This window comes from Brassica napus, chromosome C1 (assembly GCF_020379485.1).
Source record: "Brassica napus cultivar Da-Ae chromosome C1, Da-Ae, whole genome shotgun sequence".
NCBI lineage: Eukaryota > Viridiplantae > Streptophyta > Magnoliopsida > Brassicales > Brassicaceae > Brassica > Brassica napus.
In genome coordinates this window covers 454784-522093 of record NC_063444.1, presented here as the reverse complement: position 1 = coordinate 522093, position 67310 = coordinate 454784, and the positions used below count along the sequence as shown (strand labels likewise).

The 67310-nt window shown below is 38.0% G+C and overlaps 13 protein-coding genes and 1 pseudogene across 18 annotated transcripts; 6 read left to right on the top strand and 8 right to left on the bottom strand.

The window, feature by feature from the left end:
* Positions 1-11684: 11684 nt before the first annotated feature.
* Positions 11685-15726, top strand: LOC106439499 (protein SCAI). 3 transcript variants are annotated; one of them, XM_013880956.3, is made up of 10 exons: positions 11685-12323; positions 12396-12602; positions 12690-12932; positions 13021-13087; positions 13154-13348; positions 13453-13544; positions 13643-13834; positions 13918-14054; positions 14136-14872; positions 15119-15726. In XM_013880956.3, exons 1-9 carry the CDS (start codon positions 11841-11843, stop codon positions 14320-14322), a joined length of 1803 nt encoding a protein of 600 aa, XP_013736410.2. In that variant the 5' UTR covers positions 11685-11840; the 3' UTR covers positions 14323-14872; positions 15119-15726. The 3 variants fall into 3 exon arrangements, with proteins under 3 accessions (XP_013736410.2, XP_048600958.1, XP_048600959.1); XM_048745001.1 differs by having other exon boundaries at positions 14136-14954; XM_048745002.1 differs by lacking the exons at positions 14136-14872; positions 15119-15726 and having other exon boundaries at positions 11701-12323; positions 13453-13548; positions 13918-13981.
* Positions 15181-15726, top strand: LOC106439464. The gene has a single exon (XM_048745003.1). It carries the CDS (start codon positions 15181-15183, stop codon positions 15577-15579), a length of 399 nt encoding a protein of 132 aa, XP_048600960.1. The 3' UTR covers positions 15580-15726.
* A 40-nt stretch (positions 15727-15766) lies between these two features.
* LOC106439484 (signal peptidase complex subunit 1) lies at positions 15767-16427 on the bottom strand. 2 transcript variants are annotated; one of them, XM_013880944.3, is made up of 2 exons: positions 16325-16427; positions 15767-16256 (listed from the first exon to the last, which is right to left on the bottom strand). In XM_013880944.3, the coding sequence occupies exon 2, from the start codon at positions 16155-16157 to the stop codon at positions 15882-15884; it is 276 nt and encodes a 91-aa protein (XP_013736398.2). In that variant the 5' UTR covers positions 16158-16256; positions 16325-16427; the 3' UTR covers positions 15767-15881. The 2 variants fall into 2 exon arrangements, with proteins under 2 accessions (XP_013736398.2, XP_013736390.2); XM_013880936.3 differs by having other exon boundaries at positions 15767-16159; positions 16325-16395.
* Positions 16428-16666: 239 nt separating this feature from the next.
* On the top strand, positions 16667-17969 carry LOC106439456 (histone H3.3). Its single transcript, XM_013880906.3, has 5 exons — positions 16667-16841; positions 17050-17121; positions 17227-17303; positions 17379-17469; positions 17546-17969. The coding sequence occupies exons 2-5, from the start codon at positions 17050-17052 to the stop codon at positions 17714-17716; spliced, it is 411 nt and encodes a 136-aa protein (XP_013736360.1). The 5' UTR covers positions 16667-16841; the 3' UTR covers positions 17717-17969.
* A 295-nt stretch (positions 17970-18264) lies between these two features.
* Positions 18265-20626, top strand: LOC106439446 (WEB family protein At5g16730, chloroplastic). The gene has a single exon (XM_013880894.3). It carries the CDS (start codon positions 18612-18614, stop codon positions 20373-20375), a length of 1764 nt encoding a protein of 587 aa, XP_013736348.2. The 5' UTR covers positions 18265-18611; the 3' UTR covers positions 20376-20626.
* A 1514-nt stretch (positions 20627-22140) lies between these two features.
* On the top strand, positions 22141-24936 carry LOC106439417 (serine/threonine-protein kinase SRK2F). Its single transcript, XM_048745000.1, has 9 exons — positions 22141-22413; positions 22569-22643; positions 23174-23275; positions 23361-23414; positions 23510-23602; positions 23706-23798; positions 23904-24008; positions 24122-24220; positions 24446-24936. Exons 1-9 carry the CDS (start codon positions 22294-22296, stop codon positions 24746-24748), a joined length of 1044 nt encoding a protein of 347 aa, XP_048600957.1. The 5' UTR covers positions 22141-22293; the 3' UTR covers positions 24749-24936.
* A 593-nt stretch (positions 24937-25529) lies between these two features.
* LOC106439372 (RNA cytosine C(5)-methyltransferase NSUN2) lies at positions 25530-29088 on the top strand. 2 transcript variants are annotated; one of them, XM_048744999.1, is made up of 16 exons: positions 25530-25791; positions 25855-25943; positions 26032-26098; positions 26168-26283; positions 26355-26421; positions 26485-26533; positions 26607-26692; positions 26774-27015; positions 27090-27145; positions 27220-27305; positions 27373-27465; positions 27561-27810; positions 27880-27928; positions 27983-28358; positions 28440-28674; positions 28756-29088. In XM_048744999.1, exons 1-16 carry the CDS (start codon positions 25636-25638, stop codon positions 28893-28895), a joined length of 2157 nt encoding a protein of 718 aa, XP_048600956.1. In that variant the 5' UTR covers positions 25530-25635; the 3' UTR covers positions 28896-29088. The 2 variants fall into 2 exon arrangements, with proteins under 2 accessions (XP_048600956.1, XP_013736260.2); XM_013880806.3 differs by having other exon boundaries at positions 25531-25791; positions 27880-28358.
* A 5398-nt stretch (positions 29089-34486) lies between these two features.
* On the bottom strand, positions 34487-36162 carry LOC125580498 (annotated as a pseudogene).
* A 4591-nt stretch (positions 36163-40753) lies between these two features.
* LOC106358352 (ras-related protein RABA4b-like) lies at positions 40754-41656 on the bottom strand. Its single transcript, XM_013798120.2, has 3 exons — positions 41643-41656; positions 41142-41340; positions 40754-41045 (listed from the first exon to the last, which is right to left on the bottom strand). Exons 1-3 carry the CDS (start codon positions 41654-41656, stop codon positions 40800-40802), a joined length of 459 nt encoding a protein of 152 aa, XP_013653574.2. The 3' UTR covers positions 40754-40799.
* Positions 41657-46140: 4484 nt separating this feature from the next.
* LOC106439392 (ras-related protein RABA4b) lies at positions 46141-47352 on the bottom strand. The gene is made up of 2 exons (XM_048744998.1): positions 47015-47352; positions 46141-46811 (listed from the first exon to the last, which is right to left on the bottom strand). Exons 1-2 carry the CDS (start codon positions 47245-47247, stop codon positions 46370-46372), a joined length of 675 nt encoding a protein of 224 aa, XP_048600955.1. The 5' UTR covers positions 47248-47352; the 3' UTR covers positions 46141-46369.
* A 1445-nt stretch (positions 47353-48797) lies between these two features.
* On the bottom strand, positions 48798-50937 carry LOC106437203 (phospho-2-dehydro-3-deoxyheptonate aldolase 1, chloroplastic). Its single transcript, XM_013878119.3, has 5 exons — positions 50359-50937; positions 50000-50277; positions 49644-49920; positions 49294-49539; positions 48798-49218 (listed from the first exon to the last, which is right to left on the bottom strand). Exons 1-5 carry the CDS (start codon positions 50857-50859, stop codon positions 48967-48969), a joined length of 1554 nt encoding a protein of 517 aa, XP_013733573.2. The 5' UTR covers positions 50860-50937; the 3' UTR covers positions 48798-48966.
* A 4447-nt stretch (positions 50938-55384) lies between these two features.
* LOC106439357 (chaperone protein dnaJ A6, chloroplastic) lies at positions 55385-58251 on the bottom strand. 2 transcript variants are annotated; one of them, XM_013880786.3, is made up of 8 exons: positions 58106-58251; positions 57631-57757; positions 57377-57527; positions 57191-57248; positions 57020-57062; positions 56748-56796; positions 56586-56669; positions 55385-56494 (listed from the first exon to the last, which is right to left on the bottom strand). In XM_013880786.3, exons 2-8 carry the CDS (start codon positions 57744-57746, stop codon positions 55643-55645), a joined length of 1353 nt encoding a protein of 450 aa, XP_013736240.2. In that variant the 5' UTR covers positions 57747-57757; positions 58106-58251; the 3' UTR covers positions 55385-55642. The 2 variants fall into 2 exon arrangements, with proteins under 2 accessions (XP_013736240.2, XP_013736247.2); XM_013880793.3 differs by having other exon boundaries at positions 57377-57524.
* A 605-nt stretch (positions 58252-58856) lies between these two features.
* Positions 58857-61310, bottom strand: LOC106439349 (pentatricopeptide repeat-containing protein At4g39952, mitochondrial). Its single transcript, XM_013880776.3, has one exon. The coding sequence runs from the start codon at positions 61300-61302 to the stop codon at positions 58957-58959; it is 2346 nt and encodes a 781-aa protein (XP_013736230.2). The 5' UTR covers positions 61303-61310; the 3' UTR covers positions 58857-58956.
* A 1573-nt stretch (positions 61311-62883) lies between these two features.
* Positions 62884-65131, bottom strand: LOC125580497 (cytochrome P450 79B1). The gene is made up of 2 exons (XM_048744996.1): positions 63946-65131; positions 62884-63729 (listed from the first exon to the last, which is right to left on the bottom strand). Exons 1-2 carry the CDS (start codon positions 64933-64935, stop codon positions 63097-63099), a joined length of 1623 nt encoding a protein of 540 aa, XP_048600953.1. The 5' UTR covers positions 64936-65131; the 3' UTR covers positions 62884-63096.
* Positions 65132-67310: the final 2179 nt, after the last annotated feature.

Here is a 67310-nt window from a genome sequence, read left to right as displayed (position 1 = left end):
AAAGTCTGCGTTGATGGAGCAAAAGGGACGAGCCACCACAAGGCAAGCACGAACTGCCTCAGAAAGTACCGGAGACGCACGCGCCGGACGGAGGAAGATACCCTCACCCAACTCAATAGAAACCAAGTAAAAAGTAGACTAAAATGAAGAGGAGAAGAAGAGCCTCCCTCACGTAGCGGCGGTGAGGAGCACGGCCAACCACGGAGGGAGATCGCCGGCAAACAGAGAAGGACCGCTCTGTTTCTTCTTTTTTCTCGAGGACGGCCTCTGGCTCGCTTTTTTATATAAATGCTTTTATTTGCCAAAAAAAAAAAGAGAAACGGGTAAACTGCCTAAGTTTTTGTTTGAAGAATTAAGCTCTGAGATAGGAAGAAACTTAACTGGCAATTTCAGTGTGAATCATGAAAAAAAGATATCAAGTTGAGAAGAACAGAACATCAGAACATGTATCGACTTTTATTGCTATACTCAAAACCAAAAAAGTTGACGAAGAAGACAAACCATGAGAGAAAGAGAGAGACAGAGGGAGAGCAAATAAAAGAAGCAAAGTAATGAAAGATGACTTGAGAAATTATAGGGATTTAAGTTTTGGCAGTTTAAGATTTCGTTAGATTTTTTCTTGCGATAGTTTTAATTTTACTTTTTTGTTTTCAAACTTTTCTAATTGCACGATTTTATTTTAATTGCTTAAAAAAGGAAAATAGGTCACATGGCATAATAGGATTCGTCGAGTGACTTGTGCTTTGTATATAAGGGATTCCATAGTTCGACATGAATATCACTCGATCCTAGTAAATTGAACTCCCCTACTTGTCAAACGCAATACCATCTAAACAATATAAACTGCACTAGGAATAATCTTATGCGTAGATTAAGATAAATTAAAATTATATATTATGATATATATATATAACACAATGAAACTCTGGAGATAGGTCGTTTGATACATCATCATTGATTTCCTTAATTTTCTAATGTTTTCGAAAAAGAAAAATAGATTTACGATTAATAAATTGTAAACAATCAGCACTAGTGCGATAAAGAAATGAAACAAAAGTGATAAATTACAAACTAACTGTATTGTAATTTGAAAGAAGAAAAAAAGATTCGAATACGATTACAAATACCTGTGGTAGGAGACAGCTTAAATACGGCTCGCGTCGGCTTAAGAGTGGGAGAATGAGCAAATGGCTTTTATCAAAACGACGACAACTTACCTCGTCTAAAGACGAAATGACACGCGTTTATTAGCCTGTGGGTCTTAACTCCTATAAACTAGTTCGAGTCAGCACAGATGGAACATACCTTTTATGTTCTGCAGATGCTTAAAGTCAAGAGTCATATGTATTTGTTTTTGTTTTGATATTAAATTTTTTTTTTTTTAAAACTCTGATAACAAAAGACCTTCCTGTGACAGAAATTTTGCTTGTCAAAGGGTTTTCATAAGTTAATCGAATAAGATGATACAAAGTTATGAAAGAGACAAGAAAGACTGGTTAAATGTTTTCTTCTGAAGTAGATACTATCACCAACTCACCATAGATTCAGAAGAGATAATTTGTTAAACATAGAGTTCTTTCTCCTTTTAGCAACAACAACCACTTCTTTGTCCTTAGTTTTCAGTGTTTCCGAAAAGAACCAATATAGTTGTAATTAAGTTCACTAAGCAAACATGATAGTATGTTCGCAAACGCTTCTAACAAGCTCATAGTCGAGTCAATGTATATACCCACACAAAAATGATAAGTAAAGAAACCAATACACAGGCTATAAATTAAAGTATTTTATAGTTACATGAAATCATCACATAACTAGAATTATGCAACCATAGAATGGGATGATGAAGTTGCCCCAAAGAAAAGTTTTTGTTTTAAAACACATAGAAGCACAATGAAACACCTTGTGATGAACAGATGTATATAGAGTCTAAACATTGACATAAGCAGAATGTAAAACCTCAAGGTGACTCGAGGGATGGCCTTTAACTCCAGCAACAGATTGCAACCACTCAATCTTACCGACAATCTTACCTCTGTCATGGAGTCTTTCAAAGGAAATCTCGGCACACCAGATATCCACTTTCGTATTCTTAGGGTTATACTTGAACCAAAAGATCAAAATGTTATATAGTACCGAAAGTTCTCAGCAACTCATCACACGGTGACGTATCCCAAATAAAGCTAGCCATCGGTTTGTAAAAATAATTATGAAGAGCCCCTAAACCCTCGACTTTCTTCCACTCCGAATCCTCTGGCTCACTCCAAAACATATTCCCGTAGTCATCACAACTGTATAATACATTATCCGCCATACTAAAACAATAACTTTTGGTTCCTATCTTCGAAAAATCAACATCCTTCATCCTTCTTACCCATATACCTTCGTTGGGAGAGTAGTATAATAGGTTTGGTGAATTCCAGAAAGGCACTGCGTAAACCTTCTCACCCATTACCATGGTCTTTCTGATTGGCATATCGGCTCTTACACTATCCGGTACTGGCGGCAAAGGAGTCCAAGTTTGAGTCTTTGAGTCAAATACCTCTCCATAGGTCTCATTATACTTGCAGCCTCCTAACACGTATATCTTCCCATCAACGACTCCAGCAGCCGCGCCACATCGAGCCACTTTCATGGAAGGGACTTGACGCCACGTGTGAGTCCGACAATCCAGGAGCAACACACTAGAAGAAAGGGGGTCCGAAGAACGGAAGTACTCTCTCTTTCTCTTTATGGACCCACCGATTACATATATGCCACACTCAAGCGACCCCACGGAGAATCCTTTCAAAGGGTGAGAAGAAGGGCAAGGAGGGATAGGGGTCATGAGCTTGTTCACGGTCTTTTCACGGCTGATGATGAACCAACGTGAGGTTGAGTAAGGACCACAGATGCTCAAGCATACGTAGAAGCAGCTGTAACCTAGCTGCGATCGAACCTCGTAGAGCTCAGGGGAAGCCACGAGAGAGCGGTATCTCTTGGAGACGCGAGATAATGTTGCATGGTCCGATCTCGCGGGAGTTGAGCCATGCAGCTCAAAGCTACCTCATCTGGTAACGACGATAAGGAAAACGAACGAGACATGGACGTCTTCTCCTTCTTGTTTCCCTGTGGTTCTTCAGACAATGATTCGGACATTGTCGCAACTTTCTTGTTATTGTTTTGATAGAGAATCAACGTTTTACATATTAGGGTTTATTGCTTCTCTTCTTTTATATGTAAACCCTAATTACTATGTAGCAACTCTACAATTGCCTCTTTCGTATACCAAATTTAAGTTTCTGCTAAATATTTGATTAGAAACCCAATAATCATAGACCAGAGTACTTATTGGGCTGCTTAGCCCAAATTATATCCATAGAAGCAAAAAGATGTGAGAAGTAACAAGCACCGTTGTTTTTCATATAGTATAGTTTTAATACAATCTGTAATCTATTATTATACAAAAGCCTAGTAGGTATCCAAAGTTTACTTTAGTGCTAGCTGAACTTTCACTCTTTTTTTTTCTTTCTTTCGTCGTTATCACTACGCACCTTCGTTTGATCTGGTGGTGCAAAAGCTTTTAAAATCCACTTTGTGCCAACTAACAATATGTTGACATAATTATTCTAACAATCTTTACTTCTTTCTTCTGCCTTCTTTTTACTTTGACACTAGTATGTTCTTGGTATTGACTTGGACTCACATTTTTCTTTTGTTCTTTGTGTTATTTTTTCTTCTCTATCTTTACTTTCTTTATAAACACTTTATCACGGCTGTCGAATAACTTGGTATATAGCCACCTACGACCAGTCCATCAAGCTAAACAACAAAATATTTAAATATATACATGAACCTCGATAACATATCTTCTCACTGTTATATTATATATATATGATGTGGAATGTGGAGTGTTATATATAAGACAAATAATTTTATTGCGTTGAGTGAGGATTTTAAAATGATTGCTAATTTTTTATGATTTATTAGCTTGGAGTTTTTGTTTGTTTTCTAGTCCAATGGAATGTATTCATGTGTATATAAGATGTACATAACAAACAATTAACTAAAACTTGTCCAATATAGAGGTACATTTTATAATTAGCAAATAAAGTTTCCCACCTAATAAAGATTTTAACAAAGGCGACGTACCATTTGGTCCGCCAAGCAAATAAAATTAGTTTAGATTTCCTAATTTATGTCAAACAAAGTAGGACCAAATTGAAATATGAATATTCAGAATTTAAAAATAAATAAATAGAGTTCAGACAACTAACATCTAACCACTACTACAAAAAGTTAATGGAAACATGCCCCACTGATATTGTAAGTTGCAGATGTAGAGACAAAATGTTTATATGACATCTTTCGTGTATACTCGTTTTAGTATAAAATATACTTACTTTACTCTCATTTTCTACGAACTCTCTTTTTTTGGTCAACCATCTAGAGATTCTCTTTATATCAGATAACCACATAATTAGAACCCAAAGATGAATCTTAAGCAGGCTTTATTCATTTATGCAATGGTATTAAATCAAACTCGACCATTGAAAAAATCGATTTCTCATCTTTCTTAAATTTATAATGTTCTCAACAATACCCAAAAATGTTGGGGGAAAGTCACACGGCGCAGCGGAAATACTAATGGTCGTGTTCCTCTGACCTTGTGCGAACCTGTGAGGAAAATACTTCGACGATGGCAAGATATCAAAGTTGCGATAACTAAATGAGACACACAATTTTTACGTGGAAAACCTCCTCGATGTGAGAAGGAAAAACCACGGGACCGTAGTCCACTCAAAAATCCACTATATAAATGGTATGAGTACAACCACGTCCTCCCTGTTCAACAGCCTGAACAGAACAGAAAATCTAGCTACAAAGAGCTATCTCCAACACAAACAACAACAACAAGAGAGCAACACAAAGCTTCAAAACCGGCAGCAACCAAACGACCTCAGCTCACAAAGATTCCGGCTTCCAGAAACTAATCCAACCGTACAAATCCAAGATAAACAAGTCGACAATACCTCTGCCAAATTTCAGCTCAATAAGAGAAGATCTCACCGTTAGATTTACCAAACACCCAAGACTGCTCTGCTGAAGAACTATGGCGACCAGCTTCAAGAAAACCCAGACAACAGAAGATCCAACCGTTGAAATCCAAATCCCTTCGGTGAACCTCTAACCCACTGACTGAAGAAGCTTCCCACAAAATATCAGCCCGATCAGAATCCGTTTGACCCTCCAAATCCAGTCTTGAAATCACCTTACGAGTTTTCTCCTTCTCTCTCTTTTTCTCCTTTCTCTCTTTTGTCTCTCTCTCTAAACTCTATTATTGTGAGTCTACAGTGCAAAGGGTCATGAGAATTATTATTATGTCTCATGCCCACTTGGTTCTCTCCATCTAGGAGGGACCCAACAAACTCCCCCTCCGACTAGATGGAAGAAACAGCCATTCCGACTATCTCTCGACATACCTCAAGCTTCCCCCTCGGTAATGACTTCGTCATCATATCAGCTCCATTATCATCCGTATGAACTTTCTCAAGTTCCACTTCCTTAGAAGCAACCACATCACGTATCCAATGATACCTCCTCTGAATGTGTTTTGACTTCGAATGAAATGTAGAATTCTTTCCGAGACAAATAGCGCTTTGACTATCACAAAGCAACACATACTTTTCTTGCTTGAAACCGATCTCTTCACAGAAGTTCTTCATCCACAACAGCTCTTTACAAGCTTCAACTGCAGCAATGAACTCTGCCTCAGTGGTAGATAGTGCAACACACTTTTGCAACCTTGACTGCCATGCCACAGCTCCACCCGCAAATGTTACCAAGTAACCCGAAGTAGATTTGCTAGAATCAGCATCTCCCGACATGTCAGAATCAGTGTAACTGACAAGCAATGACTTCTTACCTCCAAATGTAATCTTCAAATTAGAAGTCCCTCTGAGATATCTCAAAATCCACTTCACAGCATTCCAATGTTCTCTTCCCGGATTGGAGAGAAACCTGCTGACAACTCCAACGGCGTAGGCTAAATCCGGTCTTGTACAGACCATGGCATACATCAAACTACCCACTGCAGAAGCATACGGAACCTTCGCCATATCTTCCTTCTCCGCATATGTCTTCGGACTTTGTTGACTGCTCAGTCTTAAGTGTGGAGCAAGAGGAGTACTCAACACTTTAGACTTGTCCATGTGAAACCGCTTAAGTACTTTTTCAATGTACTTCTCCTGAGATAAGTGAATCAGCTTCTCACCTCTATCCCGAACAATTCTCATACCAAGAATCTGTTTCGCTGGACCCATATCTTTCATGGCAAAGGACTCACTGAGCTGCTCTTTCAACTCCTTAATTTTGTCCATGTTCCTGCCCACAATCAACATATCATCGACATACAGCAACAAGATGATAAAATCATCCTCACCGAACACCTTCACAAATACACAATGGTCTGAATCAGTCTCTGCATAACCATGCTCCCCCATAACAGACTTGAACTTCATGTACCACTGCCTTGGTGCTTGCTTCAATCCATAAAGGCTTTTCTTCAAGCGGCAAACCAAATTTTCTTTGCCCTTTTGCACATAGCCTTTCGGTTGTTCCATGTAGATCTCTTCCTCCAAATTACCATGAAGGAAAGCAGTCTTCACGTCCATTTGCTCAACCTCTAGATCAAGGCTCGCTGCCAATCCAAGTACAACCCGAATGGATGACATCTTCACAACAGGAGAAAAGATTTCATCATAATCAATTCCCTTCTTTTGGCTGTAGCCTTTCACAACCAATCTAGCCTTGTGTCGAGGTGGCAAATTGTCATCCTCATGCTTAATTCTGTACACCCACTTATTAAGCAGAGTCTTCTTTCCCTCAGGCAATTCCACCAACTCAAAAGTATGGTTCTCCTCAAAAGAATCCATCTCCTCATCCATGGCTCCAAACCACTTATCCTTGTGTTCATCCTCCAAAGCTTCATCATAGCTTTCAGGCTCTCCCCCATCAGTAAGTAATACATACTCACTAGGATCATACCTTGTCGACGGTTTAAGACCTCTCTCGGATCTTCTAACAATAGTAGGTTGGTTCTCAGCAGCTGGTGTCTCACCATGATCGTCACCATGATCACCACTACCATCTTCATGTGCGGGAGCATCTGCACTGGGTGTATTATCCTGAACCTCAACCTCAACCTCACCGTGAACCGATGTAGAAGGAGTAGCCTCTGTATCGATCAAACCCTCAAAAATCTGAGTTGGGTTTTTGGACTTGTCAATGTCCTTAATCGTTTGATCTTCCATAAACACAACATCTCTGCTCCTTACGAGCTTCCTCTCAACGGGATCATAAAATCTGTACCCGAACTCATCATGACCATAACCGATGAACACACACTGCCGCGACTTCATCTCAAGCTTCGATCTATCAACCTTGGGAATATGAACAAATGCCTTACACCCAAAGACCCTCAAGTGACTGTAAGAAACATCCTTACCAGTCCAAACCCTCTCTGGAACATCACCATCCAATGGAGCACTTGGTGACAAATTCAGCACATGAACCACCGTGTTCAAAGCTTCTGCCCAGAAAGTCATCGATAAGCCTGACTGTGAGATCAAACATCTCATCCTCTCGACAATCGTCCGATTCATCCTTTCAGCCAACCCATTTAACTGTGGAGTATGAGGTGGCGTGAATTGATGCCTTATTCCATGCTCTTTGCAATAAGCATCAAATGGTCCAAGATACTCTCCACCATTATCACTGCGGATACACTTCAGCTTCTTCCCCGTTTGTCTCTCAACCAATGCCACAAAGTGCTTGAAATATCCCAGCACCTGATCCTTCGTCCTCATAGGAAATACCCACGACTTCCTTGAATGATCATCAATAAAAGTCACATAATATGATGCGCCACCAAGAGATCTTGTCTTCATTGGACCACACACATCTGAGTGTACCAAATCCAGTACCTCGGGTTTCCTAGAAGGTGCGGAAGACTTGAAAGATACCCTGTGTTGTTTTCCCGCAAAGCAATGCGAACACTTCTGTAGGTGCAAACCAGAGATTCCTGGAATCACCTCATTCTTAGACAACACAGCCATTCCCTTCTCACTCATGTGACCGAGTCTCTTATGCCATAACTCCATGGCATTATCATTCTCCACCGCATTAACAATATCTTTGGAGACCTTAGCCTGCATCCAATAGAAAGATGAAGACTTCTCACCTCGAGCCACAATCAAAGAACCGCGAGAGAGCTTCCATTTACCACCACCGTGCAAACTGAAATAACCCTCATCATCAAGTCTTCCCGTCGATATCAGATTCATCCTAATATCAGGAACATGCTTAACATCCTTAAGCACCAGCCTAGTACCAAGACTAGTCTCCAAGCAAACATCACCAATGCCAGCAACCTGAGCCATCGCATCATTCCCCATCTTCACAGAACCATAATTACCCGTAGTATAGGTAGAAAACAAATCCCGCTGTGATGTAGCATGAGTAGTAGCTCCACTGTCAATCACCCAACTGGTGTCCTGGCATGCGACATTAATGGCATCACCCTCAAGAAGAATGAGAAACTGATCTTCGGTGAGAGTCACCCGATCCACCTTTTCTTCTTGATTTCCTTGCTGCTTGTTTTTCAACTTCCAGCAATCCTTCTTCATGTGCCCTTTCTTATGACAGAAGTAGCACTCCATATTAGCAAATCTATTAGACTTGCTCCTGCTCCTGTTCTTGTCTCTCTTGGGATCTCTACTTGTACTTCTCCCCCTTGACTCAGTAACAAAGACATCTGAACGCGAACTGCTAGCATTCGACTGCCTTCTTGCTTCCTCATTAAGAACACTGTTCTTCACTGAATCCATCGAAATAACACCTTCCGACGCGGAGTTACAAAGAGACATCCTGAAAACCTCCCAAGAGTCCGGTAAAGTACCGAGAAGCCACAGACCGTGAATCTCATCATCAAACTTGATGCCCATATCAGACAACTTGTTGAGCAATCCCTGAAACGCATTCAAGTGATCTGTCATCGGAGTCCCCTCCTGATACCTCAGCTCAATCAACTTCTTGATCATGTACATCTTGTTGTTTCCGGTCTTCCTAGCATATAACTGCTCCAGCTTCTTCCACAAAGAACGAGCATCCGTCTCAGTCTCAATATGATGCAACACATTATCATCTACCCACTGCCTTATCAACCCACACACTTGGCGATGCTGCAGCTTCCACTCTTCATCCGTCTTCTTCTCAGGTTTCTGCTCCTCGAAGACTGGAACATGGAATTCTTTAACAAAGAGCAAATCCTCCATCTTGCCCTTCCATAGATGATAGTTAGCACCATTCAAGCTTATCATCCTGCTCATATTTTCCATCTTTCACACAAGCAAATAACAACCCAAAGTTATCAAAACCAAAGCTCTAAAACCAGAAGCTCTGATACCACTCTGTTGGGGAAAGTCACACGGCGCAGCGGAAATACTAATGGTCGTGTTCCCCTGACCTTGTGCGAACCTGTGAGGAAAATACTTCGACGATGGCAAGATATCAAAGTTGCGATAACTAAATGAGACACACAATTTTTACGTGGAAAACCTCCTCGATGTGAGAAGGAAAAACCACGGGACCGTAGTCCACTCAAAAATCCACTATATAAATGGTATGAGTACAACCACGTCCTCCCTGTTCAACAGCCTGAACAGAACAGAGAATCTAGCTACAAAGAGCTATCTCCAACACAAACAACAACAACAAGAGAGCAACACAAAGCTTCAAAACCGGCAGCAACCAAACGACCTCAGCTCACAAAGATTCCGGCTTCCAGAAACTAATCCAACCGTACAAATCCAAGATAAACAAGTCGACAATACCTCTGCCAAATTTTAGCTCAATAAGAGAAGATCTCACCGTTAGATTTACCAAACACCCAAGACTGCTCTGCTGAAGAACTATGGCGACCAGCTTCAAGAAAACCCAGACAACAGAAGATCCAACCGTTGAAATCCAAATCCCTTCGGTGAACCTCTAACCCACTGACTGAAGAACTTCCCACAAAATATCAGCCCGATCAGGATCCGTTTGACCCTCCAAATCCAGTCTTGAAATCACCTTTCGAGTTTTCTCCTTCTCTCTCTTTTTCTCTTTTCTCTCTTTTGTCTCTCTCTCTAAACTCTATTATTATGAGTCTACAGTGCAAAGGGTCATAAGAATTATTATTATGTCTCATGCCCACTTGGTTCTCTCCATCTAAGAGGGACCCAAAAAAAAAATGAGAATCACCATCACGACAGGTCACGTCGGTCCACCTTTATAAATAAATTTCAGTATATGTGATGATTACACCATTAGCTGAATTTGGAACAACACCCGGAAAGTTAAAAAACTAGTGATCAGTATTAAAAAGTCAACGCCTTTGTTATGCATATTCTTTTTTGTCACGAAATGCATATTCTAACTAGTAACACTTTCCCCTAGGGTTCCTCTAAATAATCGAGTTGGTATTGTTATAGATGTTTGCCACTGATTCACCGAGTCATCTTTAATGAGTTCGAGAAATACATCCGTATATAACTCGTTGTTAGGAGAAATATAAAAAAAGGCTTCTAGCCATGCCGTGCGTCGGCATATGATAAAATGATGTATATAGGCATATCATGTGCAAGTTGCTTGTTGCTACCATCATGTAATTTAAGACGTATTACTGAAGAAAACTAACTAAAAAAGATCATATAATTTGCCTTGTTGCCACGATTAGTATATGGGTCAGTTAGTTAATTGTGGAGATTGAATAATAAAACATTATCATCGCTAACCAAGTAGGTACGTTAGTTAAGAACATGTGCTTAAACTATACAATGACGCTATATATATGTACTGCGTGTATCATCATCGTGTACATATTTTGCGTTGATGCCAGCTCGTCTTACCATGATTACACAACACACGGGATTTTATGATTCTGCAAATTCTTCTGTGGGTTCGTGCGCACATGCGTTCTCGCTCATTGCGATGCATACTCCTATCTGCAACAATCCAGCTAATAACTTTATTAAATGTTCTGGTGCTGAAATGAAAATGATGAATAATGCTAGTTTTTAAATTTCAATGTCACGCATTTGCAAAACTAAAGCTTGATGTAATAAGATTCAGAATGCAAGTAGTATCGTGATAGCTAATCACCCTAATATATACCCCATCTATGTATAAATATTGATGTTTTTTATCCACAAATACTAAAAAAATCAATACATTTTTTTTTTGTCTTTTTACATTTTGATTTTACTAATAAAGTTTTACCACTCATATATTACATTTTAACTTATGTTTTAGTTTCTTAAGCAAATACATTGATTATACGCTAAAGCATCAATTTTCAAATACAAAATTAAAACCCAAAAATCAATCATTCAAATATGATTTTACATATAATTTATTTAAAACTACACATTCTTTGCTTAGAGCTTCTTTCTATTTTGCTCTCAAATTTCATAGGTTATTATGACTTATGAGTAACAATAACTATTAAATGAAAGATTATTATTAATCCCAAGGATTCTATTATTTTTCTACTGCTTTTGTAAAGGTGAATAACTAAAAAGGGGAAGTAAAATAAAAATTGGAAAAAAATAAGGAAGGATAAATCGGGGAAATATATTAAATAAAGCGAAATTAAAAAAAAAAGGAAAAAGAAAACCATATTTACTCTTTCTCATCTGTTCTCTCTCTCTCCACCGCCAATCTCATTAAAGTATTTCCCTTTCTCTCTCTCTCTTTCTCTCCGCCGATGATAAACGACGGCGACTCTCACCGCAACTAAAAGGGGCCACAAAACAGTTCCAAAAATGGCGGAGGAAGACGTCTCTCGCAATTTCCGAGCCCTGGTGGAGAACGCCGACCGCAAGTTCGCGAGAGTCCGCGATCTCCCTGCCTTGGGGCGAGCGCAGAGCCACTACTTCCACAAGGTCTTCAAGGCCTACATGAAGCTCTGGAATTACCAGCAGTCCCACCGCCCCAAGCTCGTCGCTTCCGGCCTGAACCGGTGGGAGATCGGCGAGATCGCGAGCCGGATTGGGCAGCTCTACTTCAGCCAGTACATGAGGACCAGCGAGGCTCGCTTCCTCCTCGAGTCCTACGTCTTCTACGAGGCGATTCTCAAGCGGAGGTACTTCGAGGAGGAGAGGAAGGATCTCAGCGCGAGGTCCAAGGAGCTGAGGTTCTACGCGAGGTTCTTGCTCGTGGCGTTGATTGTTGATCGGAGGGAGATGGTTTTGCACTTGGCTGAGAAGCTTAGGGCTTTGGTTGACGACAGCAAGTCTAATTTTAGGGTAAAAAGATTCAATCTTTTTTGATCTGAGGGCTTTTGATTCTGTTTTAAAAGTTTTGATCTTTTGCTGCAGGAGACCAACTTCAAGGAGTGGAGGATAGTTGTTCAAGAGATCACTCGGTTTACGAAAGCTGACGTGGACTTAACTTACGTCAGGCCGCTTCGTTACTGCGCTATGCTTGATTCGTATCCAGCTTCTCAGACGTACCTTGCGAGGTTCCACGCTACGAAGCTCTTCAAGTTTCGTGATGCTCTACTAGCTAGCTACCACCGTAACGAGGTAAGCATTACACAAGCAGTGTTTTGTTTTTATTGAACCTAAGATTCATATCTCATTTAAACCCTGTGGCCTTTTGTAATCATTTAGGTGAAATACGCTGAAGTGACGTTGGATACGTATAGAATGATGCAGTGTTTAGAGTGGGAGCCTAGTGGTTCTTTTTACAAGAAGCGGCCTGTTGAGACGAAAGAGAATGGTTTTGTGGTTGATCATACGTTAACTTCTGGGATTATAGATATGAAATTGGCTGCTGATATGGCTGATCCGTCGTTACCTCCTAATCCTAGGAAAGCTGTTCTTTATCGTCCCACAGTATCCCACTTACTTGCGGTGAGTTTTTTATTATCTGTTTCATATTAGGAAAAAAAATCTTTAGGAGTTTCTGATTTTTTTTTTTCCCTTTATTATGTATGTTCAGGTCTTGGCGATGATTTGTGATGAGCTCTCTCCAGAGTGTGTGATGCTGATATATCTATCTGCTTCTGGTTAGTTTTCTTTTTGTTGTCACTTTGGAACTTCTTGATGTTAACATGTTGGTGACGGTTATCCAGGTGGTCCTGCTGCTCGTGAGAATGTTGCGCAGCCAGAGAACGCTGTCGGTTCAAGCAGAACATCAAAAAGCAAGCTGCTTGGCCGAGCTTCCCAAGAGCAGAAGAGTTACAAGTCAGAACCTCATAGCAATGGACACAAATCTTCTGGGGGTTATTATGATGATTGTCTTTGGTTAGGTCCTAGAGGAGGCTCTGGTAAGTTGTTTTCCTCGGATTTACATTGTTATATGTCTCCAGTGGGCAGTGAATGAGCAGACTTTTCTCACTCACTGTCTTGTTTTTTTTTTTCTTCTCTTCAGGTTCAAACAACCTTTACCCTGGTGATCTAATCCCTTTTACAAGGAAACCGCTTTTCTTGGTCATTGATAGCGACACTAGCCGAGCATTCAAGGCAGGTTTGTCCTAACTTAGTCTTATCATTCTCTCAGGAGATTCTTATAGTTGTTCTTTGTCACTGTGCGATATTGGCTAACGGATTGTGAGCTTCAGGTTTTGAATGGTGCAGAGAGAGGGGAGCCTGTTGCTCTACTTCTTTCTCCTCTGAAGCCATCTTTGGAGAACCCATCATCTGCTGATGATACAGCAGCAGCACTAAACGGAAGTCAGTTTACTTTTTTCTTGACAGCTCCTTTACAGGCATTCTGTCAAATGCTGGGCCTCTCGAACTCGGATCCCGAACCTGTAAGCTATTTGATTTTGAAATACATTTGTAAGACATAATGTGGCATTTCTTCTTCTTACCATCTTTGATCACATATCTTCAGGAGGTTTATGATGAAGCAGAGAGCATACTATCTGCTTCTTTCTCTGAGTGGGAAACGATCCTCTTGACTTCCAAAGTCTTGAATCTTGTCTGGGCTCAGGTCTTGCCTGATCAGTTCTTAAGACGGCTGATTCTCAGGTGAGTCTTATTTTTTCAAAGTTTTAGGGAATGAGAACCACACAAGGCAGCTTCTCTAATATTACCTTGGTTGTTGTGTAGATTCATATTCTGCCGGTCTGTACTCACTTGCTTGAGCCGCACAGAGGATGATGACCCGTATTTACCACAATGCCACCCTAGTCTCCCAGACTCGCTCTCACCGGTGTCTAAAACGGTGCAGTCCACAGTAGAACGGCTAGCTGATCACTTGGGTGTTGCCAAATCTTTCCACTTCAGCAAGACGTAAAACTAGAGAAACCTATGAGCTTTTCTCTCCATCTCTGTGGTTGGAGGTTGGTAGGGGGAATAGGTTGTATGTTCCTTTTTTTTTTTTAATAGAAAAAGTCTGTATTTTTTTAGGGGTATAAAGAAAGTGTAATTTGGAGATTGAAATTTTTATTTTTAGTTTTGATGATTCTTTAGTGTTGCGTCCCTTTTGTAAAAGATTAGAACCCAGGTAATAATTTACTAGTCTCTTTTCTTTCTCTCTCTTCTCAGGATGATTTGTCTTTGTGTATCTGAGGATATTATGCACTACAACTCTGCATTGCATAAATAAAAGTGTGTCATTGTTCTTTGTTATGACTTATGATGATGTTAATCAACATTTGAGCTAGCTAGAAGAAATTAAGATTGAAACTTAAAACCAAATAGCAAGGGAGAAGATTAAATCATAGCCGTTAAATATTAAAAGGGGTTTCCGTAAGATTGAATCTTAGCCATTGAGTCCAATTTCTTAAACGAGCACCACTTGATTTCGCTCGTCTTCTAAGAGGAGGAAACATGGCGGATTCCAGGTGAGTTGGGTTTCGTGTACTACTCAATCGCAATTGATCTGTGCTGGATAATTGGGTGGGATGCGGATTGATTCATATCTGGGTATTGGTTTTAGTTCGATTGAAGCTATAAAATTCATGGGGAGAATTAGGTTTCGGCTTCGATTTTGAGTTCCAAATAGTCATTTTGATATGCTTACCTCTTGTGGTAAATTCATATCCTCGAGGATTTGGATTCTATTTGACCTCTGTTTTTCTCGATTGCAGATAAGACTTACAGCTCCTATCATCCCAGCAAAGATCATTTGATTTGAAATCCACAATTCACGATGCTGTTAACACTAAAGCCCTTTGTGCCTACTATCACACTAAAGCCTCGTTATTCATGTAGCGTTCCTCATCATCGTGTTAATTTCTGCAAATCCCCCTTAAAGCTCAGAACGTATGCGCAAAATGGCGGTGGCAACAAGGAGTCTTCTGGTGGCGGAAACAGACCGGTTAGTAACGATGATGATCCCAAGAAAGATGGTTTCAGTTTCCGGTTGGGGGATCTATTGAAGCCGGATCAAGATAACTTTGCGGCCGTTGGATTAGCTGGAGTACTCACATGGGCTAGCCTTCAAGTCTTGTCGCAGCTATTCTTCATATCTTTTGCTATCCTTGTCGCTGCTCTCAAGTATTCTTTCATCGCTGCGCTTCTCATTTTCATTCTCGTCACCCTCCTTTAGCTCTCTTGTAATGGCAGAGTCTATACTAGCTCTTGCTACCATTGCTCTTTTTCTAGTGATTGAGTTGAACAATTAGTAATAAAAACTAAAAAAAGACATGGAATGTACATGAGCTTGGTTCTGTTCTTACAGACAACGCTTAAATTATTGTCTTCTTACATAACAATTAAGTAAGGATATCTCAAAATCAATCGAAATATTATGTCATTTAGACTATCTTATTCATAAGCAAAATCCAGAACATGTCTTTTTTTTTTATCAAAGGTCTAGAAAAATAAGAGAGATTACAAAAGAAGATTGTGCTACTTTTTAGATGACTTCTTCTTCGAGCTAACAGCGACTTCCGGTTTAGGATGCTTCTCCGCTTCACTTGGATCCAACCACTTGAGTGGATGACGGTTGAAGAATGGCCAGTTTGGCACCGTGATCAACGTCGCGACACCAACGCCTCCCGCGTAAATCAACATCATCGTCCTAAACGACGCCGTCGTGTAACCAACGACGAACGCCACGACGGCGGCGATCAAGAGCAGTATCTGCATCAGCTGCTCCGCTAGTTTCTGTCCTTGCCAATCCATAACTGAATCAACACCAACCAAAACGATTAGATCCTTCGAATTGAATCCAGATTTGAAAAGAAAAACACGAAATGCAATTGATTATCACCGGATTCGAATCTACAAGAACAATAATCAACAAATCAGAATCCGTTCACGGATCAGATCTTGTCAGAGAGAATCCATACCTGGGAAAATGATGTGAATCTTCTCGAAGGATGTGAATCTGGGCGAAGAGGAAGATGACGACTCCGAAATTGGTTTTTAATGCAAAATAAACTAAACCGGAACGTAACGTGCCCGTAGGATTCTGTAATTAATGGGCCTTATCTTTAGGCCCATTATGTTTCCACCTAAATTTAATCAGAACGGTTGATTTCACCGATCCGTGACGTTTTGTATTCGACCAATCGAAATCGAGCACGTAAGATTGGCGATCCGCGTCAAACCTGTAAACGGTAGATCTGAACCGTTGACTGGCTGAGAGAAAACACACATTGTGGTATTTTAGTCGGTACGATTAAGAAACACGAGAAACACACTGATGAGCGATAACAACCGTCGGATCGTCAACTTGCTTTTGACATCGTTGCCTATAAATTAAATATCTAGAGCCCTACACGCGAGAATACTTTTATTATCTTCCTTTTCCAGATCGGAGCACAAATTTGAATTCAGAGAAGCGAAAGCGACAGAGAGAAGAAGGTAAAAGTTCTTTTTCCCGAATCCTCAGATTGTTTCTTCGTTTAATCGTTAAGCTTCAATAGTCGTTTGAATCGTATCTGTCCTCGATCGTTATCGTCTTGAGCCGATTAATCTTCTGGATTTAGATTCTAGGTTAAGGAGGAATGATTTCGCTTTAGATTGTTAATTAGGTTTAAAACAGTATTGGTATTGTTTTGATGGTATTCAGATGGCTCGTACCAAGCAAACCGCTCGTAAATCTACAGGAGGAAAGGCTCCTAGGAAGCAGCTTGCTACTAAGGTATGGACTCTCTCTCTCTCTCTCGTTTGTTTGTTCTGTGTAGGTTACGCCAACACATTGTAGAGATTTTAGGTTTTTAATCGGATGTTTTTCAATTTTTTACAGGCGGCTCGTAAGTCTGCACCAACCACTGGTGGAGTGAAGAAGCCACATCGTTACAGGCCCGGAACTGTTGCTCTTCGGTATGTTGAATTTGATTCTCCCGCAATTGAATAATATGTTTGGTTTTGTGATTGATATTTGGTTCTTGTTGACAGTGAGATCCGTAAGTACCAGAAGAGTACTGAGCTGTTGATCAGGAAGCTCCCTTTCCAGAGGCTTGTTCGTGAGATTGCTCAGGACTTCAAGGTAATGTTCAACTTGAATTAATTGATTTCAACTGCATGTTCATGGATGTATATAACTCATGCTCTTTTATTTGCAGACTGATCTGCGTTTCCAGAGCCATGCGGTGCTAGCACTCCAGGAGGCAGCAGAAGCGTACCTTGTGGGACTCTTTGAGGACACTAACCTGTGCGCCATTCATGCCAAGCGTGTGACCATCATGCCCAAGGACATCCAGCTCGCTCGCAGGATCAGAGGAGAGCGTGCTTAAGTGTTGTGTTGTTCGTTTGGGTCTTGTATTATGTTAATGTGTTGGGGTTTGTTGTTCTCTAAATAGACGTAGCTGGATTTTAGATAATGGTCTTTTAAGAAGGCTTTTCGTATTAGTAAGACTCTAAAACAATGATGAATGATGCTTTGTTGGTTTTTTCTTATTTTCTTGTCCCAGTATGATTTGCTTTTTGTGTATTTGTGAACCTTTCGTTGTTTAATCTCATTTCTAAAACATTTAGTATGTTGATGTCTCCTGACTCTTATCGTATGTTATTTTTTTGGTTTTATGAGTTTATGCACCGGCTTAGCTTTGCAAACTGTAAAAACAAGTAAACCATTTGTACACATTACCTCTCCTAATTAGTCCGTGTGAGCGTAATTAAGGACATTCTCTTGACGGTGAAAGAAACACGTAGACGGTAACTTTGCCTTGCGGTTTTGGTAGAATCAACTGCTTTCGCTAAGCTGTGTTAGGGAGAGGTCAAACTGCTAGTCCTAATGTTAATATTCTTCCAGTTGTATCGGTTGCAAAACTCTTATCTAACCGTTATGAAGTTTCAATGTCTCATGTTTTTGTCCACAACTAAAGAAGACTCTTTGTTATATATTTGTTTGACCTTATTATAATATCAGATTATGAAAGTAAAATGAGCGAATGGTTGGCAAGGAGTAAAACCATCATCTTCGGAAATAATAGTCCGAATTGATCGGCTCTCGTTTATTTTGTTGCCGCAAAAAAACAAATCTTTCCCCTACAAAAAAGGAAGTAACGTTATTTATTTTTGACCAATAGATTTTTCTCCAAGCCCTTCAAATATATTCTCTAATCAAAACCCAAGACTTGGCTCTTCTTTTATAATAAAAAATAAAAAAAAACGTTGATAATCGTCAAAATGGGAGAAGTTGACGAGAAACAATCTATTGACGCAGCCTCTCCAAGGTTTCATTCATCAAACAAAGTCGCTGATATAAATACAGAGCTCTCCAAGATGAAAGCCTCTTCTCTCGAAAGCGACGTCGTTTCCTTAAAAGCCGCGCTCTCGGAGAAAGACGCCTTGTTGAAGAATCTTCAAACCGAGGCCGAGAGAGCCAAAGAAACAGAGAAGAAGCTCCTCTCTTCGTTAGAAGACCAATCACGAGAGCTAGAAGAATCCAAAACAGAGATCGCTTCGCTAAAAGAGAGGATCGACGGATCTTTCCACAGCCAAGACTCGAGCGAAGACGACAGCTCCGTTCAAGACTCCGACATCGAGTCCTTAAAGATCGAGATGGCGCAGGCTCACGACGCCGCGGAAGCTTCTTCTTTGAACGTATCAGACTTGCTCGAGGAGATGAAGGCGGTTAAGAACGAGCTTAAAGAAGCTACCGAAGCAGAGATGACGAGCAAGAAAGCGATGGATGATCTTGCCTTGGCGTTGAAGGAAGTAGCTACCGACGCTAGCCAGGCTAAAGAGAAGCTCGCGGCTGTTGAAACAGAGCTAACGGCTGCGAGGCTGGACTCCAAGGAGTGGAAGGAGAAGCACGAGGAGGTTAGGAAAGAAGCTGAGCTTCTCAAGAACACGAGCGAGAGGTTACGGATCGAAGCGGAGGAGTCTCTAACGGCTTGGAACGGGAAGGAGTCTGTGTTTGTTAGTATCATCAAGAGAGGAGAAGACGAGAAGAGTTCTCTTCTTGATGAGAACAATAGGTTGCTTGTGGCGCTCGTGGCGGCTGAGAATCTCGGGAAGAAGGCTAAAGACGAGAATCAGAAGGTTAGGGATATACTCAAGCAAGCGATCAGCGAGGCTAACGTGGCGAAAGAAGCCGCGGGGATCGCTAGGGCTGAGAATTCGAATTTGAAAGATGCCTTGCTGGACAAGGAAGAGGAGTTGGGGGATGCTATGCTTGAGATTGAGAGGGTTAAGGTGAATGAAGCTGTTGCGAATGATAATGTGAAGAAGCTGAAGAAGGTTTTGTCTGAGTTCGAGGTGGCTATGGAGGAAGATAGGCATAGGAGCTTGAGCAGGCAAGACTCGTTGCAGAAGGAAGTTGAAGTTAGGGTTGAGGAGAAGGAAGAGGAGAGGAAAGAGAAGAAGAAAGAGAAGAAGGAGAAGAAGAGAGAGCATAATAGTAAACAAGATCATATCGATAAGAAGATGATTGGTAAGACGTGTAGCTTCAGTCTGATGAAGCTGGCCCACGCGCACAACCATCACCACCACCACAAGCACAAGGAGTCTGTGGAGGAAGAGACGGCCAAAGGTCAGGGAGATACTAGTCATCATACGGATGATAGTGGTGAAGGGAACTCTCCGAGTTCGGATTCGTATCTGTTCAAGGGCTCGATCTTTGACGTGGCGGAGACGCCGCATGCTGGAGGGGCGCAGACGCATCACAAGAGGAGGTCGTCGTGCACGTTTTTGGAGGAGGTGGAGACGATTAATCCGGAGGATTTGGAGAGTTTGGAGGAAGGGGAGTTGAATGATAAAGGGGCGGTGGCGGCGGCGAGGAAGAAGAAGGCGTTTATTCGGAGGTTTGGGGATCTTTTGGTTAGGAGGAAGAGCTTGAGCTTCTCGCATAAGAAGGAGTCTTCTACTGATTCGCAGGATAAGCAGCAGCAGCCTCAGACGCCTACGTCGCCGTCTCTGCCTCAACCGCCGTTGTCTCCGGAGCCTTGAAGACCATTTGTGTTTGATCTGTTTTGAGTGTGTGTTTTGTTACTTCGAGTTTGCATGAATCTTTTTTTTTTTTTGTCTGTACATAAACAAACCATAACGACTTCGTATTCGTTTGTTGTAATAAGGATTTGATCATTTTAATCTACAGAGTGTTTTTTGTCTTTCCTTTTAACGTTTGAATCTCGCGCGCTATAAGTGGCAAAAGCTTGTGAAATATGAACCAAGACAAGTATGATCAATCCGGTTTTCTATTACCGGTTTTATAAATCCGGTTCATGGGTTCTATTGCTGATTAGGCCACAAACTCAAAACCATGTGGTTGAATTGCCATTTACAATGGAAAGATTCCTATACATAATAAAAAAGTTTCACTTTGTTCAAATCTAGAAAGTAAGATTCAATTTGTTCTGTTATAAACAAGGCCGTGAAACAACATTTCTTTCTTAATTGTCAGTACCACTTTCAAAATTTTCAGTGCAAATTCTTTTGGTGGTGTTGCACTTTAACCACTTGCTTCATGCTATGTGTATTTTGTCCACTTACCCAACTTTTTTTGGTTTAGCTAGTGATTCTGCTATCCGCTTTATCAAAGCCATTGGCTTCCATAAGTTTGTGATATCTGAAGAAAAAGTATATTACATGTGAAAGGTCCAGTTAAACAAAATTACAATACATTGTACGTATATAATATGATATTATTAGAGTAGAATATCTTGAGAAATAATAATAATAACATATGAAGGAAAGGATAGGTATCTAATAACATGATGATGTCTATATTTCTTGGTCATATCACAAGAGATGACTGTGAGGATTTGCTGAGCTGTTCGGTCGAGAGGGTGGCTAAAAACGGATTTGCTGTTTTCGCTTATTTTACTAATTTGAGAGAAGATCACGAAGAGATTTAGGGTTTACCATTCTTTTAAATAGAAATATTATAGGTTTCAATAATCACTTCAAATATTTATTTACTTACTCTATTAAAATATCATGTCAGAATACTTATTAGCTATCACGATGATGTGTTGCTATATATATGGGTGGGCATTCAGAATGTAACTACAATCAACGCACGTTAGTATAATTCAGCCGTTGACCTCTTAAACCAGCTTAGTATAATTAAATAAGTTCATTTATTTATTTATAATACTATCTATATGAATTTGTTGATGTTTTATTGGCTTGCGGAAAAGCATCACGAATCTAAAATGTATGCCATCATTGTCACAGCTAAGAAAAAATTGGTGTTTATCTATTTGAAAATAGATAACAAGTAAGTTTGGCAAAATGTTTCTTTTAAAAAGAGAGAATATATACTAAAAATGGATAATCGCAATCACTCAATTAGGTGTTAGGTGTCAACTTTTCAAGCCCCGGGATGAAGATTAATTATAGCATAAGAAGATATTTAAATGTTAGTTTACAAAAAAAAAAAAATTTAACGTTTCTAATAATTAATTTTCTTAAAACGCGTATTCTTTGTTGACAAATAAAGAGTATATTCAATTTTCAGAAGAACGTACGAACACTTAAATAGCCATGAAAAGAGACCCGAACTGAACGGCTTGCGAGTCACCACTTTATCCCTGTCTCTATTGCTCATGTTCTTGAAGAGAAGCACGTGTCAAATGGGCCTATTGTTTGAGAAAACTGGACGGCCCAAAACTCACAGGGGCCTATGACGAGAAAAGCACGTCTGCGTTGGTGCTGACTGTATGTATCGGTGCTTGCGAGTTGATGTCTATATAAATAAATATGCTATATGTAACTGAACCAAAACAGAAGCCGTATTCTCTTCTATCTTCACTTTAATAACCTCGAAGGAATAAAAAAGAGAGTAACCAAACCAACAAGTTGTGGACAGAGACCCCATAGACAAATAGGCTAGTTTCCCTGTTCTTTGATCCGATCATCATCGATGGAAAGGTACGACATATTGAGAGATCTTGGCTCCGGCAACTTCGGAGTTGCAAAGCTCGTCAGAGAGAAAGCCAACGGAAAGTTTTACGCCGTTAAGTACATCGAAAGAGGCCTTAAGGTATTTGTGTTTCCTTTCCCTAAAGTACTCGTTTCTTTTTTTTTGGTTACACAAGATTTATGCGTAAATGAATCGATCTTTTAACTCTTTTTTTCATGAATAATTTTCTTAGTTTCTTTGATCAGTAAATGGATTAAGGGGTTGCTTTTGTACAGATTGATGAACATGTACAGAGAGAGATCATAAATCATAGAGACTTGAAGCATCCCAATATCATCAGATTCAAAGAGGTATATTCATAGCATGTTCTGGTCTATAATCTAGCATTTTCAAGAAAACTCATAAACCAGAAAACAAAATAACTTGAGCCAAATATGTCGATGATAATAGACTTAATATAGTTCATTGGTGGTTTCATCTATTTAGTAAGATTTGTAGATATGTTGGGTGATTTAATTACTGTTCTAGAATATGGTTATTAACGTCATCTGGATTTCAATCCAGCGTTAAAATAAAATCATAGATAGCTAGCTGGTCATGTAAATTATGTGTATCATTCCATATGGTTGGACTTTAGACCTCTTCTTCTTGGAGAAATTTTGTATTAAATTGCTTTTAAAAAATAAATATGTCTTATTCTCCAACAGTCCAGCATTCAGTTTCATATGCCAGCGTATGTATAATTAGTCATGGCGTTGAAAATTCTTATATTAAAAAATCAAGACTATATAATAATTGAAGCAATCTGTAGGTCGGCTTTGAGCTTGAGGAAAATCAAAATAGAATAAATTAAATGTGTTGTGTTCTGTCTATTTTGCAGGTTTTTGTAACACCAACACATCTTGCCATAGTAATGGAGTATGCAGCAGGCGGTGAACTTTTTGAAAGAATTTGCAGTGCCGGTAGATTCAGCGAAGACGAAGTATTACTTAATTTATCACTAACGTCCATAATTGAATAGTGATCTCGTCGCTAATTATATTGATTAGTCTTTGTTTATTATTTAGGCAAGGTACTATTTCAAACAACTTATCTCGGGAGTTAGCTATTGTCACTCTATGGTACGTATTACCACATTTATTCTTATATGAACGTTATAAAATTACATCTTCATGTAGTATAATTGAAGTGTTATGTAACAATTTTTTACTTGCAGCAAATATGTCACAGAGACCTCAAGCTCGAGAATACACTCTTAGATGGGAGCCCCTCGTCGCAGCTTAAAATATGCGACTTCGGATATTCGAAGGTATTATTACACATAATTTAGCTCATCTTCATTGATCAGATCATCAGAAGGTATAATTGACAATATATATATATATATATATATATATATATAATGCATGCAGTCATCAGTTCTACACTCTCAGCCAAAATCCACCGTGGGAACTCCGGCTTATGTTGCTCCGGAGGTCCTGTCCCGTAAAGAATATAACGGGAAGGTACGTATCAATCATTTACCAACTAATATTTGAATAAATTTATAACATCAACTTGTTTATATTAAAATCATTAAATCATTATATAATGTTACTTTTAATATATAGATTGCAGATGTATGGTCGTGTGGGGTAACATTATATGTAATGTTAGTTGGTGCTTATCCCTTTGAAGATCCAGACGATCCAAGAAACATTAGAAAAACAATTCAGGTACTTCTAAAAATTATTATAACCGAACGTTTCATTCCACTAGTTAACTTTAGAGATATTGTCTTGTATATATAAATTTTAAGAATAATTAACTAATAATATATACTTTACAGAGGATATTAAGTGTACATTACACCATACCGGACTACGTCAGGATTTCCTCCGAATGCAAGCATCTCTTATCTCGTATCTTCGTTGCTGACCCTGACAAGGTAATATGAATGAAAACCTAAACCGGTAATGTAAGACATACCGGTCTAGTTTGGTTTAAAATTGTTTTTATAAACATAGATAAACCAAACCAATATAAACTAAATCATAATGAAAGCTCAATTAAAAACCGAAATGAATCTTAATTAATATATCTACAGTTATTTAGATTTTAGATACCTTTAAAACTATGCTAATACCGGGTTTCTAATTTGAATCCACGATAGAGAATAACTGTACCGGAAATCGAAGAACACTCCTGGTTCTTGAAGAATCCAGGGCCGGTTCTCGCAGATAAGAACATAGTGGAAGAAGAAGAAGAAGAAGAGAACTGTGGGCAGAGTGTTGAAGAAATAGTGAAGATAATAGAAGAAGCGAGAAAGGATGTGAATGGTAAGAATGACAATGGTGGGTTAGGCTTAATAGATGGAAGCCTTATCGATCTTGATGATATCGATGATGCTGATATTTATGATGAGGTCGATGATGATGATGAGGAGAAGAATGGTGATTTCGTATGTGCTCTATGATTTCATATCCATATTGCATGTGTATGTACGTGAATGCATGTATTTTATGTGTGTGTAGCTTGAGAGTATCCGATGATTTGGTGTTGCATGTATTTGTATAACTTATAAGTGGAAATAATTAACCACTGCTAGTATGTTTCAAACAAAAAGAAGTTAAACCACCAATAAAGTCAAATAAAGTATTACATCCCTTCCACAAAATGAATGTTTTGGAAAAAAAAATTGTTTTACAAAATTTCAATGCATATTTAATAAGTTAAAAAAATTGGTAAATTCAAGAAGTTTTAATTAAAACTAGTGGTCTAAACTTATAAAAAGTCGCTTTCACACGTAGACCAAGATATTTATTACTATGCACTAATCATTTTTTAATATGTGTGAAAAAACTAAAAATTTAATTTTATGAAATGGATAGAATATAAGATTTGTGAGTAATTTAATTTATGCTTATTTATTTACATTTTATTTTATTTTAATACATAATCCATCCTATTAATTTCTAATTAGAATCTAGAAAATACAATATATGTGATTGAGTATTCTGATAATTCCGAAATTAATTTACATATCCATCATATATGGTGGCTAAGCTAGATTCAGAGTAATTAATTTATTTTTGAAACATCAAGTAATTTAACTTCTTTCTCCTTTTTCATACTAAAATCTCTTTAAAAAAAAAAAGAAGAAGAAAATAGATAAAATAGAAACAAAAAGTTATACAAAACCATGCGCGCCTAATATTGCGAGTTTGTTAACCATTAAACTGTTTTTTTTTTATTTTATAAAAATAAAATAAAACGGAGATCAAAATCTATTAAACCCTAAACCCCTCTCTCTCTGCGACGCCGCCGGCTAAACGCAGAAACTCGGCGACGGAGTCAACAACGATGGGAAGAGGAAGACGACACAGAGGCCGTTCTCACAGAAACCAATCAGAAGAGAGCAGAGAAAACGCTCCAAAACCTCTCAAGTCCGATGCTCCCTTCGATTCCACCATCCAAAATCGAACCTGGTCGAATCTCGATTTCGAGGAGTATTACAAGGTACAAAGAATCAATGGATCTCTAATCAAAGTACATTACATGGAACCAGTAGTTGTCTTGTAGGAGCAAAGGATAGTGAAAGCAGAGGAGTGGGATTCATTCATTGAGATTCTTCGTAAGCCGTTGCCTGCTGCCTTCAGAGTCAACTCCAAGTAACCAAAGTCAAACCCTTTTTTGAAATATTATTATTATTATTAAAAAGGTTTTGTGGTTTTTGACTAAACATTTGCTTCTTCTTAGTGGCCAGTTTTGCGATGAGATTTTGTCGATGTTGGAGAATGACTTTGTGAAGTCTCTTCAGGCTGAGGTAAATTCTATAAACTCTTTTGTCAATCTAACACAAAAGGAAGCTTCTGAAATGGTATTTTGATTTAAGGCTGTGGAGAGTGGTGAAGTGGAGGCTATCAAGCCCTTGCCTTGGTACCCTAACAATCTTGCTTGGCATTCTAATTTCTCTCGCAAGGAGATTAGAAAAAACCAGACTCTTGAAAGGTTTTGTTTTCATCCATGTTGGCTTCAATAACAAAATCTTCGTTTTCATAATGCTTAAGTTCATGATTCAGGTTTCATGAGTTTTTGAAGTTGGAAACTGAAGTTGGGAACATGACCAGGCAAGAAGCAGTTAGCATGGTATGCTCATTAATGCTCTACCACATTTTAATCGAGTTTTTATGTATTTTTGTGATTATGCAGGTACCTCCTCTCTTCCTTGATGTGCATCCAGATCATTTTGTACTCGACAGTGAGTGATTTTCATCAATTAGACATTACTTTGAGACATATATGGACTTAAACTGATTCACTTGTTTGAATAGTGTGTGCTGCACCTGGCTCCAAGACATTTCAGCTTCTTGAGATAATTCACGAATCAGCAGAACCAGGGTCTCTACCTAATGGAATGGTTTGTAAATTAATACTCTTTTTTTTGTTGGTTGATAGATCGTTTTCTTACCTTTTTCCTAATTGTTTCGGTTGAAATCAGGTGGTGGCGAATGATGTTGATTACAAAAGATCTAACCTTCTTATTCACCAAACTAAGAGAACGTGTACGACCAACTTGATTGTCACCAACAATGAAGGTCAACATTTCCCAAACTGCAACTCGATAGCATCTGAGAAGTGTCATCATCCCATTGATCAGCTTCTGTTTGATCGTGTCTTATGCGATGTACCCTGTAGTGGTGATGGCACTCTGCGCAAGGCTCCAGACATATGGCGAAGATGGTTTCCATATTAACATTTTTTTATTCCACTTGCTTTAAATCTATTTATTTATTTAATTATTTATGACTGCACAGGAACTCTGGATCAGGGAATGGACTTCATAGTCTACAAGTTGTGATTGCCATGAGAGGTAAGCTTATATAATAATGACCTGACTTGCAGAATCTTATGTTTTGATTTATATCTGCATTCTCTGGCTTTCAGGTTTGTCTCTGCTAAAAGTTGGTGGGAGAATGGTATACTCAACCTGCTCAATGAACCCAATTGAAGATGAAGCTGTTGTTGCTCAAGTAAATTCATTACTTTCTTTCTCCATAAGCCTGATTCTTCTGGATGCTGATTGATTATATTATTCAGATTCTGAGGAGATGTGGAGGCTCTGTTGAGCTTGTAGATGTCTCAGATAAGCTTCCTCAACTTATCCGTAGACCAGGTCTTAAGAAATGGAAGGTAAACGAAACGTCTATGTGTTCTTTGATGCAAAGACAAACGGTAATGATAAGCAACTTAAGTGTTTGTTCATGCTTGTATATCTGTGGATTCAGGTGCATGATAGAGGTGGCTGGTATAGATCTTACAAAGATGTTCCAAAAGTGCAGAGAGACGGAGTTCTAAGAAGCATGTTCCCTTCTGGTAAAAGCGATAAAGACTCAACAACTGGAGAAATAGCTTCTGATGAATCAGCTGAGGAAGTCTGTGATCTTCCTCTTGAACGTTGTGTGAGGATAGTGCCTCATGATCAGAACACTGGGGGGTTCTTTATCGCAGTGCTTCACAAAGTTTCATCTCTACCAGGTGAGTTTTAAGATCTTTTGAAAGTGCTTTACCTCTCTGATTGATACTTTAATATTAATTTTCTTGCAGATTTTCAGGAGAAGAGAAGGTATACCAGAGGCAGAAACTCATCTGAGAAATCTTCGTATGAAGAAGTCTCTGACACTGTGATCACTACTCAGCCTGAAGAGAATAAAGAGGAGATAGTTGTAGAAGAAGAAGCAGCTTCAGACAATGGCTTGAAGCTTGAGAAGGAAAGCACCATCAAAGAAGGCACTGTAGAATTGGGTAAAGAAGTGCCACCACCAGTGAAAGGGAAGTGGAAAGGACTTGACCCTGTTGTTTTCTTGAGAGATGAAACAGTGATCGACGGGATCAAGAGATTCTACGGCATCAACGATGAGTCTTTTCCTCTCAACGGCCATCTCGTGACTAGAAACAGCGACACGAGCACCAAAGGCAACGTGAAGAGGATTTACTATGTTTCGAGATCAGTTAAGGATGTTCTCGAGCTTAACCTTGCGGCTGGGGAGAAGATTAAGGTCGCATCTGTTGGCCTCAAGATGTTTGTAAGCACCACTATTTTTATTTTTATATTGTTGCTCTTGGTCATATACCAAAACTAAGAAGTATGGGTATCAAAAACGCAGGAGAAACAATCAGCGAGAGAATGTGAAGCTGGCTCTTGCTCATTCCGGATAACATCAGAGGGATTGCCTGTGATCCTTCCCTACATGACCAAGCAGTTACTTTACGCAACAATGGTGGATTTCAAGAATCTCCTGCAATACAAATCTATCAAGTTCACAGATTTTGTTCATCCACAGTTTGGCCAGAAAGCAGCAGAAGTAGCCGAGGGATACTGCGTTGTTATTCTTGTTGATGGTGTGTGTGTTTCATTTTTAAGAAGATACTTTTGTTTTTGTCATGTTGGATATGTTTTTAACGGGTTCTTGGTTGTTACAGGTACTCAGAAGGACGGGTCTGAAGCAGTCAAAGTGAATTCATCAACAATAGCCATTGGATGCTGGAAGGGGAAAGCGAGCTTAACAGTTATGGTAACAACAGTGGACTGCGACCAACTTATCCAGAAACTTGCTTGCTGATGAAAAGGTGGGCTATTGTTATTCCAATCTCTCTTTCTTACTATCGGATTAATGAAAGAGTTTTGCTTTATTACAAAGAAGTTGCTTGTTAGGTTATTGGAATGATATCTGTTCCAAATCAAACCAATTGGACTGCTGTAATGTTATTCAAGCTGTCTGCAATGATATCTTAATGATGTTTATTGTTATGTTATTCAAGCTGTTTCCAATGATATATGTTCCAAATCAAACCAAAGAATTAGTCGGAAACCATATACATTGAAACCTCTATAAATTAATAATCTATAAATTAATAATCTCTATAAATTAATAAATTTTGCCGGTCTCAATTTGGGCCGGTTTAAAATTTGACACAAATCGATAAAATAATAAGATAATACTATTTTAGAAAATTCTATGTAAATATATAGTCGCATTAAAATTATAAATTAATAATTTATATGCATACATATTTAATATAAATAAGAATATATTATTATATTATTAGTTTTATATTCACAATGGAATTTATCTTTATATTTTCTTAACATTTAATATATTTTTGATGAGATTTAATAATATTATATCTAAAACCACATTTAAATTCTATGCAATATATATTATATACACCAAATAATATAATAAAATTAATATAAATGTCAAATTTCAAAAAATGACAATTAATGTCTATAAAATCAAATATTTTCTTTATCTTAGAATAAATATATTTTAATAAATTAATATCTCTGTAAATTAATAAAATTTCAAAGTTCCAACATTATTAATTTATAGTGGTTGTACTGTAAATGGATTCATCAAATTGCCATCTTCTTAATTCTTTTGTTTTAGTAATACACTAATAGTTATAATTCTGTCTTTTATTATCAAAGACTCTTTTGCTTCTGAATTTTTAATATAAGTGACCATTTGGTTTCTGTGTACAATCTGAGTACATTCTGAATATTTAAAGACCGGACTCTGAATCTAATTAATTTATGAATCTGAAACTGGAAATTTTTACTATTAAAAAGAAAACATATAATTACCTGAGGAAGTAATGAATCAAGTTGTGATAGCACAATACTAAATAATTAAATTCAATTTGTGTGTATTTGTGTTATGTGGAGAAAATACTAGGGTCAAAAAGTAATTATCAAAGACTATTAGGGTTAAAGAGAAAAGAGAAAAATCATCATCCCGAAGCAAAAGAATTAATGGAGGATCTTTCACTGTCCATATCGAAGCTCATTTAGGATAAACGGTGTTAAGTACTTGTCGAAGATTTCAACATCAGTGGGAAGGAACTTGAGACAATCGTACGGTGATGGCAGGAATTGAATATGATTCATCATGTAAGCAAGATGAGAAGCAACTGTCAACTATTATCTAATAACACATATCGAGTGTTTATACTACCAAAATTTTCTGAAATCGAGAGAGATATATCTAATACATGCTCTAATCTAATACTCATATCATAATCTAATACACATCTTAGATCTAAATAACTAATATTCGAGTGTTCATACCACCAAAGTTTTCTGAAATTGAGAGAGATCTAATACATGCTCTAATCAGATACTCATATCATAACACATATCGGATCAAAATAACACATATTCGAGTGTTCATACCACCAAGGTTTTCTGAAATTGAAAGAGAGAGAAAGATCTAATACATGCTCTAATCTGATACTCATATCATAACACATATCAGATCTAAATAACACATACTCGAGTATTCATACCACCAAAGTTTTCTGAAATAGAGAGAGAGATCTAATACATGCTCTAATCTGATACTCATATCATATCTAAATAACACATATTCGAGTGTTCATACCACCAAAGTTTTCTGAAATTGAGAGAGAGAGAGAGATCTAATACATGCTCTAATATGATACTCATATCATAACACATAACGGATCTAGATAACACAAATTTGAGTGTTCATACCACCAAAGTTTTCTGAAATAGAGAGAGAGATATGTAATACATGCTATAATCTGATACTCATATCATAAAACATATCGGATCTAAATAATACATATTCGAGTGTTCATGCCACAAAAATTTTCTGAAATCAAGAGAGAGATCTAATACATGCTCTAATCTGATACCCATATCATAACACATATCAGATCTAAATAACACATATTTGAGTGTTCATACCACCAAAGTTTTCTGAAATAGAGAGAGAGAGAGATCTAATTCATGCTCTAATCTGATAGTCATATCATAACACATATCGAATCTAAATAACACATATTCGAGTGTTCATACCACAAAAGTTTTCTGAAATCGAGAAAGAGAGAGATTTAATACAAGCTATAATCTGATACTCATATCATAATCTAATACACATATCATCTAATCGAACAATTGCTTAATTACAGAGCGCTTCACGGTGGGGAGAAGAAAGAGAGTTCCACGGGGAGAAAAGTCGAGAGAGATCTGATCGCCAATGAGAGTGAGAGAGAGAGAGGCAGTTTCGCGAAAGGTACCTGTAGATTACTAAAACAAAAGAATTAATGGAGGATCTTGTAATCAAACTCGTTTTGGGTCAAATGGATAAATGTATACCCCATACCCTTCCCAATCCGAAGGCCAACAAGCTGTACCACTGGTATTTCAGTAAACAGTGATTGTTAATCTCTTATACACAGCAAAAGAAGATCAGATTAGGCGTTTGGGAAAAAAATAACTGTTTAGAGTTTGAAGATCATAAAAGGCGTTAGGTATTTGTCGAATACGTCAACTTCACTAGGAGTGAACTTGACGCAATTGTATGGTGATTGCTGGAACTGAATATGATTCATCCTATGAGACACAAGAGAAAAGCAATTATCATCTAAAGGTAAAGCCACCTGGGGCTAAAGCATGCATAAAACTTGGCCCAGCAAAAGCGGTTGTCCATGGACAACGAAACCTTGGAACAAAACAACAACTACAGCGTTTCAACAGTGTGTACTACCAGCCCCACTCTTACTGGTTTCTTATCACTAGGGTACCGAGGGAATGTAGTTGACCTTGTTGATGATCTCGCACCTCGAGTTCAAGCTGCCGATGATCTCGCACCTCGAGTTGAAGCTGCACCGCTTGCCCAAGGGAATGGAGTTGAAGCTGCCGATGATCTCGCACCTCGAGTTGATGCTGCACCGCTTGCCCAAGGTAATGGAGTTGAAGCTGCCGATGATCTCGCACCTCGAGTTGAAGCTGCCGATGATCTCGCACCTCGAGTTGATGCTGCACCGCTTGCCCAAGGTAATGGAGTTGAAGCTGCCGATGATCTCGCACCTCGAGTTGAAGCTGCCGATGATCTTGCACCTTGATTTCCCCTTGAAGTTGCACCGCTTTCCCAAGGGAATGGATTTGACCTTCCCGATGACATTTTCGATGATATTGATCTTGGTCCTCTGATGATATTGATCTCGGAGTTGATGATCACTTTTTCGATGATATTGATCTTGATCTTCTCGATGATGCACCGCTTGCCCAAGATCCACTGCTTGTTCAAGATGGAGAGCCAGAAGAAGATCAGCATCAGCAGGATGAAGTTGCAGATGATGACCCTTTCCATCTGGCCCCCTTTATCAACAAAAGGAGCAACAAAAGTAAGTACAGATCTTTGTTGACCGGAACTGACTCTGCTTAGGAGTTGGGACACATCATGAAGAAGAAGAAAGACTCGGCACTTCATTAGATTTGAAATTTTTGTATTAGTCTAATGAGTTACTTTGAAAACATAATTCTCTATTGAATCTAAATGCTTAGCTGGAGTGTGTATTCAATTTGTTGAAATGATTTGATTTCCAAGAAGGTTTTAGATAAAATAAAATTTTACTAATAATTTTTCTAAATCTCATCTCAAATAATGAGATGTTGATTTTTTTAATTTATTTAACTAAAAACCCCATTAAAAAATTATAAAACTACTATCTATTCAATTAATTTAGAGTCTATTTTTTATCCACTAATGAATAGTTGTCATTAGATTTTAAAGGTCTTAGATGGAGTGTATTCAATCTAGTTGTTGAAATGATTTGATATTCAAGAAGGTTTTGGAGAAAATGAAATTTTACTATAATTTTTCTAAATCTCATCTCAAATAATGAGATTTAGATTTTTTGTTATTTAACTAAAAACTCCATTAAAACATTATAAAACTACTATCTATTCAATTAATTTAGAGTCTATTTTGTATCCACTAATGAATAGTTGTCATTAGATTTTAAAGGGTCCAATAAAACATATAACAGTATTTAGAGCATTATAAACATATTTATTACAATTTGGTTATTAAATGATTTCCTATTATGTATAATATTTGTTTATATTTATTATTTAGAGATTCTAGTTAACTAACAGCCGTAATTCATTCAAGTATTTTTATACATTTTTATATTACATTTAATTACATTTATTAAGATTTCATAAGTGATAAATTAAAGATTCCATGTAAATAGGTTATATAAAATAATTAAATATAATATTTACACATAAGTGACAAAAATCAAATAAATTGATACAATCATCTCCTTAAAAGAGCCAAAATATTTTGGTCCAAAATTTAAATAAGCATCACAAAAAGCCAAAATTAACATAATGTTATCATCTCAAAATTTATCACTATTAGTTTAATTTAATTTTGTAAATCGAATATAAAATGAAACGTTGAGCTCAGATTCCAGACTAGTATCATTTAAATTCTACAATTTTTCTGATAATTTGATTTTAAATTAGTTTATCAAATAAAAATTTAATTAACACTATACTTAAAAAAAAAATTATATTTGAATACTAGTGAATTTGTCATTTTAGCGCACTTCTAATTGAATACACCCTTGTTACTTGTTAGGCATTATTTGTATCTCTAGTTGCTTCTGGACTGTAAATGTATTGGATACACCCTTGTCAAAAGAGTAATTATGTATCTTGGACTGTAACATAAGGAAGGAAGTAGAGATCTTTCAATGCACAGGTAGAAATAAGTAAAGAGTTGTGAAACTAGAATAAACAAAAAATAAAGAAGGAAAAGGAAAAAAACCATCAACGATCTCTTATCTTTGTGTTACATCGTTTTTCGCCTATGTGTGTTTTCAGATGTATTGAAGAAAATCCTAAGGATATAGTCATAGATGCGGTGTTCGACAAAGATGAAGGTGTGGTGGCTCTTGACGGTGGTGATATGGTTATCTAGCTGAGGTACTCTTTTAGCTTGGCGTTTTGTTGAAGTTTCTCTGTAATGGTACCAAGTATTCACAATATATTCTTGTGTTCAGGACTTTGACTTGACAAATGCAGTTGTGAATGGAACACAAGGTAATGAATGGCTTTACCCTATATTATTTCTCTTGGCTCCTTCCTTTACTGTTTGACTCAATACATAAGTTTCCAGGTAAAATCAGCGAAACTGAGCTTAAAAAACAGTCGAGGAAGCTTGCTAGATTGAATAAAAAGGTAACAGCTACACTAAAGTGTTGATAGAATGGTAGAAATTGTTGTACTATGTCAGGTTATGTAACATGCAAATCATCTGATGCAGCTGGTAGATGAAACTGATTCAGATGCAATGAGGCCGTAAAGTACTCCCAGGATCTGTTTTAAGCTATTTCTCTAACCTAGTTGATGAGGAACAGTCTGTTCAAGTCCTAACCAGTTTATCAAACTGGTACCGAGCTGCATGTCGTTACGGACACGAGCCATCAGGAATCACAAAAACAAGTTTGCTGCATAAATATTTGATAAGAAAGAAAAATCCCCAGAGTTTTGTTTTGTTTTGTTTATCAAGCTGCTCTCTTACACATCAACAAAACACATTTTACAAAAAAGCAATACTATCAGCGTGCTGGGGAGAGAAAGAGGCGCAACAAACGCCTGTGAGTCCATAACGGCTCCAGAACTCTTCAGTATCAGCGACACCGTGGATCCTGACTCTTCTCGCGCTCTTGGTGTCAGTGTTGAAGTAGAAAACATAGAAGGGCTTGGCACGGCCTGGCAGAGTTGTTGGGGAGAAAATGATTTCACCAGCCTTGTTGGTTCCTTGGGAGATCAATCTCTGACCCATGCATGGGCGCACGAGTGAAGGGAAGAGGCAAGGGAAGCTGAAATGATTGTCTGGACCACTCATGTTTCGTCACATCCTCCAGTATCCAAAGATTAAAACGGTCGAAATTAAGAAGAAGCACATCCCAAGCAGTTTGGTACAACGACAGCTAGCTTCCCTTTGTATTCTATCAATGATGTATAAACCTTCCAAACCAGGACCTCCTTAGGCGTAGTGATAAAACTTAGTATCCTCTCATTTCTAACATCAAAACAGACAAACACAGGAGTAGGAGGAGTCTCTGCTTCATTTGGAACTGGAACAGAAGCACCATAATACATGAAACCATTGATGCATCGTCCCACAGTCATAGGGAGATAATACGGGGAGGTAACTTGGCTGCTACGAGATACTACTCGTCCTCCTCTTCCAAGTCTTATAACCTCGTGCGTGCACATCATCAAACTAGGGTTATGAATATGATCATACACAGATGTCAACAGGGTCAACGCTTTGAATTGATCACGAACAGGATCGTATCCCAAGGATGTGCGAAATGCCTTGCAGTGAAAGGAAACGACTTGCCGCGTGCTAGGGTTACATATAATGAAAGTTGTCCCATCATTACAAGCCATAAAGCCATGGACGGAAGAATACTTGTAGCCGTTGTAAGGCAAGGTCACTGAGGGTATTGTCATGTCTAGATTGGCAACCAAAGAAGAAGAAGAAGAAGAAGCTTCCTCCTCCTCTCCCGACAAGATGAACAGATGCTCGGGTTTACCGAATACACTGTTGGTGAAAGCGGCTACAAAACGGGATGGCTTGGCAGCGTAGTAAGAAGCCACGAATATTTGGCTTCGGATAAGGGAAGACCAAAGTCTTGGACACGCATAGGAACTTCATCAGCGACTTTCCAGGCAATCTACTCAGTGTCTCCACCTCCATATCGTAAGGGAGGAGGAGGAGGAGCTTACCTCGGCGGCTCCTCTTGTCAACGCCGCCACTGTCCCTTGACTCCTCGTCGTCGTCTCCGTAAAAGACACTCTTATCCATCTTCTTCAGATCAAGAGGGATCGGTGTTCCAAGCTGCCCTTCTCAATGTTCCTCTGCGACGAAACCCTTCCTTCGATATAAAGGCAAAGGAGTTTCCTTCCGACTCATCTCAGCCGTTCCTTTCAACTTAACTTTCTTTTTTCTTTTGTCGACCAAATTCATTAAAAAGCCCAAATGGGCTATAAATTGCTATGAGTTACATGAGGCCCATAAACCAACGATGAAAAATACAATCTATTAATAATAGCGAAAAGAAGTTTCCTTCGAGAATTCAGACTGATTTCATCCCTCTTAACACCTACTAGATTTTGAACCGCACGGCCGTGCGGATTTTCTTTAATATAAAATATATTAATTTATGCAATAAAATATATCGATATATTAATATAATTTGGTGTTATATATTACCTAATTTTATAATAATATTTGTGTGGCGTTAAATATTATTACTATAAAATTTATAACTTTTGTATTTTTGTAAACAAAATTTATTTTGAAAACATTATTATTTAGCAATTTACATTATTTTTGTTTTATTTCTAAATTTGAAATATACGTAGAAATCAAATTAAGTTGAACCTACATAATAAAGAATTTGGTATATAGTGATTAATTAAACCAATTTATTATAGTTGTTTAAATAATAAACTGAATTAGTTTTTAACTCAGGGGAATACACAAACGTTAATAACGGTAGATTAAAATCTTATATATACGATATGAATAAAGATCAAATGTTTCATCTATGAAGGGAGATGTAAATTAATTGTATTACATGGTAAAATCATTTAAAGGTATGACTTTTAAGTAGTCTAAATTAATTGTATTACATGGTAAAATCATTTAAAAGTATGACTTTTACATGGTCTAAATTGAAAAAAATCGCATATGAAATAAGTCATAATTTATGTACTAAATAGATAAAATATTTTTACTTTTAAATTAGAAATAGAAATGAATATTTATTTTTAAAAACATATTTTAAAATGTTTTTTAAATTTAATTTTGAAAATCAAATCAATTTAAAATTGTTATTATCATTAAAATATTATTAAAAGTATTTTGTATAATTAAAAAACATTTCACAATCAAAACTAAATTAAAATTTAGTTTCTAATTATACTTTGTGATAATTAAAAATTTAATTAACTAATTTTGAAATATATTTTAAAAAGATTCTAAAAGATATTTGAAAGATTTTGTTAGACATTTATTTAAGATATTTATTAATATTTCAAATAAAAATAACGATATGAAAAGATATTATAATTAAGTTGTGTAAAATTTATTAAATTTTTTAGGGATGGTCTAAATAAAAAAATCACACATGAAAAAGGTCGTGACTTCTATTTTAAGATATACATTATGATGTTGTTTAAAAAAAGAATATTCGTATATTTAGTCAAACATGATTTACACTTTTTGAAAAGTGAATATACATATTTTGAAGTAACACTAATAAATGTATTTTTACATTTCCATATTTGATTAAACTGCATTTAAAAGTTTGAAAGTAATATGCAAATTGTGTTGGTAAGATTGATATCGATTTGGTTAATGTAGTAGCTTAAAAATAGGAGTCGTATTTGGAGTGTCATTGATTTTAGGATTCTACAAAATTAATGATTTAGATTGTGTGCATCGAAAATTCTGTTGAGTATAACATTCCAAAAGTTGTATTTTAGAAATATTTTGTTCAGCTAAGTAATATTAGTAACGTGTTTTTTGTCAACTTAAAAATGTGGTTATACAAACATATGTATGTATGCAGTTAGTTATGAAATTTTTTTACGGAAAACTGGATCCAAATTCCACAGATTAAAATACATAACTGAAGAATTACATTTTATGTGGAATATCTAAAACTTTTTTTTTTGCTAAAGAATATCAAAAACGTTGTTATACAAACCAAATGTATGTATGCAGTTTTATATGAAAATCTTTTACATGCAACCAAATACAAATTTATCTAATATTAAATTTCTTGATCTGAGTACATAATTGAAGTACCCGCTTGATTAATATTAGATGAAATATAGTTGAATTGATATATGTTAATTTTATCTTATAGGTTTGATAAACATGGTTTATAATAGCAGTTTACCACATTATGGATGTATATTGACTGACTTTCAAGAAATTAACCGAGTTAAAGTTGGTTAAGGAAACACGTGTTGTGATATTTGGTTAAAAGAGAATTGAATTAAGGCCACTGGCATGTTCTGTAATATTTTGGTTGAAGTAAGGGTTAATTTCCAAATGTACTTCACTTTTAATAGATTAGATAGATATTCTAATAATCGCTAAACGAGGCATTTTTATAGATGATTAGCGATGAATTATCAAAATTAGATATATAAAAAATAAGAAATTAGACAAATTTGTAGATTTGTACTTACATTACTTATTAATTTAACATATTTTTACAAATTCAAATTAATTTTTAATCGACTTTAACTGATTCAGAACAATTTAAAGCAATTTAAATCGTATAAATCAGATTTTTTAAAAATCGTTTCGGATAGGCTCCACCTAGGCGCTGCCTACCGATTTTTAGAACCTACACATCCACTTACCTTTATTTTATAGATTTTGTTAAACTATGTTTGGTCGAGTGTCTCACTAAAAAAATAAAAAGGAAAATATAAATAAATAAAAATCGGTCTGCACCGCTTGCCCAAGAGAATGGAATTGACCTCGCACCTCGAGTTGAAGCTGCACCGCTTGCTCAAGGGAATGAAGTTGATCTTGCCAATGATCTCGCACCTCGAGTTGAAGCTGCACCGCTTGTCCAAGGGAATGGAGTTTACCAATTTTTAGAACCTTGACACATCCATTTACCTTTCTTTTATAGATTTTGTTAAACTATGTTTGGTCGACTGACTTTCTAAGAAATAAAAAGGAAAATATAAATTAAAAAATCTCCAAATTCGAATTTTGTCATAACATTTGAATAAAAATGATGAGTCCACAGTTATGTTGTAATTTGGGAGAGCAGTTATGTGGCAATCATGAAGGCGATTGCCTCAAACGTCACTTTTTTCTTCAATTCTCACCAGAAATTTTTTGATTCCACTCCTTTTCTCGTGCTAATCCTTTTCTTCCTTTTATGATCTTCAAACCCCAAACAGTTATCTTTTCCCCATTTAAAGATCAAAAATAATGCGGTCCCATGATGATATCTCATGATCTTAGATCAAAATTATTTTTCTGTGTTTTTCCCTTTTCTTTAATAGTGAAGAATTTTATTCACACCAAATTGAATGTCAATCACTTCTTCCAATTTGTTGCCCAAGATGGTGTTCATGAGGACATTTTCGATGGTCATGACCCTTTCAATCTCGCTCCCTTTATCAACAAAAGGAGGTAGAGATCTTTCAATGCATAGAAGGCAAAACACATGCGCTCTCTTGTTCTCTTTCTCTTGGCTTTAAGTTTACAGAAACTTTTTTTGCATAGCATATGAACCATGTGGCTTTCGGTTTGATAAACACGGTTTGAGCTACTCTTTTTTTAAATAAATAAATAAACCACCTGATGTTGTAAGTGTGATTATTCATTTCTATGAACACTTGTCCTAATCTTGTGAAAGACCACTACATACTCAGCATCACACACGTCCTTATTTCCTCAAGTGATGTGATAATTGTGTTCTTCTCATCATATAGATGTCAAGCATTTAGTCATTGTCTTTTGACTATAAATAGGTCTGATGTTTTGTATGCAAGAGATGTATTAATTAAGAAACAAATATAGATTTCATCTCTCTATCTTTATTTCCATCAACATGCGCACAAAATCTCTTATCTCAAATTTCGTCAAAGTTCCTTGAAAGAAAGGATTCACTAAAGATCTGAGATCACATCTGTGTACTCACGGACTTCTACACCAAGCCCTTTGAAATAATCACTTGCCTACATAATATACACCATAAGTTTACATAACAAAGCTATGAGTTCCATCAAAAAAAATATAAGGTGACCTCAGTGGATACTTTCTTCTTGTCCACATAGAGAAACGCAGAGCATGAGCAACGGGACAGTAGGTATAGCCAGGCAACTTCATCGAGAGCAGCAATGACATAACCACGAGCACTATCTTGCTTAAGCTTTGACCTCAACTCTTCAAGTTTATCAAAAGCAGAGCGGCCAGCAAATTCCAATGGATGAACAACAACGGGACTCATCTGAGAATCTGGACGGTTTTTCCAAACCTCGTCGACAAGATCAGTTGTTGTAGGAATGAGCCTCTGATTCTTCTTAGCAAAAGACTTGCTCCATCTATTAGCAGTGTCTACGGAGACACACCATGGATCAACTCCAATATTTGCTTCTTCAGATAGATTCTACATTTGCCCAAAACCAAAAAAAAAAAAACTTCAACGAACACGAATAAAATAAAAGAAACGTCTTATTGATCGTGCGAGTGAGTAACCCACATCAGACATCCAGACTTCAACAAGAGGATCTTCTCCCATACGCATGAGATCAAAAGTATGGAGACAGCTTAAAGCTTTACGTCACTAAGATAAACTCAACATTCTTTTTTTTTTGATCAAAAATAAACTAAAGATTCTTAGTTTCATGCTAGAAGCTGATCAGTGACATAAACTGAAGAATGCTGTTTAACATTTTCAAAATCAAAAGCTATTTGTTCCGAATAACACACTCTCTATCGGTGTCTAATTGCACCATTGTTTAATGAACCAAGCAAGCAAGCAACAACAAGCCCGATTCCAAAAGAAAGTAAGTAAGCATTCTCTATCAAACCATAGTTCAAAGGGAGACGGACGGGACAAATGAATTTTGCTTTTGTAAACGACACAGATCAAGCAGAACTACAGCACGTGCTGGTCTTAGCGGGAACCTCCTGTCCTGGACCTGGGATGACAATCTTCTTACCAGCCAACGAACCAGGGTTATTTGACTCACCAACAGATGAGAGACTCTTCTTGTTAACCGTGTTCAAGATCTCTGTCATAAGAGTGTTGAAGGAGTTCTCCACATTGGTCGCGTTCAATGCAGACGTCTCGAGGAAGAAAAGACCTTCCTTCTCAGCAAACTCTTTGGCGTCCTATATATACCCTTGAATCAGAGTAAACCAAAATACAATCTAACATAAATAATGTATCGAACCAGTCTAAACCGGGTTCTCTAATATAATTGATACGTCCTCAGTGGGAATGGCTCTCTGATCTTCGAGATCAGACTTGTTACCAATGAGGATGATCACAATGTTCTTATCAGCATGCGCTCGCAATTCTTCAAGCCAACGAGGGATGTGGTCAAAGGTCTCACGTTTGGTAATATCATAAACAAGCATCGCACCAACTGCTCCTCTGTAGTATGCGCTCGTAACCGCTCTGTATCTGTTCCAAATCAAACCAATGAATCATGCATTAATCTTACTGTACACTATGTTTCCAGCTTATATATATACAGAGTGTTTGTTAGCTAACTGTACAAAGAATTACAATGTAATATGTCCTAGAATGTTAGTAAAATATATGAACTAGGGTTTATGTGAGAATTACAATGTAATATGTCCTAGAATGTTATAAAGTTTATGTGAGAATCATCTAGAAAGACTACACTTATGTGGGAGGGACACTGGACACCTGAAGAACATAAGTTTCAAAAAAAAAACACCGGACGAACATATCCGACCAACGACTTCTTGTTCATTATGTTTTCTTCATCACGTGCATGCGTTTTTTTTTTTTTTTTTTTTTTTTGCTAAATCACCTGCATATATGAGATTCAATTCAAGTGGCAGTAACTTCAATAATGGAAAAAATACCAGCAAAGATCACGAAGAATAGCTGAAACCAATAAAACTATTAATTATAATAATTTTATTTATAGTAGTGTTAATTATAATATTATTTTCAAATTTAAAATAAATTAATAAATTTGTAATCTACAACTTAAAATCAGGATATAAATGTCCTATGACATGCAAGAAAGTGTAGTTTAAGAAAAATGCATTTTTCAGAATTTAAAATATAATTAGAGTAGCCCTAGAAATATAAGCATATTCTATCAAGCAAAAGTTTTGATCCGAGGGCTAGTATTAAAGGATTCACTGTATCGAGTAAACTACTTGCTTAAAAAATTTAATGTGTTGTGGCATTCTAATAAATTGCATTTATCATCCAAGGGACAAGATTATCAAATAATTTAAAAAGGCAACCAAAAGACTCCAGATTAATGTCCAAACGTAACTAGATAATTTAAAGAGGCAACCAAAAGACTCCAAATTAATGTCGAAACGTAACTAAATAATTTAAAAAGGCAACCAAAAGACTCTAGATTAATGACTAGCCGTAACGTAACGGTAACATTATTTCCCCCGATCTATATATATATTCTTCTTCATTCGATCTAAACTACACAGTCTACACTACACTCCATTACAATCCAAATGAATTGGTCTTTGACCCCAATGCTTCGGTCCTGGGGACAGCAGCCAACCAGCAACAATACTAGGTTAGCTCGTTGGTGACTCAATATCTGTTAGTTTTATAGTCTTCTGACTTGTTTGATCTGGTGATGTTTCAGTGATTTGAGAGTGGGAAGGAAGCAGAAAATCAAAGAAGAAGCAGGATCGCTTCATTGAAATTCAGAACTGAGAGGTATGAGTTTCTCTGATCAAAAATATTGAAAAATGTACGGATCTATTTGTAGAAATTGAGTGAGTCCTGACTGTTGGTTGGTGTTTTGTTTCTCTGCAGCAAAGAGTTAAGGTGAAAGAGGAAGAAGTTTGCCAAGAAGATTCAAGAGATAACAGATGGTGGAAGACAAGATGAGAATCCCCATTGCTCAAGGTATCTAATTTCGTGTCTTTTAAATCTGTCCTTTTCCGGTTTTTTCAAGGGGAGATTCTATATTTACTTGGATTGAGAAAGGAAGAAGCTTATGTGTATATTCATAGTGTGGAAACAATTAGAAACTAGCGTCCTATCATTTGATTGATCGTTAGAGAGGTTATGTTCCATTTGACTTTTACATTTATGAGATCACTTTGTTATTCCTATCAATTCTTTGAAATATTCTATATTTACTTCGATTGAAAATGGAAGAAGCTTATATGTATATTCATAATGTGGAAACAATTAGAAACTAGCATCCTGTCTATTTGAATGATCGTTAGAGAGGTTATGTTCCATTTGACTTAACACTTATGAGATCATTTTGTTATTCCTATCAGTTCTTGGCAGTATTCTATATTTGCTTAGATTGAAAATGGAAGAAGCTTATGTGGTATACTCATAATGTGGAAACAATTAGAAACTAGCGTCCTGTTATTTAATTGATCGTTAGAGAGGTTAGGTTCCATTTGACTTAACACTTATGAGATCATTTTGTTATTCCTATCAGTTCTTGGCAATATTTTATAATTTCTTAGATTGAAAATGGAAGAAGCTTATGTGTATATTCATAATGTGGAAACAATTAGGAACTAGCATCCTGTCTATTTGAATGATCGTTAGAGAGGTTAGGTTCCATTTGACTTAACACTTATGAGATCATTTTGTTATTCCTATCAGTTCTTGGCAATATTTTATAATTTCTTAGATTGAAAATGGAAGAAGCTTATGTGTATATTCATAATGTGGAAACAATTAGGAACTAGCATCCTGTCTATTTGAATGATCGTTAGAGAGGTTAGGTTCCATTTGACTTTTACACTTATGAGATCGCTTTGTTATTCCTATCAATCCTTGGCAAATATACAGTTTTCCCCTCTTGTTTTCAATGTTTTTTTTTTTTTTTCATTTTGCTTGTTTGCAATCTCATGTGATGATGATGTGCATATTTGTTTGTTTCCGTGCAATCATGTGATGAGGAAGGATCTTGTGAGTTTGCCGGCGAGATTGGAGATGGTCAGGAGGAGCTTGAGAGTGAGAGCTGATGGATGTGGAAGAAGAGCACCATGCTTTTGTGTGTTTGTTGGACACGCCTTTGTGCGTTGTGCAAGCTGTTACAGTTACCCCCCAATGGTAATCGTCTACAGTTTAGTATTTGATGCAGAGTTTGTGTAGCTTTTTAAATTGTATATATATTGATGGAATCTCTTGGTCATTGGGACTGCAGATCAATGGTAAGATGGGTGGTGTAACAACCGCAAGACAAGATAATGATACCATCATCCCTCTTCGTTGCTAACATATGCAAAGACATGGACTCGAGAAGCTGTTTAAGTATTCAGGTTTCCATAGATATTTCAACTAATTAAACCCAACTTCACACTTTGTAAAATATTCTTTGACCACTGGCTCTTTCCTGTGTTTCCAGTTGAAGGAGAAGCTGAAACACTGGCGTTGAGGACAGCAGCAATGCCATCATGAATCGAATGTATGGATCTGATGTTTGGACTGGAGAGAGAGATAAGGAACATCCGTCACGTTTTGAGGCGACAAGTGTAGTATATTCATAGTGTGGAAACAATTAGAAACTAGCGAGCGTCCTGTCTATTTGAATGATTGTTAGAGAGGTTAGGTTCCATTGGATCGTTAGAGAGGTTATTAGTCTTTTCTATGTTTCTTTGATATACTTTGTTCTTTTTTTTATACAGCATAAGTGCTTCATGGTGGCTACTTGTGATAGAGAGAGACTTGAAGCGAAGAATTCGAAAGGTAAAAAACATTTTGATACGTCAATACTTCTTTTTTTTTTTTTTTTTTTTTTACGGTCCATTGCTGAAATCTTCGGATGGTATCTTTTTTTGTTGGATTGCAGGTTCCTGGTGTTGTATAAATCAGTATAAATCGAGATTCTGAGGAGTTGTGGATGATCTGTTGAGCTTGTAGATGTCTCATCTTGAACTTATCCGAAGACCAGGTCTTAAGAAATGAAAGGTAAACGTAATGTGTCTATGTGTTCTTTGAAGCAAAGAAAAATAGTAATTATAAAGAGGTCTCTGATACTGTGGTTAGTCAACCTGAAGAGAATAAAGAGGAGATAGTTGTAGAAGAAGAAGAAGCTTCAGACAATGGCTTGAAGCTTGAGAAGGAAAGCACCGGCAAAGAAGGCACTGTAGAATTGGGTAAAGAAGTAGTACCACCACCACCAGTGCAAAAAGGGAAGTGGAAAGGCCTTGACCCTGTTGTTTTCTTGAGAGATGAAACAGTGATCAACGGGATCAAGAGATTTTACGGCATCAATGATGAGTCTTTTCCTCTCAACGGTCATCAAGATTTTGCATGATCCAGGAAGTTGTTGAGATTTCCATATCAAGACAATTAATATATGGCGACGTGATTTTAAGGAAAGTCAATATTCGAGAGTCGAATGTGGCAAGAAGTATAAAAGGGACATGAGACATGAGGTGAAGGTTAGGTCTTCCACAAAAGAGAAGAAGAGTCTATAGCCTTCAAGATCAAGAAGGGGTTCTTGGGTTGTTACGTAGAGATCAAGCAACGTGTGTGTTGGCTTGAGTCTCAAGGGTAGTTAGAAATTGATCAGTCGAGAAACAAGTATGTGTGTGATCTTGTAAACCTGATTGAACAATGCTTGTGGAGTTTGTTCAATAGATTTTTAATAAGAGTACTTGTTAAAATGATTGATCTGCGTACATCCTAGTTCTTGTTTCTTCAGCAACGAAGGCAACGTGAAGAGGATTTACTATGTTTCAAGATTGGTGAAGGATGTTCTTGAGCTTAACCTTGCGGTTGGGCAGAAGATTAAGGTAATCACCACATCTCAGAAGTATAATATTGGTTAATATTAAGTTTATAACTGACCGAAAATGCAGGAGAAACAATCAGCAAGAGAATGTGAAGGCAACTCTTGCTCATTCCGCATAACATCAGAGGGATTGCCTGTGATCGTTCCCTACATGACCAAGCAAATACTCATGCAACAATGGTGGATTTAAGAAGACACTTTTGTTTTTTTCTTGGTTCCTCCAGGTACCCAGAACGACGGGTCTGAAGCAGTCAAAGTGAATTCATCAACAATAGCCATTGGATGTTGGAAAGTCAAAGCCATCTTAACCGTTATGGTCACAACAGTGGACTGCGACCAACTTATCCAGAGACTTACATAAAGAAAAGCTGGGAGTAGTAATAAGGAGACAGCTTAAAGCTTTTTACATCATTAAGATAAACAACACAAGACTCTTAGTTTCATGTATTTCAATCAAAGACAGCTTGAAGAGTGACATATGTGAAGAATGATGTTTAACATTTCAAATTCAAAAAGCTATTTGTTCTCCAATACACTCTCTATCGGTGACTAATTGCACAATTGTTTAATGAACCAAGCAAGCAAGCAACAACAAGCCAGATTCCCAAAAGAATATACAAATCAAAGTAAGTAAGCATTCTCTATCAAACTATAGTTCAAAGGGAGGCGGACGGGACAAATGAATTTTGCTTTTGTAAAAGACACAGATCAAGCAGAACTACAGCACGTGCTGGTCTTAGCGGGAACCTCCTGTCCTGGACCTGGGATGACAATCTTCTGACCAGCCAACGAACCAGGGTTATTTGACTCACCAACAGATGAGAGACTCTTCTTGTTAACCGTGTTGAAGATCTCCGTCATCAGAGTGTTGAAGGAGTTCTCCACATTGGTCGCGTTCAATGCAGACGTCTCGAGGAAGAAAAGACCTTCCTTCTCCGCAAACTCTTTGGCGTCTTCGGTGGGAATAGCTCTCTGATCCTCGAGATCAGACTTGTTACCAATGAGGATGATCACAATGTTCTTATCAGCATGCGCTCGCAATTCTTCAAGCCAACGAGGGATGTGGTCAAAGGTCTCACGCTTGGTAATATCATAAACAAGCATCGCACCAACTGCTCCTCTGTAGTAAGCGCTCGTAACCGCTCTGTATCTGTTCCAAATCAAACCAAAGAATCATGCATTAATCTTACTGTACATTATGTTTCCATTAGCTAACTTACACCGTAACTGTACAACTAACTGCTAACCTACACCACTTGCTAACATACCCAATGTCTTAATCTAAACACATCAGCTCTAGTCAAACTCTAGTCGCTTACAGATCCGGCGAGATCTAGAGAAAGCAGTGTGTACCTTTCTTGACCGGCGGTATCCCAGATCTGAGCCTTGACGCTCTTCTCTTCAATGGTGAGGGTACGAGTCTGAAACTCGACGCCGATTGTGGCTTTGGAGTCCAAGCTGAACTCGTCTCTAGCGAATCGAGCTAGCAGCTGCGATTTCCCAACTGCTGAATCGCCGATCAGAACGACCTTGAACACGTAATCGACTTTTCCCGATGCGCCGCCGTATCCGCCTCCTCCGGCCATTTTCTTCGTCGTAGGCGGCGAATTATTATTTTCAAAGTTTTATTTTCTCTCTCTCTCTCTCTCTCTCTCTCTAGCTGTTAAATTAGTTGGTGGTTGATTGATTTGAGTTTTAATTACTGCCTACTGTGATCTACTGCGCGAGAGTCTTCGGTGAGCGAGAGTGACAAGAGCTGCGATTTTGACACGTGGGACGCCGTTGTGTTTAATGTTTCACGTGGTCGGAATCGAGAAACAAAGATGAAGGACGTAAGTGGTGCGGCGCAGTGGACCAGAGTGAAGAGCTATACAGGAGATGAGATTTTGGATTAAAGTGAGCGGGCACGATAATTAATGATTAGTGGTGGGTCCCGAATGCGTCGGCGCCGGATTGTTTTTTCTTTTCGTATCTATTTCAAAGAAAAAACAATATTGAAGAAATATAAAAATCTTTGTGAAAAATAGTTTAATGCAGGTTTCGCACCACCTGAAGCTAAATGGGCCATTGTGAAGTTGATCTTAACCAGTGTTTTTAAACCCGGTAAACCCGGACCGAACCGGCGGCGAGACCAGGTTGAACCATGAACCAAAAATATTTCGGGTTGGATTAATGCTAAAACTCAACTAAAATTGAACCAGTTAAAAACTCCTATCGAACCGTCAAAAATCCGGAAACCGGCAACCCAATGAACCGACCAAACTCTGGTTCATATGTAAGCCAAAATTTTGTTAATCAAACAATTAGTTTTTCTTTTTTTTTAAAGTAAAAATAAGATTTATCAAAGATTAATAAAGTATTGTCTCTCGTTTTTTTCTTTAGTCGTCTCTACAACTCATAAATTACAAGATTCACACAGTTTAATATTCACGTCAAGATATTGTTTTTTATCTACTTCTCACTTTGTTTAAATTTTATTTCATGATCACTTGTTTTGAAGACTTTAAATAATGGAAACATTTACGTTTGTGAAATTTGTATTTCAAAATCTAATTTTTACCTAATGTATATATAATCTTTTTTTTTAAATGATGAAGATTTAGAATGATAAAATCTGTGAATAAAGTTTAAATGTGTTTTTCATATTGATTTTAGATTTTAATTGTGATTTTTAAGTTTTCTACACATTACGGCTATTTAAACATTTTATTTGATATGATCTATTTTTTTAAGAATATGCATATTATTTATAAAATATCATTAAATTTAGTTTAACTAAGTAAACCCGATCGAACCCGGTTCAGATCCGCTCGAACCATAATGACCCATGACCCAAAAAAATTCCGGTTTGTTAGCCGGACAGGTTTTAGAAACACTGATCTTAACGTTTTAAACACAGTATCTTGAACCATTCAACAGTTAACTACTAAAAGAAATAAATAAAATGGCCCATGCAGATTTCGAACCTGCTGACCTTACCACGACGCTCTCACCTACTGAGTTAATGGGCCTTGTTGAATAACAAGGTTAGTCATATTACTCTGGATTATTTAGTCTATAATAGCCATAAAGATAATTGTTGTTAGAACGAGTTCCAAGTTTGTTGATACTGTATGTAATAATGAGGAGTTTACAGTAGTAGCATTCATACAGTTTTTAACATTAAATTGAAAAAACAAAGACGTGAGATTGTCTGGGACACAGCAAAACGTAACAAGGTTCAAGCAAGGTTTACTCCTCCTAAAGAGGCAGGTCATAAAGACACCAAACTCACAAAAACAAAAGAGAGAAAATAAAACGGCAACTTAAGATAGACGCTGAGTAGCGGTCCTTCTCTTCCTAAGCCGTTCAGCAACAATGAAGGCCAGTTCAAGAGACTGAGAAGCGTTGAGCCTCGGGTCACAGTGTGTGTGGTAGCGTGAGCTCAAGTCATCGTATGTCACAGTACGGGACCCTCCAATGCACTCTGTCACGTTCTGTCCTGTCATCTCTAGATGGATACCTCCCGCGTGGCTTCCTTCTTGCTCGTGCACATCAAGGAAGGCTCTCACTTCAGCCTGTTAAAAAAAAATTATAAATAAATGCAAAAGCTAAAGTATATACACATGTTATGCTGATGGAAGGTTGTGTACCAGGATAGAGTCAAAGGCTCTTGTTTTGAGACCGCAAGGTGCTTTGATTGTGTTTCCATGCATTGGATCACAGACCCATGTCACAATCTGGCCTGACCTCCGCACTGCTCTGATCAGATGAGGAAGCTTAACCCTCATGTTCTCAGCACCCATTCTCACAATCACAGTGATTCTTCCAGGTTTGTTGTTAGGATTCAGGATCTCCACAAGCTTTACAAGCTCATTGGGATCCATTTTGTTACTCACCTGCATCAAATAGTCAATGCAATTTCACTCAAAATCCAAATCAATTGTAAGAGGCCACAAGAAACTCCATGTCCTACTCTGTTTTGCTAATCCTTTAAAAGTACCTTAATGCCAAGAGGGTTAGCAATCCCCCTGAGAAACTCAACATGAGCACCATCCAACTGTCTAGTACGCTCTCCACACCACACCATGTGCGCAGAGCAATCATAGTAGAGACCAGAAGTCGAGTCCAGCCTCGTGAGAGACTGTTCATAAGGCAGAAGCAAACACTCATGAGACGTGTAGAAATCAGTTGTAGTCATGAGTGGATGATCCGTGGTAAGTCCACACGCAGACATGAACCCCAATGCCTCATCAACCCTGTTCGCCAGCTCCTGGTACCTACACAACAACAACAAGATAAACCATTCAGAGTCTGAAACAGAGGAAACTCTGTTCTTCTTTGTTTCATTCAACTCACCTGTCAGCTTGCTCGCTTTGCTCAACGAAATCAAGGTTCCACTGTGTAACTCTTTGAATTGCAGCGTAACCTCCAGTGGCAAAGGCTCTAAGAAGGTTCAAAGTAGCTGCAGACTGTGTGTAAGCACGGATCATCCTGTTGGGATCAGGGATCCTCGACTTCTCATCAAAAGTGTCGCCGTTGATGTTGTCTCCCTTGTAGCTAGGCAGCTTCACACCATCCTTCTCCTCGAAAGGGTCAGATCTAGGCTTCGCAAACTGACCTGCCATTCTCCCAACCTAAAACCAAACGAATAAAAATCTCACCTTTACGAATAAAAATCTCACCTTTACTATTAGAAACAGAGAGAAAGATCTAACCTTTACGATAGGGACTTGACCTCCGAAGGTAAGAACAATGCTCATCTGAAGGAGAACTCTGAAGGTGTCTCTGATGTTGGTCGCATTGAACTCCTTGAAGCTCTCTGCACAATCTCCTCCCTGGAGGAGGAAAGCTTTGCCGACGGCGGCATCCGCCAATCTCTCTTCCAAGTTTCTGGCTTCTCCGGCGAAAACGATCGGAGGGAAAGCCTCGATGGTCTTGAGGACGGAGTCGAGCTCGGCGGCGTCGGGGTAATCGGGAAGCTGCAGAGCCTTCTTCAGCTTCCAGCTCTCCGGCGTCCATTTCAATGCAGCAGAAACGGATTCCTTGACTGAAACGGCGGCGTTTCGGGACGGATCCGCCGCGTGGAGGGCCGTGACGAGGTTGACGGAGCGGTGGAAAGGGAGGGAGGATTGACGGTTACTGTGACGGTGAGAGAGACCCGTGTAGAGGGATCTGGTGGAGAGAGAGGAGGAGGAGGCGGCGTTGGAAAGAGCCATTTGGTTTCTTTCTCTCTGTTTCTAGAGAGAGATTGACAATGGAGGCTGTTGATGAGAGGAGAGAGAAGAAATGTGGAAGGAGAGAGGTATTTATAGTGAGATGGGTACGGAAAGGGGTTGGTTTGAAGACTTTTCAGAGTTTTGCAGACAGATCTGTAATAAATCTAAAAATATAAAATGCGAGATGCGAAGCCGTCGAGGGGTATTTACGTAACTATTAGTGCAGCTGAGATATTTTTCCATCTTTACGGACATAACATAAATACACGTTTTACATGTAAATTTTAAAATTTTACCTAATTTTTTTGTTGAAGAATGTGAGTTTTGGAACCAAAATGGAGTATATACTTTTATACTTTACGAATGAAAATATATTTCAATATATTCGCTAATTATTTAATGTAGACATTTATGATATCTCCTTTGTTAGGTAGCTCATTAAGAATTCACAAACTAAGCAAAACATTGGGATAATGACCAAAAAAAAAAACACTTGACAAAATAAAGATGAGAAGAATGTGGTTAATGACATGAATAGCCCTTCACCAACCAAATCCACCACCACTCAGCAAGTTGCATATGATATCTGTAAAAGAGTATATGTTGCAGTCATCACCTAACACCGCCGAATCCTTTACAAGATATGGATCCATACACTCTTTTTGAAAATTTGGCACATCTTGCAACACCAACATTTTTTATTCAAACCTAAGTGTATAGTCATATAAATGTCGACGGCTTAATATTTAATATTTAATATTTTATTTAAGATTTATTTTAATTACTATTTTTGTAGAGTTTTCTTTTTCAATTGGATTAAAATGGAAATTTAATATTTCTTTTAAAAAATTACTTCAAATAGATTATTTCAAAAAAAATTCGGTCAGAATTTTAGAAAAGAAAAATTACTATTACATAATATATAGAATTATTATCTTTGTTTAGGATTAAAAAAACAGAAAACAAAATTACTATCAATTAATTATTTCTAGTTATCATTAAATAATTATTTCCAGTTACTATTTAATAATGTTTTTATCTTAAACTTTTAGATAGAGAAAAAAAACTGAAAAGAGAGAGAAATATTTAGTATTAGTAGATCAATTAGAAAACTAAGTGAAAAGATGTATGAAAACAAAACAAACATTGTATTTATACCTCTAATGATCAATAAAAATTGACAGGTTAAGATACTCGATGTGTCACATTATACAACTACACTTTAGCTTTCATAATCAAATCACATAAAACAAAATTTCTCTTAATTTTTTTTTTTTTTAAATATGTACTAGTAAATCAATTAGAATGAGATAAATGTGAAAATAAAGCAAACATATTATCTCTAATGAACAGTGAAAATTGACAAGATGCTATGTTTGATGAATTTTTACCTAATACAACTACACTTAAGTTTCCATAATCAGTAATATAATACAAAACTTTGTCGAGAAAAGTTAGAAGAAAACAAAGAGAAATTATATACTAATAGATCCATTATAAAACTAGGTGACGATAAATGTAAAAACAAAAAAATATATAGTAACTCTAACGATCAATAAAAATTGACAGGAAACCTTTGTTGATGAGTTTTCATATTACACAACTACCCTTTAGTTTCCATAATCAGTTATATAATACAAATGTTTCTCAAAAAAAGTGAAAAAATAAAGAGAATTATGTAGTAAAAGATTAATAAGAAACTAAGCGAAGATAAATGCGAAAAAAGAAAAGAAATATAGTATCTCTAACGATAAGTAAAAATTAACAAGACATCTATACTATTAAAGCAAAATCCCTAATAGGATTCTGCCATTAGTTTTCAATTTATTTACATTATCATGCCATTGCTTATTTTAAAGATCTTTTCAATTAATTTCACTCATTTAATAAGGAAACAAATCTTTTGAAAATAATTTTGTTTACATAATATACAAGTTTGTTTAGATTATTTGTAAATAATAAGTGTTTAGTTCGTTTATAAATAAGCAATTAATTATTGCTATTAGGTAGGTGTTTTTAACATTAAATCATTTATGGATTTATTTACACTAACATATCTCATTTTACTAACATATCTCATTTATAGTATATATGTGCCAAAAATAAAAATGTTAATACAACAAAAAATAAAATATCAAAAATTAAAGTTTTTTTAGAAAATAATCCCGCGATTTGAAATCGCGGGTCAAAATCTAGTCTAAACTTATATTTGATGACTTTTCACATCATCTTTATTTTATCTAACGGCAGTTTTATAAATCATTAGGCTATATAGCTGGAAAAATTGTTTACATCGAGCAATAACAAGGCTAAACCGGCTAAAAATCAGCTGCTACCATAACAAAGTAGAACAGTGAGAATTAGTGAGCACAACAAGTACTGATCTACAAGTACTGATCTAACGTCCGGAATTGAAACCACAACAGAAGCAGATTTAACAATTAAAAGTTTGGCATCACAAATAGAGGTGACAAAGCACCAAATGGATGAACCTTTTACCAGAACAAACATGGAAAAGCATACATAATCTTGGGGCACACAACCACTCAAACATAATGGAAATGGAACATATGAAAGGTAATCATATTTCACAAAGGATAAACAATCGAGAAACATTGAAAATATATATACAACAAATCTCTCTCTCTCGCCCTCCAGTGTGCTCTCTCCCACATGCAGCTTTCCTGCGCACTCGTTCTCTCCCACCCGCTCTCTCTCTTTCCTGTCCTCTCCTATCTCCTCTTCCCGCTCTCTCCCCCGTTCCCGCTCTCTCCTCTCTGCGCACTCGTCGCCCTCTCCCGCCGCATCCTCTCCCGTCATCCGCCCTCCTCGCGACCCTCTGCGCGCGAACCTCTGCGCGCGACCCTCTCCCGCGCTACCCTCGCGTGACCCTCTACCCTATCCCGCTCTACCCTCTCCCCTGTCGCGCGACCCTCTACCCTCTCCCGCTCTATCCTCTCCCGTGCGACCCTCCACACCCTCTACCGCGCGACCCTCCTCTACCGCGCGCCGCGACCCTCCTCTACCGCGCGCCCCCCCCCCCCCCCCCCCCTGGCGCGTCCTCTCGCGCCCTCTCGCGCCCTCTCTCCCCGCGGGCGCCCTCTCTCCCGCACGCGCCCTCTCTCCCGCACGCCCTCTCCCCCGCACGCCCTCTCCCTCCCGCGTGCCCTCTCCCGTTCGCGTGCCCTCTCCCGTTCGCGCCCTCTCCCGGGCCCTCTCCCCTCTCTCGCGAGCCCTCTCCCCTCTCTCGCGCGCGCCCTCTCCCGGCGCCCTCTCCCTGCGCCCTCTCCCCACCTCTCCCCTTTCCCTCCGCGCTCCCTCTCCCTCCCCCCGCACGCCTCTTCCCCCCGCTCTCTCCCCCGCTCCCCCCGCGCGGGCGCCCCTCTCCCCCCGCGCGGGCGCCCCTTTCCCCCGCGCGGGGCGCCCTCTCCCCGCGCGGAGCGCCCTCTCCCCGCGCGCCCCCCGCCCGCGCCCCCTCTCCCACGCGCCCTCTCTCCCGCGCGCCCTCTCTCCCGCGCGCCCTCTCTCTCTCTCTCTCCCCTCTCTCTCTCACTCTCTCCCCTCCCCCTCCCTCTCTCTCTCTAACTAACTAACTTACTACCGATGACAAAAAACAAACAAAATTCCTCCAAAAAAACAAAAAAAAAAAATATAAGATGATGCTATTTGGGAGAAGCTTATCCCAACTCTTCATCGTTTCTAGTCGCCATTAAAAAGTGATGCCTGGAAATGATAGTCGACTTTTTGCTTTTTTTTTGGCAGCAAGCTCTAACACCTGAATCACAAATTTTAAAAAATCAGACAATGATTTTCGCTATAGCTCTAAAACAAAATCAGATCTGGATCGAGAGGGAGACTTACTTCAGCAGCAGTGAGGTACTGGAGGAGGACGGCGGCGGCCATGTAAACTGGAGCTCCACCACCACCGAGTCAACGAGTGATTCTCCGGACGGGGAATTGGAGACAGTCTTTGATCGATTTTTCGAAACCGGTTTGGTCTTTGGGCTTTGCACAGAAACGGGATACAGAGAGAGTTTTAGTGGAGGAGGTTGGAGATTTGTTGTATTTTGACATTAGCGGTCTTCTTCTTCTTCCGTGAGGCGTTGATCGGACACATGGATAATGGTTGGGTTTGTTTGTCTGATTATAGTTGTGTTTCGATTTTGGTCGTGTTGTGTGTGTGTATATTTATAGAGCAGCACGTAACGGCTATATTATTATTTTTTTGTGCAACCCGTAACGGCTATATTTTTATATCTCAAAAAGTTGGGAGTCGTAGCCAAAACGCGGTCTTTTTAAATCCAACTGTTAAATTTTGTTAATACAGCTTGCTTTGTCCCCTAAAGGAGTTTAGGGTGTTTGTTTTTGTCTTTGTTCGTTAGACTGAACGATGTGGAAACCCTCTGCTTCAAACCATTGTCAATGCAGCTTCAATAATACTACAGACCATTCATCTCCTTTTCATTTTTTTTCTTTGTATGATCTTTGGTACATTTGTTTGTGTTTGATATAAATCACTCATCAATCAAAAAAAGAAGAAGATTAAAATATATGAATAGCAGTACAAATACAAACAAGACCTATTCTGAGCCCTGATCAATCCCACCATGAAAGCCTGTTTTTAAAAAGTATAAGCAAGACAAAAAAACAAAAATTATAGAGGAAAAAACCAAAGAAAGTCTTCTTCAATTTTCCTCTCACCTAATAATAAGTCTTTTCTTCTTCATCACTAGAAGAACCAATAGAAAGATCACAAAGCAGAGGATGATGATGATGAATCTTTTTATCTCCTGCTATTAGCTACCTTGTTCTTGCTCATATCAGCAAGCTCCTCAACAAGTTTCTTCTCCTCTTTACTCAACCTCTTCGGTATCTCAACCTGCACTCTCACCAACTGATCCCCTCTCATCTTACTCTTGTTCAACACCGGAACTCCCTTCTTCGCCATCACCAGCGTCGTGCTCGGCTGCGTCCCCGCGGGTACTTTCAAATCCACCGTCCCATCAACCGTCGGAACCTTCAAAGTCGTCCCCAAGATCGCATCCACATACGATATCTTACAAGTATACAATATATTAGTATCGTCCCTCTTCAAGATCGGATCAGGAATCACTTCAATAACAGCAAACAGATCTCCAGACGATCCTCCTCTCTTCCCTGCGTTCCCTTCTCCTCTCACTCTCAACCTGCTCCCTGAATCAACACCAGCTGGAACCTTGAGACTGATCCTTTTAGTCCTCCTCACGCGTCCGTCTCCAGAGCAAGCACCGCAGGGTTTTGAAACCTCTCCTGTGCCGTTGCAGGGAGAGCAAGTCATGACTTGCTGGAAGACGCCGAGGGGTGTTCTTGTTGAGGCAACGACTTGGCCTTGGCCGCCGCATGTTTTGCATTTGGTCGGTTTGGTTCCTGCTTTGGCTCCTGAGCCGTTGCAGGTCCCGCAGCTCTCTAGCCGGGAGATCTCTATCTCTTTCTCGATGCCGAAGACGGCTTCTTTGAAGTCCAGGATTAGGGAGTAGTACTCGTCTTCGCCGTCGATGGCTCTGCTTCTTGAGCCGCCTCTGCTGCCCATTCCACCTCCCATCCCGCCCATTCCTTCGAAGAGAGATTCGAATAGATCAAAGGGGTTGCTGTAATCCTACAAAAGTTAAATAAAAGCAGCTTCTTTAGATCATTTTGATTGACATGTCTTAAAGAAGAAGTGTATATATATGTATATATGTATGTACCCCCATGCCTCCCATTCCTGCGCCTTTAACTCCTGCCTCGCCGTACCTGTCGTATAGAGATCTTTTCTCATCATCTGATAAGATCTGCAACCAAAACCAAACAGGTTTTAGGCGCTAGTAATAAAAGAGCTAAAGGCATTAAAAGAAGAAGATGGAACTCACCTCATATGCATTGCTTATTTCTTTGAATTTATCTTCTGCCCCAGCATCCCTGTAGTCATAAGTATAAACAAAACAGTGAACACTAATACTTTTTAAAAATGTTTTCAGGGTTCTTTAGCTTCTTAGACCATGTTGTCATATTTTTAAAGGCTGGTGGTTATATGTTCAGATCATGTAGGGAAAACTAAACCAAAGAGTTGCAAATATTGTAATAAAGAAACACACCAAACTCATATAGACACTTTATCATAGATGCTAAAGCTTCAACTTACTTGTTCACGTCTGGATGGTAACTCCTAGCGAGCTTCCGATAAGCTGAAAAAAAATAGGTGGAGAGGAGAAAACAATTATCCTTTGCTTAAATTTTGAAAAACCGCAACTCAAAAGCAGAACAAATGAAAGCTCAAATGGAATCATTGATAGAGAAAAAGGAATTGACATACCGCTTTTAATCTCAGCTTTGGTTGCAGTTTTGGAGACTCCTAGGACAGAATAGAAATCCTGTAAATTGAAAAACAATCAAATCTTTAGCCAAAAACAACAAAATGACTTCATTCAGCAAATTATATAACAAATAGAGAGAACCATCATCATCATTCAATATCAAAAGAAAGAGAATGTGAACATACAGTATCGGCTCTAACTGTGAAGCGAGCACCTCTACGAGAATGTGTATTACGGGACTGCCCCGTTACAAGTGACAAGAAGGGGAAGGAGCCATGTGAGAACATACTCGACTGTGAAGCTCCCAAACAATTTATTTGGCTGATACAACAACTGCTAAAGGTTATCAACATAAAGACAACTCCATTAGACTCCAAGATACATAAAACTCTGCAAAGCAGTAAGATTAAGAGCTATGTTTAAGTTAAAAGACTCTTACTTGTCTTGGTGAGATTCTAATCTGGTTGGATAAAAAGAAGCCTTGACAGCAACCTGAGGACGACGAATCCCCCACTGAGCAACACATGATGAGCTTCCAAATTGTATAAGAGCCATACTACACTCCCCTGCAAACACAACAAACAAGTCTTTTTTAAATAACACCTAGCAACAATCCCAGTTTCTTCAACAAACAAACACATAAAAGATTCAAGCTTTTCCGAACACCTATTAAGATTTATGCAATTTCATTTCATGAGAGTTTTGACTTCAGAAAAAAAAAACTAAAAGAACTTCACTTTCACCATATTAACCATACAAAGGACAAAGCTTTATGAAGAAACACGATGGTAATAATCTCTACAGAGGCATAAAAAAATCAACCAAACAACATTTTCTGGACGATTCCAAGCGATGAAGAGAGGAACAAACAGCGAAGAGGAATACAGAGGAAGGAGAAAGAAGATGAATCTTACCGTTATCGAATGGGTGACGACGGGAGAAGAGCAGAAGCGAGAGCGAGAGCGAGAGCGAGAGAGAGAGAGAGTTGTGCGGTAGATAAGAAAAGCTCTCTCTACAAATGAAAGCCTCCTCACACTCCAACCCCTTTTTCTTATTTCTTTTAATTCAAAATTATTTTTATTAAAAATTAAACCCAACCGGAGAGGTATGTCACCGGTTTGATTACATAACTCTATCAACTAAAATCGGTTTAATCAAATTAAAGAAAAAATAATGTTTCACAACCCGACTGAAAATGGTACTAGAAACCAAGCCCCGATCTTAACCCGAACCGAAAAACCCGAAACCGCATCCAAACCGTTATACAAAAATATATGACATGACTTAAGATTTGTTACTTTCGGGTTCAGATAGAATCTGAACCGAACCAAAATCCGAACATATTCGAAATTAGTTAAATATGTTAATGCTTTTATATATATTAAGTTAATTTAGATATTTTACAGTATTATAATTTGTTTTATTTGTTATTTTGAATACTTTTTAGTTAGTTTAGGTAGTTTAACTAGTTTTTAGTTCGGTTTTTGAGTAATTTATATATTTTGAATATGTTTTTGTTCAAAAAAAAATTGGACGATTTCAGACGTTGGTTATAATCCGATCCGAACTGAATCCGGAAAGAATCGAACAAAGTTCGACCTGGAAATTAGTAAAATTTTAATGGGACTTATGAGCATAATACCGGAAATCCGAATCAACCGAACCGAATCAGAGTGGCTCCGAACACTCATGCCTAATTGGTACAGTAAATGTGAAAGATCCGGCAATTACAGGATGATAATTCGCATTTTGTTTTAAAAGATTACTAATAGACTACACTATGGCCAGCTTTCTTCCCAACTCCACTTTCCTTCATCATCTCTCTTGCCCTCTCCGCTTCTTCCCAATTACCTGCAGCGCTGTACATGTTCGCAAGCATTATATAATACCCATCGTTCCCCGGATCACTACCAACCGCAAGCCCTGCCATTCTTATCCCCATCTCATATTCCTCTTGACTCATGCATGAGCTCAACATAGTTCCCCATATAGCCCCATCTGGTGAGAACGGCATTGACATGACTGTGGCTTCAGCTTCCTCCAGATTACCAGACCGGGAAAGAAGATCCACTAGACACGAGTAATGCTTCAAGCTTGGTTTCACGTTGTACTCTTGCATCTTCAGGAACAGGCTTTTGCCTTGTTCGACTAAACCTGCGTGCGTGCAAGCTGATAGAAGTGCGAGAAACGTAGGCCCGGTTGGTTCAACATCATCAGACTCTTCCATCTGCTCAAAAAGCTCTATAGCCGATTCTACGTCTCCATGCATTCCATAGCCTGAGATCATTACATTCCAACAAACAGTATCCTTTTGATCTGCATTGTTAAACAGCTGTCGTGACTTCTCAAGCTGTCCGGACTTAGCGTACATGTCGATCAGAGCAGTTGTGAGAGAAAGATTCATGTCGTGCTCTGTTTCAGTGATGTACCGATGAATCTTTTGCCCTCTCTCCAGAGATCCAGTATTGGCACAAGCCATTAGCACAGTCACCAAAGTTATTGAGCTCGGTTTGAAATTCTCAGAGATCATTCTATCGAACAACGCAATGGCCTTGTCGGATCGCTCACAGTGAACATAAGACGCAATCATTGCGTTCCAAGTTACAACGCTGCTCTTATCCGCTTCACTAAACATCCTCCAAGCGACAGTCAAATCTCCCATCTTTCCATACAAATCAATGAGGGAGTTCACCACTGAAGTGGCGAGATCAAAGCTAGTCTTGACAGCATAGCAATGCAACGACTTCCCTAGTAACACGGCTCCTATGTGTGAACACGAAGATATGACAGAGACCAAGCTACCAGAGTCAATCTCAACGCCGAGATTCAGAATCTTTCTAAACGACTCGATGCACTTTACTTCACATTTCATTTTACCGTAGCCTTTAACCATCGTATTCCAAGCTTCTTTGTCTCCTACGTCACGTATCCTAAAGAAAAGCTTCTCAGCCACAGAGAGAAGCTCAAATTTGCAGTACATGGACAGCAACGAATTGCAAACTGTACCGTCTAAAGAAAAACAACGCCTTATGACAAACCCGTGAAAGGCTTTACCTTGAGCGACAAGCATCATCTTACCTAACTCATTAATCAAACAACTAACGACAACACCATCCGCCTGTATTCCCTTTCTCTGCATCTCCCAAAACATACCGAAACTTCCCTCCACGTTCCCTGATCTCGCCAGCGAAGCTATAATCGAGGTCCATGAAAACACATCTTCTTGATCATCACCAAGCTCACGGAAAGCAAGATACGCCTCACCTGGACTCCCGCATTTTGTATAAAACGAAAAAGTCGAAGAAGCTAAACCGGTTTTAACCGCAAACCCATGAAGACACCTTCCTTCTCTCAAAGCTCCCAAATTCACACAAGCTTGGAACCCACATTCCAACGTTCTCGCATTCAGCTTCTCATCATCAGATTCAGAACAAGCACTATGCATCTTGCGAAGATACTCAAGACCTCTCTCGCTCTCTTCATTCTGAACATGCCCGTTTATAACCGCGGTCCAAGCGAACACATCTCTCTCAGGCATTTCGTCGAACACATGACGCGCATCTTCTAAAAACCCACACTTTGAGTAAAAATACACAAAGGAAGCTCCCACCGCGCAGTTCCGTTCGAAGCCTCCGTGTTTCGAAACCAACCCGTGAACGAAACACCCAATCTCGTGCCACGTAAGCTCTGCGCAAGCGGAGACAACCATCGGAGCGGTGAAATGATCAAGCGATTGGGAAGACAAGAGCATCGAGAAGAAGAAAGACAGCGCCTTTGGGTAATCTCCGTTGGAGAAATGCGCTTTGATGATGGAGTTCCATAGAAACACATCTCTTTGAGTGACCAAGTCGAAGACTTTGGAAGATAGATTAGGTTTCTTGAAAGAGGCGTAGGATTGAATCAGCTTCGAAGCGACGAAGATGTTGTCTGAGTTTCCTCCTGTGATGATGAGAGCGTTGTGTTTGCGGAGAGATTCTAGAGTCGAGATTTGATCACTGAGAATCGCACTGATATGGCGATCGATGTAGCTTGAGGAGGAAGAAGAAGAGAGTGTTCGGACAGTAATATGTCTGGGTTTGAAGAGGAGACAGGCTCGTTTCAACATTAGCATCGCATGGGGCCTTCTCGATTTGAATCTATGGTGAATTTAATTTATACTACCTCCGTTTTTTTTTTCAAATTATTATGTTTCGGGGATTTCACACCTGTTCAAAACAAATTGATTATTAAATATATTATTTTATGTTTCACTATTTTCATGAATTTTAACCAATAAAAATTAAATAAATATAATTATTTTTTGAAGTTATAATTTATCATTATTACTTAATATAAAAGCTCTTAAAAGTAAAAAAAAAAAAATTGAAATATATTTTAAAAAAACATATATTATTGTGAAATGGATGGAGTACATCTCTCTAAATTTCAAAATAAAATAAAATAGTAATATTTTCAATTTTTATGTGATACTATATGTTATATTTTTTAATACTCCCTCCGTTTCAATATAGATGATGTTTTAGAAGGTTTGTTTTGTTTCAATTTACATGAAGTTTTGAAATTTTAAGAAAGTTTTGAGATTTTAAAGTTAACTTTAACTTTATTGGAAACTGTTCAACCAATTAGATTTTATAATCTTTTTTATAATTGGTTAACTGATTTTAAAATTATATCTTTAAAATATTTTTCTAGGAAAATGTAATTTTTTTAATCTTTGTGTACTATTACAAAACATCAAGTATTATGAAACGGATGGAGTATATAAATAATTTAGTGGATGGAAAAGCAATTTATAACACACGTAATTTGTTGCTAAAGGAAAAGAGATTGTTCTCTCTCCTCTCCTAGAGAGAGTTCTCTCGAACTTTCTTCCTTTTTTATCTCTAAAAAATCTTTCAGAGAGGGTAGGGATCGTTTTGAGAGTGAGAAAGATCATCGTTTTTGTTCTCTGAAACCGACCGACTCCGGCGTTTTCGCCTCTCTTTAGACGATGGACAGCTGGCTCTTGACTCTGGGTTGCAGTGGCTTCCTCAGCTCCATTTTGTCGGCTTTTGACTCAGTGTCACGCCTCTTCAGGGCCGGGCCTGAATATAAGCCCATCAAGCATGTGTTTGGGGCCCGAAAAAAACATATATCTTTTAAGGGCCAATAATAAACAAAGAGATCATGTAGCTCTACTGGTAACTTTACTCTAAGTGGGGAAATGGACCCGGGATCAAATCTCCAAACCGTTTTTTCAATATTTTCACTGTTTTTATGAAATCAAAGGGCCAAAAATAATTTTTTGTTTGTGGGCCAATATTTTTCAGGCCCGGCCCTGCGCCTCTTTGATGTCGACGGCCGTTGTTCACCGGGGTTATCCTGGTTTGTTTGAGTTTTCTTCACCAGCTTCGGCTCCGCTGACGGCGGAGATCTGTCACCTCTCTTCTATAGCGCCGGTGGAAGATGGTTGACTCTCATCTTGTCACGTGTTTCAGAATGCAGGACATTCGTATACGTGGTGGGAAACTATCAGTTTTTTCTTTGACGGTACATAAGCCTAAAATGGTTTTGTATTATTGCCCATTTTGTTGGGCCTTTTGTTTTTACGTAGGACAGGGTCTAGTTAGGCCTTGATCTATTTAACAAATCATCGGATAAAAAAAATTTGTTGCTAAAGAAATTGGTTCTTATTATAAAAAGAAACAAGAAATAGAAAAGAACAAAAATTTATTGAAATTAAAAGATAAGAAAAGGGACACACAATTCAAGTGTACCCAACCGAAAAGAACCAAAACCAAGCACAAGTTTGTTCACATACTAACCGATTATCTTCTGGTAACCGGAGAAACCGACCAAACTCTCTGGTTAATTACATAAGTAGGTAGAAGTTATTTAATAAAATATATACGCCGTCGTCTTACTCTTACTTCACCGTCGGGTAAAGATGCTCTGGGAGTCTCAACTCACCGACCATAACCAATGGTTTAGCCAAAAACATATCATGACTGGACTCCATCAGCTCAACACGTGTCTCATTCTCAGGCAACTTCCAAGTGAAACCTTGAAGAAGTCTCGCGAGCATCATCGTGGTCAACGCCGTACCTAAAGCCGGAGCAGCACAACCTCTTTTACCCGTACTAAACGAGATAAACCGGAGATCATTCTCCGTCAAAGTAACTTCAGAGCATTCGTTGAGATGCCTCTCCGGTTTAAAGCTCAGTGGGTCGGCCCAAACTTTCGGGTTACGACCCAGCCCATATCGGCTGAGAAGGACTTGGCTCCCTTTAGGGATGTGATATCCGGCGACGGTTGCGTCGGAAAGTGCCACGTGTGGGAGGTTAAAGGCAGCGACGGGATGGAGACGGAAGGCTTCACGGAGAATAGCTTTGACGTAGTTGAGTTTTGGGATGTCGGATTCTTGGACAAGTCTTTCTTTTCCGACAACTCTGTCGATTTCTTCCATTGCTTTGCGGAGAATCTCCGGTTTGTTCACCATCTCCGCCATGGCCCATTCTACGGCGTTTGATGGATTGTCTGGCGCCGCCATTACAAGCTCCTATTGTTCATAAATACATTTAGACTCTTTTAGTATATTTTCTTAATCATGTAACACATGAATAGTAATAGCTAGTGTTAGCTAGCATATAATCTTTGTTTTAATTTTTCTTAACATTTTCAAATTATTTGTCCAAAGAAAAAAACATTTTCAAATCAAAAAAAAAATATTGTGTTATATTTATATTTTTATAAATAAATGTAACGTGATTATTACCTTAATGGTGGGTTTAATTTCATCGGCGGTAAGCAATGGGTTTCCTTGTTCATCCTTGATAGAAATAAAAATGTCTAGAAAATCCTCGATTTGAGTTCTCTTGCCTTCTCTCCACATCTTGATCCGTGCATCGACGATAGGATCGTGATACTTGTCCATAATAGCACTCGAATCTCTCATGATCTTCTCGTGGCCGTTAAGATCAAGTCCCGTGAGCATAGGTAGATAATCAGAGATACAAAAGGAGAAAGTAAACCCTAATGCTTCGAACATAGCTTCCATATGCTCGATATCCTCAGCGGTCGGTCCACCGTCCGGTGCAGTGTTTTCAGAGAACGTTCTTGTCCCGAACATAAGCTTCTTGATAGCATTTCCACAGTAATGCCTCGTGACGAACCGAAAATCGACCGAGCCCGAGTTCTTGACCAGGTTGTATACCCAAGCGGTTAAATGATCGTTCTCTTCTGCTCTCTTCTGGTGAAGCCACCTGTGCCTCGCGGGACAAACGAGTTCAGTCATCACGACTTTCCTCATTTTCTTGAATTGTTCACCGAAGGGAGTGATCACGCATGTTTTGTATCCGTTAGAGAGGACATTCTGTGCGTAAGTCATGGGTCTCGAGGCGAAGAGAGCGTCTTGTTGCTTGAGTATCTCACGTGCTATCTTCGGGCATGTGACGGTGATCACGTGAGTGTTTCCTAGCCTCACGCATGCTATCTCGGTGTTTAGCTGCTTCATGATGCTGTGGAGCCACCGGAAAACGGGACGGCTCTTTAGCATCGTTGGGACCATTCCGATGATCGGCCATCCGGTGGGACCCGGCGGGAGAGACAATTTCTTTTTATCCGTGGTGAAGACTTTCTTGAGAAGCATCACCAAGGTTATAGCCACAAAGGCCTGGAGCGTTGTGAGGAGATACATGTTGCTGAACGGAGACGTTTGCGTTGTAGTGGAAGTGAGATCCGAAGAGTTTGAGGTAAATGTGTTCATGTTTTCGAGTAGAGAGGAGACAGAGAGAGAGAGCAAAGAAGAAGAATCAAAGTATGTTGTGTGTTATTGTTTTCTCTGCATGGATTAGAGCCTCACCTTCCAATTTATATGGTTTTACTGGTCGCTGTGTTAGGTGGAATGACTTTAATACCCTCATGTGTTGGAAAGAAAAAGGAAGGAGTGAGGAAAATGTTGGTAGCCGATGTGTGCGTAGCCAGCGTGGGTCGGGTCCATCTTGATTACTACCACCATTGTTGAAAACTTAGACGATTCCAACGTTTCAAAATATTTATATTTTAATAGAATGTTTGGTAATAATTTTTTGGATGGGATTTTTAAATATTCTAACTGTTTTTATTGGTGACCTGCCAAAATTCCTCGTGTTATATATGCACTTAAAAATCAGCCGAACAACCAATACAGTTTTAGACAAATATTATTCTTCTATGATACTTATGATATATTTGAGGAATTCAGGATATATATATAAACTTACTTATAAATGATGTTATAAAGAAAAATATATGAATGAAAACATTTATACCTTGGCTGAAAAAAATCGAACATAAAAAATCAGAGAACTATCCAAAACAGTGTAGAAATTTCATCTGTGCATCCTTTATTTTACTTTAATTAAGTATTTATATATATATATATATAACATTTTGATTATGCTATGATAAGAGTTTTTATATCTAAGAGAATCAACCACTTTGACACTATATGTCTAATATATCATAGTGTTAGAATCATTTGAGATATATAATGTCTTCCATATAATAATGCATTATAATTTTTAACCTCGAGTAATTTTTTGGACCAAAACCTATATATAAAACATAAGAATGCAGTCAATGCACAATATTATATGTTGATTACATGCACATAAACAGAATTTAACTGTGACTACAAATTCTGAGTTTGTAGTTAATTAGTATATCCTAGAAGCAGATGGTGCATTCATTTATCAATGCCTTTTGTATCTTTTTGGTTCTACCAAACATGTGTCATTTTTTTCTGTTCATGTAGGCAACGACAAAAAGGGGCTTGATAATGTATATTTGAAATAGTGTAAATTTGATTTGTTTCCCCTTCTATAGATTGTGAATGAATAGTTATTTGCCAAGTATAATAAAAAGCCATTATCTGTGGAGTTGTTTTAGGTAGAGTTCACCTGCCAAAAACCCTCGTGAAAATTGGAGTCAATAAATATGCGAAGATCCAAAGTTGCTTACTAACTTAGTCAATACTCATTTCGTAATTTGTATGGTCAACTCGTGTACTCAATATTTGATGAATAGAGAGCTTACAACAGGTAACAAGTAAGAGCATCTTTATCCCTAAATTTCATTAAAGATTTTTTAATTTTTTTTCTTCGGATTAAAAATAAATAAATTAAAAAGCGCACTAATCGCGGACCGCTACATATCAGTGGGGTCCACAAACAGTGCAAAAACCACACAACACATCTTTTTTATTCTGCCACATTAACACACCGTTTTTTCAAATTCGTGGACCTTTCTTTAAAGACTCTCGGAGTGATAAAGATGCTCTAACTGACGCCACTTATTTTACACTTGAAATATCAGATAAGAGTTTTTAGTCCATACCTAATTAAAACGAGCGACTCTTGTGTGGGATCCGTTGTAAAATTATAAAATGTCATCCAAAGCTCAATCACTGATTTCTACTAACAAAATTATTACTAGAAATTAATGTGGTTGAATTTGAAATGTTAATAGTATTTAAAAATGGTATAATTTATATATATATATATATAATCTTCCATTTAAATATTTTCTTGTCTTTGATGATGACGTATAAATCGCATAATCGAAGTCGTTCAAAACTAACCGTCACTCTTTAGTCTTTTTTTTTCTTTTTATCTTATGATAGATTGACCGCAACTTTTTGTCTTTCTCGTTACTTTAACAAATGAAATCATTTTGGCTATCCACGATATGTTATTGCGTGCATGAATCCAAGTGTATATTTGTAGAGAGATCGGACTCTCAAATAGACTTTAAAATCACAAGGTGGTATTGTGGTAATAAGATCGATCAGTTAACATAAGAGTTAGAGAATACTATTTTACTCATGACTATAGTCAGTGCATGCATGAGTCACTCCAGGTAACCATGATTTAATGCGTGACCTAAATACTGACATGCATGTGTAGAGTGATAGATATCCAAATAATTAAAATAAATCGTAAGTTCTTCTAATAAAATGTTCACTTCTTAGTTCTTACATATATACGCACATGTCGAATCTGAATGACTGGCCCTACTGTGTTTCATAACCATGTATGAAATATTTCCTTAAATTTATGGTAATTTTGGAAAGTAGAATGTTTTTTTTTTCTGTTACCTAGA

Coding starts and splice junctions, on each gene's coding strand:
- LOC106439456 (XM_013880906.3), top strand. CDS start 17,050: ATGGCTCGTACCAAGCAAACCGCTCGTAAATCTACAGGAGGAAAGGCT. Junction 17,122..17,226: donor GGAAGCAGCTTGCTACTAAG/GTATGGACTCTC, acceptor AATTTTTTACAG/GCGGCTCGTAAGTCTGCACC. Junction 17,304..17,378: donor CCCGGAACTGTTGCTCTTCG/GTATGTTGAATT, acceptor TCTTGTTGACAG/TGAGATCCGTAAGTACCAGA.
- LOC106439392 (XM_048744998.1), bottom strand. CDS start 47,247: ATGGCCGGAGGAGGCGGATACGGCGGCGCATCGGGAAAAGTCGATTAC. Junction 46,812..47,014: donor GATACCGCCGGTCAAGAAAG/GTACACACTGCT, acceptor GATTTGGAACAG/ATACAGAGCGGTTACGAGCG.
- LOC106439417 (XM_048745000.1), top strand. CDS start 22,294: ATGGAAAGGTACGACATATTGAGAGATCTTGGCTCCGGCAACTTCGGA. Junction 23,603..23,705: donor GCGACTTCGGATATTCGAAG/GTATTATTACAC, acceptor TAATGCATGCAG/TCATCAGTTCTACACTCTCA. Junction 24,221..24,445: donor TCGTTGCTGACCCTGACAAG/GTAATATGAATG, acceptor AATCCACGATAG/AGAATAACTGTACCGGAAAT.
- LOC125580497 (XM_048744996.1), bottom strand. CDS start 64,935: ATGAACACATTTACCTCAAACTCTTCGGATCTCACTTCCACTACAACG. Junction 63,730..63,945: donor AAATTAAACCCACCATTAAG/GTAATAATCACG, acceptor TATGAACAATAG/GAGCTTGTAATGGCGGCGCC.
- LOC106439499 (XM_013880956.3), top strand. CDS start 11,841: ATGGCGGAGGAAGACGTCTCTCGCAATTTCCGAGCCCTGGTGGAGAAC. Junction 13,088..13,153: donor GATATATCTATCTGCTTCTG/GTTAGTTTTCTT, acceptor ACGGTTATCCAG/GTGGTCCTGCTGCTCGTGAG. Junction 14,055..14,135: donor TTAAGACGGCTGATTCTCAG/GTGAGTCTTATT, acceptor GTTGTTGTGTAG/ATTCATATTCTGCCGGTCTG.
- LOC106439446 (XM_013880894.3), top strand. CDS start 18,612: ATGGGAGAAGTTGACGAGAAACAATCTATTGACGCAGCCTCTCCAAGG.
- LOC106358352 (XM_013798120.2), bottom strand. Junction 41,046..41,141: donor GAGCCATTCCCACTGAGGAC/GTATCAATTATA, acceptor GGGTATATATAG/GACGCCAAAGAGTTTGCTGA.
- LOC106439464 (XM_048745003.1), top strand. CDS start 15,181: ATGCTGTTAACACTAAAGCCCTTTGTGCCTACTATCACACTAAAGCCT.
- LOC106439484 (XM_013880944.3), bottom strand. CDS start 16,157: ATGGATTGGCAAGGACAGAAACTAGCGGAGCAGCTGATGCAGATACTG.
- LOC106439349 (XM_013880776.3), bottom strand. CDS start 61,302: ATGCTAATGTTGAAACGAGCCTGTCTCCTCTTCAAACCCAGACATATT.
- LOC106439372 (XM_013880806.3), top strand. CDS start 25,636: ATGGGAAGAGGAAGACGACACAGAGGCCGTTCTCACAGAAACCAATCA. Junction 25,792..25,854: donor ATTTCGAGGAGTATTACAAG/GTACAAAGAATC, acceptor GTTGTCTTGTAG/GAGCAAAGGATAGTGAAAGC. Junction 25,944..26,031: donor GCCTTCAGAGTCAACTCCAA/GTAACCAAAGTC, acceptor GCTTCTTCTTAG/TGGCCAGTTTTGCGATGAGA.
- LOC106437203 (XM_013878119.3), bottom strand. CDS start 50,859: ATGGCTCTTTCCAACGCCGCCTCCTCCTCCTCTCTCTCCACCAGATCC. Junction 50,278..50,358: donor GTCAAGTCCCTATCGTAAAG/GTTAGATCTTTC, acceptor GTTTGGTTTTAG/GTTGGGAGAATGGCAGGTCA. Junction 49,921..49,999: donor CAAAGCGAGCAAGCTGACAG/GTGAGTTGAATG, acceptor GTTGTTGTGTAG/GTACCAGGAGCTGGCGAACA.
- LOC106439357 (XM_013880786.3), bottom strand. CDS start 57,746: ATGGCTCTTATACAATTTGGAAGCTCATCATGTGTTGCTCAGTGGGGG. Junction 57,249..57,376: donor TCACAGTTAGAGCCGATACT/GTATGTTCACAT, acceptor TTCAATTTACAG/GATTTCTATTCTGTCCTAGG. Junction 56,797..57,019: donor TACCATCCAGACGTGAACAA/GTAAGTTGAAGC, acceptor TTATGACTACAG/GGATGCTGGGGCAGAAGATA.